At 53.9% G+C, this 60,948-nt stretch overlaps 3 protein-coding genes across 4 annotated transcripts; all 3 read left to right on the forward strand.

Annotated features, from left to right (window-relative positions):
• Positions 1 to 318: 318 nt before the first annotated feature.
• On the forward strand, positions 319 to 23,292 carry SPAG5 (sperm associated antigen 5; the record flags this gene model as incomplete). The annotated part of the gene is made up of 23 exons (XM_081314401.1): positions 319 to 339; positions 866 to 1,668; positions 2,657 to 2,849; positions 3,289 to 3,408; positions 4,965 to 5,210; positions 5,635 to 5,748; positions 6,433 to 6,552; positions 6,651 to 6,743; positions 6,831 to 6,932; positions 14,550 to 14,643; positions 14,855 to 14,990; positions 15,974 to 16,034; positions 16,129 to 16,262; positions 16,352 to 16,517; positions 16,602 to 16,710; positions 18,787 to 18,864; positions 19,220 to 19,331; positions 19,455 to 19,566; positions 20,345 to 20,425; positions 20,520 to 20,651; positions 22,011 to 22,085; positions 22,187 to 22,267; positions 23,148 to 23,292. The coding sequence occupies 23 exons, from the start codon at positions 319 to 321 to the stop codon at positions 23,217 to 23,219; spliced, it is 3,255 nt and encodes a 1,084-aa protein (XP_081170527.1). The 3' UTR covers positions 23,220 to 23,292.
• Positions 23,293 to 29,401: 6,109 nt separating this feature from the next.
• Positions 29,402 to 39,365, forward strand: ALDOC (aldolase, fructose-bisphosphate C). Its single transcript, XM_081317627.1, has 9 exons — positions 29,402 to 29,535; positions 33,451 to 33,576; positions 34,432 to 34,643; positions 35,510 to 35,564; positions 36,252 to 36,412; positions 36,508 to 36,591; positions 37,011 to 37,185; positions 38,072 to 38,271; positions 38,491 to 39,365. The coding sequence occupies exons 2-9, from the start codon at positions 33,465 to 33,467 to the stop codon at positions 38,584 to 38,586; spliced, it is 1,095 nt and encodes a 364-aa protein (XP_081173753.1). The 5' UTR covers positions 29,402 to 29,535; positions 33,451 to 33,464; the 3' UTR covers positions 38,587 to 39,365.
• A 7,506-nt stretch (positions 39,366 to 46,871) lies between these two features.
• Positions 46,872 to 60,491, forward strand: PIGS (phosphatidylinositol glycan anchor biosynthesis class S). 2 transcript variants are annotated; one of them, XM_081314204.1, is made up of 12 exons: positions 46,872 to 46,955; positions 47,111 to 47,250; positions 48,903 to 49,014; positions 50,351 to 50,440; positions 50,650 to 50,741; positions 51,778 to 51,988; positions 54,352 to 54,494; positions 54,585 to 54,699; positions 57,176 to 57,321; positions 58,004 to 58,104; positions 59,473 to 59,683; positions 59,790 to 60,491. In XM_081314204.1, exons 1-12 carry the CDS (start codon positions 46,913 to 46,915, stop codon positions 60,063 to 60,065), a joined length of 1,680 nt encoding a protein of 559 aa, XP_081170330.1. In that variant the 5' UTR covers positions 46,872 to 46,912; the 3' UTR covers positions 60,066 to 60,491. The 2 variants fall into 2 exon arrangements, with proteins under 2 accessions (XP_081170330.1, XP_081170331.1); XM_081314205.1 differs by having other exon boundaries at positions 46,938 to 46,955; positions 47,116 to 47,250.
• The last annotated feature ends 457 nt before the right edge of the window (positions 60,492 to 60,948 follow it).

Here is a 60,948-nt window from a genome sequence, read left to right on the forward strand (position 1 = left end):
ACCTTCACTACTGCTAGCCCCGGGCAACCATCCTTTCTGCTGCGGGAAAATAACGTTTACTCCTGACCGTCAGGAGCCACAAGACCCGTGTCGGAGTATTCCCACGACTCGGAAACGGGAGGGGGGAAGCAGGGAGAGACGCGCGCGAGCTGTGGCATCCCCGCCAATCAGCGTCCTGGAAGAGGGCCGCTGGGCGTGGCTTGGCGGAGGGCCCATTCCCCCCTCCCGCAGCCGATGACGTCACGCGACCAATCAGAGGACGCGCGGCGGCGGTTTCATTCAAAAAAAAAACCCGCGGCGGCGGCGAGTCTCCCCAGCATGGCAGATTCTGGGGTCCAGGTGGGTGCGGGCGCTGGGGAGGGGGCTTCCGAGGGGCTGGACTGCAAGGCCCATCCTCCCCAGAGGCTTTTTGCAGCGGGGGCTGCCTGTCTCGTCCTCCCTGCTGTGGAAGCTGCCGCCGCCGCCGCCCGGCTGTTTGGAGAGTCTCAGTCAGGGCGTTCCCTGGGGAGGGGACGCGTGTTTAGCTGACTTCCGTGTCGGGGCAAGAAACGAAGCTGCGCGGAGGCTTCTCTTCCCCGGGAGTTCTGGGGAAAGCGTGAAACGGGCCCCGTATCCTCTCCCGTGGTTGAGAGTCCGGGGGAGGGGAGGCGGGCTGAAAGTCTTGAGGACTAGAAACTCTGGGCACCTAACCTGCTTTGGGTCCTTCTGGCCCCTCCTCCCGAGCCAGACTGTGCTGTAAGCCAAGGCCCCCTGCCGAGTCAGGGAGGGGCCCTGGCCAGCCTCCCGCTCTGGGCTCTGTTCCCTCTGCAATGGCAGTTGGAGTGTGTCTCCCCCCCCCATTTAACCTCCCCCTGTTTGACCTCAGGACCCGGCGGCTTCCTCTGCCCAGAATGGGCCCAACGCATCACCCGCACCGGGCACCATCTCCTGGACGGCCCCCCTGGACTGGCTGGAGCAGCTCCTGCCCGCTTCGCCCATGCTCGCCGACCTCCGCCGCGGCCTCCCAGTCGGGGCCCCCCAGGAGGAGGAAGAGGGGGGCAGCCGGACCCTTGAGCCGGGGACCACTGCCAGCCCTGCTGCCCCAGGATCTCACGGGAGCCCCTGCCTGGCTCCAGCCTTGCTGCAGGGCCACCGTACCAGCACGCCCGTCTCGGAGACGTCTGCGGGAGCCTGGGCAACCCACCTGAGCTGCCAGGACTTGGGGGCAAAGACCCCCTCGGAGCTGAGCCCGGCCCCCTTACCTGGCTCGGCTGCCCCGGAGGCTGATGCCACGGCCTCCCCTGAGGGCCAGGAGTTGCCTGTCCTGTGCCAGGACCCAGGCACTGCCCACATCTCCCTGGCGGGCTGCGTGTGCCACGGCCTCTGGGGGTCTCCTCTGAGCTTCCTGGACGATGGACTCGGGGTGTCTCCAGCAGGGACGGACCCCTCTTGGCCAGTCCCCAAGAGGGGCAGCCCCAGCCCTGCCTGCCCCACCTGTGCCCAAGCCTGCAGCCGCTCTGGCAACCTCCCACGCAAAAATCAGGGCACCAGCGTCACCCCCGTCTCTCTGGCGTCTGCAGCTGCCTGGACCTCCCAGCTCAGCTTCCGGGAAGCTGGCGTTAACACCTCCCCTGCAGAGAAGGCCCCCACCACCGACAGCACAGCCGAAACCGACTCCCTTCTCTGGCAGTGAGTTTGCTGGAAGAGCCTGGGGCAGAGGGACCCCCCCCCATACCTCCCCAGGCCCTTCAAGGCTGCGGCCAGGAGGGTAACCGAGGCAGCCAGGCCACTTTCTCCCATTGTCGCTCTTGTTGGGAGTTTGGGGAAAGGGAGAAGAGGGGGTGAGGAATGGGTGGGGGGGAAGAGGGAGGGGCAACAGCACTCAAACTGGGCCTGGTTGCGTGGTGGGGGAGCCCCGGACATTCCAGAGCGCTTGGAACATTTTACTTATTTACTTGTTTACTTGACAAGTAACTCTGGTAGTCCTCCTGTTTTTCCCACAACAACAACAACCCTGTGAGGTGGGTTAACGTCCATGGAAGAGGGACTGGCCCAATGTCACCCTATCACTTTTCCTGCCTAAGGCGGGACTAGAACTCGCTGTCTCCTGCTTGGCCCCAAATCACCCAGCTAGCTTTCTTGCCTAAGGCAGAACTAGAACTCACCGTCTCCTGGTCTCTGGCCCAGCACCTTCACCACCAGACCAAGCCAGCCCTCCCTTTTTCCACACTCTCGCCCTGCAGCAATAACTCTTGCAACTCAGGCGATGGCAACAGCCCATAACCTGGGTTTTGTTTTTCCAAAGAGACTCAGGCAGTATTTCTCAAGAATACAACTTTAAGATGGGTGGACTCCAACTCCCAGAATTCCCCGGCCAGCATAGTCCACTCCTCTTAAAGGGGCCACAGTGGAGGAAGACCAGACTAACCTAGCGTGAGAGACGAGGGCTGGTGGGAAAGGATTCAGCCAGCAGCCCCCCTGGTCTACCTTTATCTTGGCTGAGAGCCAAGTGTGGGGGCTCCGGGGCAGAACATGGAGAACCCCAAAATTGAGGGTTAAATTGGAAATGCGAGACCCAGGGACCTGTCCTAACAATCTGAGGCCTGGCAGAGCCATCGCTCCTGGGGGAGCCCCGCTGCCCTGCCTGGGACTGAGGGGGGGGCTTCTGTCTCCCCAGCTGTTCCCGGGATCAGCTGAGCGGCCTCTCCCGGGTGGAGCTGGAGGGGCGCCTGCAGAGCACCCTGATCATCATGGAAGCCCTTTCGCACCAGATCCGGGCCGCCCAGGACTTCCGGCCCCCGGCAGCCCTGGTGGGGCCAGCGGACCAGAGGGACGCGGCCACCCAGACCCCCACCTCCGAGTCCAATGAGGTAAGCGGGGGCTGGGTGGGGTGAGAGGGCAGCGTGACCTGCCGGGATGGGACAGCCCGGGTTCAAGACCGGAGTGCCACGTAACGGTGTGAGCACCCTTTCCTTGCCCACTCAGCAATTTGAAAGCATGGAACTGCGAGTAGATAAATGGGTACCACTCCGGTGGGGAGGAACAGGCACCCTGCGATAGCCTGATATTCTGAGTGGTCTAGGGCAGGGGTGGGGAACCTTGGCTCTTTTATGACTGGTGGACTCCAACTCCCAGAATTCCTGGGCCAGCATTTAGGCTCAGTGTGGCTGGCTCAGGAATTCTGGGAGTTGGAGTCCATCACTCATAAAAGAGCCAAGGTTCCCCACCCCTGGTCTCGGGTCTCTTGTTTGAGCAGGGGGCTAGACTAGAAGACCTCCGAGGCCCCTTCCAACTATTCTCCCTTGGCAGGAGGAGCAACTCTACCACGACCTCTACCAGGAGCTGCGGCTGCGGTTCCAGTCCCTGCAGGAGAGCCAGCAGACCCGGCAGGGCCTGGCCCAGCGGCTGGAGGGCGCCAGCGAGGAGATGGCAAGTCTTGCTCCCTCTGGGGAGGGGGCTCGGGGGTGCGGGTGCCTCAGCTCCCCTGTTCTCTCTCAGCTTGGGTGGGAAGTCGGAGACACAAACCCTCTCCCAGGTAGTCCTCTATTTACGGCTGGTCACTTGGCAACCGTTTGAAGTCACTGCATCTCCCTGGGGATACAGGCAGTCCTCAACTTACGACAAGTTGAGGACTGCGTGTATCCCCAGGGAGATGATACACCATGACTTCTAGCTAGCAGTTTTTGTCACACGGTCGTTAAGTGAGTTTGACTTCCCCATTGATTTTACTTGACACAAGGTCGCCTAAGTGGGACGCCCAGGACTCTGCGACCGTCATAAGTATGAGTCAGCTTCTAAGCAGTCCAAGGTTTGATCACCTGTCATGCTACAATGGTCGTAAAGGCGAAAAACAGGCCATAACGCGCTCTTTTCAATGCTGCTGTGACTTTGAACGGTTACTAAACGAAACGTTGTGAGGACTCTGCATAGCACTCGCAACCTGGTGCCGAAGTCACACTGTGGCTGACCACCACCACCACCCCGGGTCACATGACCTCACACCAGCCACTCAGCAGCAACCCCCAACCAGGTTTTCCGCCGGTGTGGCTGAAAAAAATCGGCATTTATTTCTCGGTATTTGGCAACACCAGCCGCTAGCTGACCATTTGGCTCACTTAACGACCGCCGTGTTTGCTCTGTGACCACCCGTTGGCTTAGCTCCTGCCGCAGGGAAGGTGGTAAAAATTGGATCGGTCACATGGGTGACCCACTTTACAGCCATAGTGGGGCAGGCTCCGTTTCCGTCGTAAGTCGAGGACTTCGCAGAATGCTTTGTGGCATGTGAAATCGGCCTTTGGGTGTCAGGAAAGCCTCGCAGGGGAATGAAATTGGGCCCTGCAGGGAAAGAGGGGGCCTGAGGAGGGGTCCCTTAAAACGTTTTTCTCGTAGAGCCCGTTCCCATTTTTACAAATTCTATCGGGAGGACCCCAGAAAGACGGGCAGAATTTGGATATTGGTGAATTGGTATTTACTGTATTAAAAAATGAAGTGGGCGTATATATCCATTGCATCACGGAAAAATAACAGTATTAAACCCATTAGATCAGCGGTCCCCAACCGTGGCCCCTTTATGACTGGTGGACTTCAACTCCCAGAATTCCTCAGCCGGAGTTGAAGTCCACCAGTCATAAAGGGGCCACGGTTGAGGACCCCTGCGTTAGATAGATAGATCCATATTTTTTAATGGAAAAATCATATTTTATTTTTGAAATAGACAAAAATGAGGAGGAAAATGACATTGTCTTAAATTCTAGAAAGATCCTCCTTTGGCAAACGATGTTGGTTTTGATCTGGCCGCTTCCTAAGAAAGACGCGGGAGACCCCCGCACCCCTCCCCAGGGGTCTCTGACCCCCTCCTTAAGACAAGAAGAGCAGCATCTGCTGCAGGCTCCCCCCTCTGCTGCTGGGAGTCGGGGAGGGGGGGCAGGGGGGGTGTCCGAAGGTCCAGGTGCCCCTTCCTGGCGCCTGGCCTGAGTCTGCTGCAGCCTCCCTTTCCCCGGCCGGAGGGCGGCTACGGCCAGGATTGCCGGACTCTCCCAAGCCTGGAGGGTGCCAGGCTGGGGGGGCAGCGGGGGCGAATACCCGGTGGGCCCCTTCCTCCCCCTGCCCTGCCCAGCCAGTGCCCTTCCCCTCGGCAGAGAGCGTGGGCCTCCGGCTCCAGGCAGCTCCAGGCCAGCGTGGAGGCCTCCTTCCAGCACCTCCAGGACGACCGGCGGTCACTCCAGGAGCAGGTGAGCATCCCTGGGGGGGGGGAGGGGGGCGGCCTTTCCTCCCTCCCTTCTTTCCTTCTGCCTTTCTCATCTCCTTCCCCCCCTCTTTCACCCTTTCTTCCATCCCCCCTCCCTCGCTCCCTTCCTCTCTTCTTTCCTTCCCCTTCTGCCTTTCTCCTTCCCTTTCTTCCCTCCCTCTTTCTTTCCTCCCTCCCCTTTCTCTATTTTCTTTTTTTCTCTCTCCCTCCCTCTCCTTTGTCCCTCCCTTCCTCTCTTTTCTTTTCTTCCCTTCCTCCCTCCCTTCCTCTCTTGTCCTCCCTCCCTCCCTCCTTCCCTTCCTCTCTTGTACTCCATTCTTCCTTTCCTTCCCTTCCCTCCCTCCTTCCCTCCCTCCCCCTCTTGTACTGCCTGCCCTGGCTAACCCCCCCCCCTCCCTCTCCTGCAGCAGAGGCAACTGGGCCGGCTGCTGGTTCGGGCCCGGGCCCAGGTCCAGCAGTGGAACCAGGAGCAGCGGACTGCGGCCGGGGAGCTACAGGCCGCCCTGAAGGCCAAGGAGGCGGTAGGAAAGATGGGTGTGGGTCTCTTCCCCCACCCCCACCCCAGAAAAAGCTGAGCCTGCTTGGAAGCTGGCAAGATGCCAGCCAGGCGCCCCCAGCCCTCTTCCTCCCCAAAGCCCCCTGCGAGGGGGGGCTGGCTGGGAATGCTGGGCACGGGCAATGGGGGGCAGGATTGGGCGGGGGGGAGGCTTGCATCCCTGGCTGCCAATTTGCTCACCCAGGACCGTGCCTGTACAGGTAGTCCTCGACTTACAATGGTTCGTTTAGTGACCAAAGTTGCATGGTCACCGGAAGAAGTGGTCTTTTCGCACTTAACGACCGTTCCGGCATCCCCGTGGTCATGTGATCAAAACTCAGGCGCTTGGCAACCGGCTCGTAATTAAGACGGTCACAGCGTCATCTGATTGGCTTTTGCAAATTCCTGACGAGCGAAGCCAGCGGGGGAAGCCGAATTCAATTAACAGCCATGTTAGCTGCTTAACAACCGCGCTGGTTCACTTAACGGCAGCGGCAAGGAAGGTCGTAAAATGGACCAAAACTCACTGAGCAACAAAAATTTGGGGGCTGCCTTGTGCTCGTAAGTCGAGGACTGCCTGTGTCGCACCCTGTGGGCCGGCCTGGCCACTGGGGAGGAGAGCTGCTCAGAGGGAGACCTGAGCACCCAACCACCCTCGCTTTCCCCGCAGGCCACCTTGGTCCTGGAGTCTCTGCAGGCCAGCGCCTCCGCCAAGATCCGCACCCTGGAGCTGAGCGCAGAGTCGCGACGGCGCTTGTGCGTCCTGCTGCAGGAGGCGACAGCGCACAAGGTGGGGGGACGGGGAGGGCTGCGGCTCAGGCCGGGCCAGGGGGGTTGCCCACTGCCTCCAATGGCTGCCGCTTTCTCTGCACTCCCCCCTTTTTGCAGGAGGACCTCCTGCTGGAATGCGGCCGCCACGTGGCCCAAGGGGACAGACTGGCCACAGCCCTGCAGGCCGACTGGGCGCAGATGCGGCTGGACGTGAGTGCTGCCTGCTGACCCCAACCCCCACCCCTCCTGCCGGAGCCTCCCTGCGCTGACGGGGGGCTTCTCGGTCTTCCCCCACAGTACCAGGGCTGCCGCAGCGCCGTGACCAGATGCCTGGTGGCCCACCGGAAGATGGCGGAGGAGGTGGAGGCTGCCCGGACTGAGAGCGCCCGGCACCAAGAGGCAAGGCTTCTTCCTGGAGAGGGGGGGGCTGGAAGAGTGGGGGGGGCCTGCTCCAGTTGTTAAGAGACCCATTATTCCCCCCCACTTCTTATGGGGGCAGTGTGCCAGAGGTGGTCCTCGACTTACGATCACAATTGAGCCCAAAATTACTCTTGCTGAGCGAGGCATTTGTTAAGTGAGTTTTGCCCCGTTTTGCAACCTTTCTTGCCGCAGTTGTTAAGTGAATCGCTGCAGTTGTTAAGCCAGTCACCCGATTGTTCAGTGAGTCTGGCTTCCCCTGTGAGATGGTCTCACGAGGTCGATGGATCGTTAAGGTGCTTCCAAGTGAAAGGCATGATGCAGAGATGCAATCATATGAAGCTTTATTTAACGATAGATTAGAGAGAAAGAATTACTTGGCATGGAGACATCCATGCCTGCGTGAGAGAGCAAGCAAGCATAGCATAACTAGAACAGAACAAGAAGCAGAACAAGAACAAAGAGCAGCCCCTTTAGCAGAGGTATTTATGGGGGGTCTCAGCCCCTCCCTAACCATAAAACTCTCGCCAATGGGGCTGCAGGGGCCGGGGACCCCTGACCCACCAGTGGGAGCAAAGAAGCCTCTTTGCTCCCATCTGATGACCTTTTTGGGTAACTGCCATGGCTGGCACAAAACATCTAACAATTCCCCTTCTTGCCAGCCAATGACAGGGACCAGTAAATGTGTGTGAGGGGCGAGCAGGTATCATAGACATGCACAAAAACGTTTAGAAGATCAAACACAAACGCTTACACAGAAGGTTGTGCCGGTCAATGGGAACAGGTTTGGTGAACAGATCAGCTATCTGGTCAGTTGTTTTACAATGCTCAACATGTATAAAACCCTCTTTGACAAGCTGCCTGACATTTTTATAGCGTATGTCTATGTGGCGGGACCTAGAGCCCACCGCATATGCCCCCGAGATTGCAATTGCGGCTGTGTTATCCTCTTGAATTTGGATAGGCAGAGGAGGAGATGCCCAGATGCTCGTTATCAGATCATTGAACCAAATCAAATCATTGGCCGTGTCTGACAGGCTGGCATATTCAGCCTCAGCCGTGGAGCAAGAAACAAATTTTTGCTGCCTAACATGCCAATGGACAGGACAGCCATTTAGCAATATGAGGAAACCAGAGGTGCTCCGTCTACTCTTGGTGTCGCCAGCCCAGTCTGCGTCTGAGTAAGCGGAGAGCTGGGCCGTCTTCCCTTTCTCTGGTTCCAGCACAAGGAGGGCATTAGCTGTGCCCCTGAAGTATCTAAGTACCCTTTTAACAGCAGTCCAGTGGAATTCCTTTGGGTGTTCCACGTGCCTGGACAGTAGATTCACAGCTAAAGCTATGTCAGGCCTGCTCCAATTGCTGATGTATAGCAAGGAGCCAATCACAGATCTGTAAAGCTTATTATCTGTGAACTCAGGACCGTCCTTGTGAGTGTGATTGTAATAGTCACTTTGCATCGGGCTATGCGTTGGGTTAGATTCTGCCATTTTGCATTTGGCCAATAACTCCTCTATCTTTTCTTTTTGAGATAGAGCGAACCCCCCCTTAGTGGCCAAGATGTGCACACCCAAGTACTTGTCAACCCGCCCCAAAGACTTCAGGGTAAACCTTTCCTCCAGGGCCTTGGCAAATTCATCACACCTTTCCTTGTCAGGCCCTACATATAGTAGGTCGTCCACATAAACTAACACCCGTTCTGTGGTACCCTTGGAGTTGCGTGTGAAAACACATTCATCTGCATGGGATGCAGTGAAACCAACTTGTTCTAAACTTTTTCTAAGGCAGTCATACCATAATTTCCCCGACTGCTTGAGGCCATATAACCCTTTGTGGAGCAACCATGTATTTCCCCCTTCCTGCTGGTAGCCAGGAGGGGCCCTCACGTAGATCTGCCGGTCCAAGTTGCCGTGGAGGTAAGCCGTCTGGATGTCGAATTGGAAGACTTCCTCCCCCAGAGCGGCTGCAGTTACGAGGGCGGCCTTGACACTCTCTGCCCGGACGGTTGGAGAGTAGGTCTCCCCGTAGTCCTCCATGTAGCGCTGAGCGAAGCCCTGAGCTACCAAACGGGCTTTATACAGGTAGAGGCCATTGGCAAGTGGTTTGGCCTTGTAAACCCACCTTGTGCCAATGACTTTCCTCTCCTTTGGTGGTTGCTGGGAGGTGAAGACCTTGAGTCTTCTTAGGCTGTCCATTTCCTTCTCCATCGCGAGCTGCCATTTCTCCTGCTCTTCGATGGGCAGCTCCTGGATGTCAGAGAAGGATTTTGGGGTGACCACAACACTGTTGACGGACGCGATGTGCCCAATGTCAATTCTCTTTGGCGGGATCCCTTTGTTGGACCGCTTTGACCTCCTTACCTTCTGCCACTCACCGCCCTTTTCTTCTGCGGGTCTCTGAGGCGTCGCTGGGGGTGGAGACGGCGTGTCTTCCTCCATGGGACTGGACGCATCTTCGTCTTGTTCCTCACTTTCGTCGGTGGCAGGGTATGTGGTCGTCTCAGGTGATGTGGTCGGTGTGTCCTTGCTGGGTCGGTTGACATATGGGCTCAGATCATTCGAGTGGATCTGGGTCCAATTGAAAGTCCTCTTCGAAGGAGGCAGATTGGGAAGTCACAGACCTGCCCCCTTCTCCCAGGAAACGATAGGCTTTGGAGCCAGGAGCATAGCCCAAGAACCTCAGTCTCTGGGAGACAGATCTGCCCTTCTTCCACAGCTGCTTGGGGATGTGCACCCACGCATAAGAGCCAAAAACACGTAAATGTCCCAGACTTGGTTTCCTACCGTGGACCAGGAAATATGGGGTCTGGTCCACAACACTGCTCCAGGTGCGGTTTAAGGTGTAATTGGTGTAGTGCACCGCCTCTGCCCAGTATGATTCTGCGACCCCAGGGTCTGCAATCAGACTACGCATCATAGTTTGCAGGATTCCATTTCTTTTCTCTGCTACACCATTTTGAGCAGGGGTGAATGGCGCAGTAAGAAAATGGCAGATGCCCTTACGCCTTACCCAGTCCTGGAATTTTCGGGACATGAACTCAGCCCCGCGATCGCTTTGCAGTTGTGCGATCTTGGTCTTGTACTGGGTGTCTACAAAGTTGTACAGTGACTTTATGGCGTCAAAGGCTTTGGATTTTTCTGTGAGGGTATACACGTGGCCGTATCGTGAAAAATCATCAACGGCAGTGAGAAAATACTGTCTTTTCCCTAGGGATGGTGTGAAAGGCCCAACCAAATCAACATGTACTAGTTGGTACGGGTATTGGGCCTTACGCAGTGACACTTTAGGGATGGCGGCAGCCTTCCTCTTTGTCTTCTTACAAATGGCACAGTCCAGGAATACGTCACAATTCTTGAGCTGGACTCCCTCAGCAAACTCTCCCATCTTTTTAACTACAGGGAAGCTCGCATGACCTAATCTTCTGTGTAAGAGATGGGCACACTTATCGTGGAGTGGCTTCCCCACTGACACCCTCTTGGCTCTAGTTGCCTTGAGTGGTGCTGTAGGTGCCTGCTGAGATTCGGGTTTCTTGCCCACACTGCCCTTAAACAGCCTTGGGGCTGGCTGAGGGGGCTTGGGTACAACCGCTTTGGCCTTGTACTCCTTAAACAACCTTGGGGCTGGCTGTGGGGCCCCTTCTGAGGTGGGTGGGTTCTCAGGGGAGAAGTATGGCAAACCATTTATGATGGCAATACTTCCAATGACCCTCTGGTTCCGGGTGACATGACCTCCCCCTTTGCGAAATAAAACTTCCACCTTGTCATCGTCACATAATTTGGTAATGCTTAATAGGTTGTTGGCAATGGAGGGAGCATGCAATACCCCTTCAGCTTTTCCCAGCCCGGGTACAGAGGCAGTGCCCTCCGCAACAACTAAAGCTTTATCACCGTTGGCCACTTTGACAGATGAGTTAATTTTCTTTAGCCTTTTAAACCCTTGACTCATATTGGTAATGTGAGATGAAGCTCCAGAGTCCAGTAACCATAAGTCAGTGGGGCTGTCAGCCTTTGTGGTGGGGGAGAGAGAACAAGTATGCAGAAAATTGCCCTTGGCACTACCTCCGCCCCCGCCACACCCCCTTCCATGCCCCTTGCCCCTTCCTTGATTGGGACCGCGCTTGGGGCCTTGTTGGTGATGGGGGCAGTCTTTCTTGAGGTGCCCCTCAGAGTCACAGATGAAACACTTAAGTAGAGCATTAACCTGCTCTGAGTTGTGGCGCCCCCTTCTGGCTTGCTGAGTGGTGACTCTGGCGTATTCTCCTGCATCTCTTCGCCTTCTATCTTCTTCGATGAGTCTCCCTGTGAGGTAGGACAGAGTCATGGCTTCCTTCCTTGTCCCTTCCAGTGAAACAATGAAGTTGCTCCAACTTCTGTCCAGGGAAGCCAGAATGACAGCGACCATGTTCGCATCAGTTACAGGGTGGTCTCTGGACACCAGTTCTGCCCTGAGTGCCTTCAATTTTCCAAGATGTTCAGGCATGCTAGCTCCAAACCTCAGTCTGGAGGAGTAAAACTCAGTTGTAAGTCTGGTGATGGAACCGATGCTGTCGCTGTTGAATAAATTGTATAATAACCGCCAAACGTCACCAGCTGTGAGTCCATCTGGAATGCTGGAGAACAAGTTGCCATCCAGTGAGCTCAGCAGAGTAGTGTATGCTTGTCTATGACGCCACTCTTCTCGGGGTCCCCAGGGGAGAGGTGGCGGGTTCAGAACCATCTATAGAGTCCCATCCTTTAATAGACATACCTGCACATCTCTATTCCAACTGTTGTAATTCTCCCCCCCAAGTTGCAGTTTTTTAAAATCGTTTGGGAGGAGAGAGGCAGCTAAAAAAGAGTTCTTGTCGGTCCCACTTGCAAACATTTGAGAGCTGTCCATTGAGATGAATGGTAGAGGGATCCCTCTGGTGGTAGTTGGTGGGATTTTTCTCTGATTTTTGGCTAGCTCCGACTGGGCATGCCCGGAAATCATGTGATCCGGGGGAGGGCGTTGCCCAAGTCTGCCGGCCGGCAGAAGCCCTGGAGATACTTCCTGAGGATTGCAAGATGGAAGCTGGATGGCACATGGATTGCCCGGATTGCCTTGAGAAGCCCATCGCTGGTCCTGAAGAACCTGGGGGCGGCTGAAGATGACTCTGGAGGGGGGGCCTCTTCCGGGGCCCCCCCGAAGACCATCTGGCAAGCAGGGCGACTGGGCAGCGGCAAAAAGTAGGCTGGGGGCCCCGGGGGTTCACTGGGGGCCCTCTGGGATTGCAGGATATAGTTGGGAGGCTCCAGGCTGGACCCCTCCCGGCAGTTAGGCCCCGGGGAGAGGGTTGGAGGCCTTGCTACCACCGATGTTGTGGCTGTAGTCGTTTTAGCCTCCAGAGCTGCAACCAGGGCCTGGATAGTTGCTCCAATCTCTGCTGCAGTAGGCGCGGCTGGGCAGGCTTCATTGTCATCATAGGCCCTAAGGCTTTCTGGTGGGGAAGACCAGGCGGTTTCCGTGCCGCTTTGGCTGGATGCTACAGATTGCTGGGCCTCCAGGCTTGGTTGAGGCCTATCTTTATTAGACCATGTGGGTGTACTGGGGGCCGCCATCTTGTTTCCGGTATCAGGCCATGTGGGTGCCCTGGGGGCCGCCATCTTGCTTCCGGTTGCCCCAGGAAGCTGTAGGTTACAGTTTGGTGGGGAATTTTGCGCCAAAAGCTCTGGGGTCCCGGGGTCACTCAGGGTGGTGGGCGCCATATTAGGGGGCCTCGTGGGCGCTAGGGAAGGACTCACCAGGTGTCCAGAGGCTTCCTGCGCTGGGGTCCCCCGTGGAGAGGCTTGTGGCGTCCTTTGTGTTGCAAGGAACTTTAGAAGCAGCTCTTCGCGTTCCTGTTCAGTCATCTGGCTCACGCGGCGTTTGGCTTAGGCCAGGGCTGTTTCTGCTGCATCTGGGCAGTCTTGGGCGGACTGCAAGCCTTCCATGCTTCCCTCTGTGGCATGCAGAGGGGTCCCTGGCGCTCCGCTGGATCCTCTGGGGGAATGGAGGTCATCTGTGCTCTCACCTGGAGCGGAGTTCGCATCATGGGGTGGATGCAGGGCTGCTGTCTTTGATTGAAGACTTCGTGTCACAATCGGAGACCTCCTGCCATCCATTTTAAATGGGTTTGTGCTGGAACTTCCAGACATCTCATTGCTATCTGCTGGCTTGGAAGCTTTGCCTTAAACCATCCTCTGCTACCAACTTGTGAGATGGTCTCACGAGGTCGATGGATCGTTAAGGTGCTTCCAAGTGAAAGGCATGACGCAGAGATGCAATCATATGAAGCTTTATTTAACGATAGATTAGAGAGAAAGAATTACTTGGCATGGAGACATCCATGCCTGCGTGAGAGAGCAAGCAAGCATAGCATAACTAGAACAGAACAAGAACAAAGAGCAGCCCCTTGAGCAGAGGTATTTATGGGGGGTCTCAGCCCCTCCCTAACCATAAAACTCTCGCCAATGGGGCTGCAGGGGCCGGGGACCCCTGACTCATCAGTGGAAGCAAAGAAGCCTCTTTGCTCCCATCTGATGACCTTTTTGGGTAACTGCCATGGCTGGCACAAAACATCTAACATCCCCAATTGACTCTGCTCGTCAAAGGTTGCAAAAGGGGATCACCTGACCCTGGAGACGCAGGAACCGTCGTAAGTGTGAAAAACAGACATAACTCACTTTTGTCAGTGTCATCGTAACTTTCAACGGTTGCTGATTTACAACAAACTGTTGATTTACAACAAACTGTTGTAAATCGAGGACTGAGCCGCATTGTGGGCCAACACACCTCTGTGGTTGCAAATGATGAGATGCAGTTTCCCCAAAACTCCATCCTTCCAGGTGTGTGTCCCCCCGCTTCCTCTGGCGTTCTTCGGCCTTAAAGCTTCACCCTTCAGCAAAAGTTTCAGGTTCAAAGTTATGAAGGTGCTGGAAAAAGTGACATGGCCAGTCCTCACACTTACGACTGCTGCGGCATCCCCATGATCACATGATCAAAATTCAGCCACTTGGCAAATATCTCATATTTCTGACAGTTGCAGCATCCCTGGTTGGCGGGGATTCCATGATCCCCTTTTGAGAGCTTCTGACAAGCAAAGGCCCCGGGGGAAGCCAGATTCACTTAACGACCATGCGGCTAACTTAACAATTGCAGTGATTCACTTGACTGTGGCAGGAAAGGCCGTAAAACGGAGCAAAAACTCCCTTAACAATTGTCTCAGTTAGCAACAGAAATCGGGCTCTACTCTGGTCGTAAGCCGAGGACCCCCTCTCTGTATCCTTTGAGCTGCTCCCTCAATTCTGGCCCATCAGCCACTCTGCAGAACTGGGACCTCCAGACACTGGAAGGTTCTCCCCCCTCCAAGGAAAGGGGCGAGGAGCACGGAGGGTGGATCCCCTCTTTTTCCCTCCATAGCAGGGGGCTCCTGGACCCCCTCCCCAACATTCCTACCCAGCTGGGAAAGGTGGAGAACAGGGTTGAGCTGAACAAGGGTCCTCCATCTCTGGGCTCACCCCCACTAGTGGGTCCCGCTGCCGTGGCTCCCTGCCAGACAGGCAGGGACTACAAAGTCCATGCCCTCCCGCGTGACATGTGCAGGTCTGCCAGAAGCTGGAGGAGAGGACGGTGGAACTCGTTGAAGCACTGGGTCGGGTGACCGAGCTGGTGGAGACTAACAGGCGGCTGGACCAAGGTGAGCCCCAACCATCCGCTGCGCCTGGTTCAAAGCGGGCGCTGGGAATTGTGGCGCGTGTCCAGCACGCCGGGCCTGGAGCAGAGAAGTCACAAAAGTTGGGCTTGACCACAGATGGTGGGGAAGGAGGGGGAGGACAAGCCTCGGGTCCCCTTCTGGGGGTCTTGCCCACCAAGAGCGGGCGGGAGCTTGACCTCGGCCCTGTCCGCAGACTTGCAGGCCGCTCTGGAAAAAGTGACGGCCTCGGAATATCAGCTGGAGCAGCTGCAGGAAGAACAGCTGTCCCTCACGCAACAGCTGGAGGAGAAGAGGACGGCCGTCCTGCAGCTGCAAGACGAGACCGCCAGGTGAGTCCGGATGTGCTGGGTAGGGGGGCAGCGGTGTGGCTGCTTTGGCCAGCCTGCCGCCCTCCAGATGTTTTCAGCCATGGCTGACAGGATTCCGACCGCTGGATGGACTGGCGTGGCTCTGGGGTCTCTCTTTTATTTAATTTCACCTGGGAAAGCTTGGCCACCTTAAGACCTGTGGACTTCAACTCCCAGAATTCCCTAGCCAGCAGAGGGAATTCTGGGAGTTGAAGTCCACAGGTCTTAAAGTGGCCGAGGTTGGACACACACACCCCAGTCATAAATGGCCTATTCTTAAAAGGGCTGCCCCCAACCCCTGGGTTCCTTCATTTGAGGGTGGACTTCAGCCCCCCAGGAGTCAAGGGGGCAATTCCCACAGGGCCCCCCCCTCTAATTCTCCCAAAGACCGAGTGAGACTCTTATAGCGCTGAGGGCCTTTTGGGGAGGCGGCAGCTGTGAAGACCCCTGGCCGTTTGAGGGGTGAGTGAAACTCTGAGCCTACTTGCCATTTGGCTCACCCATCAGTCGGAGGTACCGGTAGTCCTTTACTTACAACACTTCACTTAGGGACGGTTCTAAGTTACACCGGCACTGAAAGAAATCATGACCGTTTTGCACACTTATGACCACGGCAACATCCTCGGGATTCGTCTGATCAAAACTCTTGGCGACTGGCTCATATTTACGACGCTCGCTGCGTCCCGGAGTCGCGCGATTCCCGTTTTGCAACCTCCTAACAAGCAAAGTCAATGGGAAGGCCAGCTTCACTTAATGACCATCTTACTAGCCTAACTTAACGGTGGGAAGCAAGGTTGTAAAATGGGGCCAAACTCACTTAACAACGGCCTCGCGTAGCAGCATATACTTGGGGCTCACTTCTGGCCGTAAAGGGAGGACTGCCCGTAGCTGTCCCTGACTTGTAAACCAGCTTTGGCGCGTCCAGGTGCCCCCTCCTCTAACTTGGGGGGTTCCCCCCCTCGCAGGCTGGCCCAGGAGAGGGAGAGTGCCCAGCGGGACTTTCGGGAGGCCTCGGATTGCCGCGAGGTAGGTTGGGGGCCGGGAGGGAGCTGGCGGTGGGAGGGAGGGAGGGGAGGCCTGGGCCTATTTCAGGGTGCCCTTCCCTGCCGCCCCCCTGCAGTTTCTGGAGCAGGAGAACCAGGTTGCCCGCCGGCAGCTGAGCGAGACGGAGGAAGAGCTGAAGGCCAGCCTGGCCACTCTGAGAGAACGCAGCAGCCTGCTGGAGGACCTCAAGGATGCCCACCGGAGACTCCAGTAAGGGCCCGGCTCCCCCTCTCCGATCCCTCCGGCTGGGGGCGGCCGAGCCCACCCTCTGACCTCTTCCGCTCCCTCCCTTCCCGCAGGCAGGAGCAGGAGTCGCTGGCTGCCGAGCTGGCCGGCGTCAGGGCGGAGCTCCGGCACACGGAAAGCGGCCTGGGGGGGCTCTCCCGGGCCGTGCAGGAGTTGGGGGGTCTCCACGCCCAGTGCCTGGGGGCTGCGGACATCCTGCGGACGGCCCTGCCAGGAGAGGTAGGAGGGACCCTGTTTGCTGGCCGGGCTGGTGGCCCCTGAATTTCTCCGGAAAGGGCTCCTCAATGCTGGCTTGTTTCCCAGGCAGCCCAAGTGGCCCCCCAGAGCAGCAACCGCACTCCGGGCCAGACCCCCTCCCAGCGCCCGGGGCCTTCCCTGGTGGACAGCGTCCTGCGAGCGGCCTCCCAGGAAGGTGAGGAGCCCTTCTCTGGCCACCTGCACTTGGTCCTCGACTTACGAGGCCCCGCCAAAAAATTCTGTTGTTAAATCAGTTTTGCCCCATTTTACAACCTTTCTCGCCAGACTTGTTAAGCGAATCACTGCAATTGTTACATTTAGTAACATGGTTGTTAAGTAAATCTGGCTTCCCCTCCATTGACTTTGCTTGTCGCAAGGTCACAAGAGGGGATCACGGGACACTGTGACCGTCATAAATACAAATCAGTTGCCAAGTGCCTGAATTTTGATCGTGTCACCATGGGAAATGCCGCCGTGGTTGTGTGAAAAATGGCCCTAAGTCACTTTATTTCAGGGCTGTTGTAAGTTTGAACGGTCACTAAATGAACTGTTGTAGATTGAGGACTTCCTATACTTTACAGTATTTTATTTGTATTGTTTATATGGTGTCAGCGTGCACAGTCTCATTGCGCTGAGATAACCCAGGAGTAAACAAACAGTGGTCTATATTAAATGGTGGCTTATCTTACATTATCTACATTATCATACATCAGGAACAATATACCTACACGTGTTAATACAGCAATCTCCAACACACAGCAGTTACACAGCAGTTACAGCAGCAAATGGAAGAGACCGCACACATCTGCGGAGCCTTGCCTTTTATACCAAAGGCTCTTAAAGGGACACAGACCCTGCAGAGTCATTCCCATCATTACATCATACATCTCACCTTACTTCAGCTGGTTAGCTTTTAAATCATTATTTTGACAAATAGTTTTTTTTAAATATTATAAGCCGCCCGGGATTGGCCTCTGGGAAAAGGGGCAGCCAGTAAATTTAATAAGTAAATGAACAAGTGAATAAAACACAAAATTCTGATTTTGCCAAGGGGGGGAGGTGGAGCTATCAGCTCAACAACCCGTTTTCTCTTATATTTCCTTCCCGTTTAACTATATTATTATTATTACGGAATGAAGGCCATTTGTGCTTTCATCTGCAGCTGAGATTGCTTCAGGGACTGAAGTCTTGGATGTAGGCAGGGACGCCGTCTTTGATCGATGACTTCTGGTCACGATAGGAGAAGTCCTGCCATCTGTTATAAGTGGATTTGAGCCGGGTCTCCCAGACATCTTGTGGCATAGATCCTGGCTGGCTTGGAAGCTTTCCTTTAAACCATCCTATGGCTACCAACTTGAGAGGTGTTCTCACGAGTGAATCGTTAAAGGAGCTTCCAAGCAAAGGCATCACGCAGAGATGCAATCATATTAGCTTTATTCATGATAGATCAAAGAGAAAGAAAAACTTGGCATGAAAGCATTCATGCCTGCATGTGAGAGAGAAATAAAATAAAACAAAACAAGCTAGCATTACATAACTAAAACAAGAGAAGGACTAGGAGCTAGGAGAGGAGAACTGGAACTAGAAGGAGAAATGGAGAACTAGAACAAAGAGCAGCCCCTCGTGCAGAGGTATTTATGGGGGGTCTTGGTCCCTCCCTGACCATAAAACTCTCTCACCAATGGGGTCTGTCGGGGTCTGAGACCCTTGGCTCATCAGTGGAAGCAAAGAAGCCTCTTTGCTCCCATCTGATGACCTTTTTGGGGAACTGCCAATGGCTGGCACTAATCATCTAACAATTAACTATATTATTAAGTTTTTAACAATGTTTAGTGGGACTTGTGTGTTAGAAATAGTTCTTGACTTACAACAACAAGACAATAATTTTTGCATCAAGCAAGACGCATCTTCAATTGTTTTGCCCCGTTTTACGACCTTCCTTGCCACCATTCTTAAGTGAACCCATGCAGATGTTGAGAGTCACACTTGTTAAGTGAATGGGGGCTTGTGGAAGGTTACAACAGAGGGTTGTAACACACACACACACGGGCACTGCGATCATCGTATATACATGCTGGTTGCCAAAAGCCCGGATTTTGAACTCGTGATACTGGGGATGCTGGCTTGGGGGAAAAGCAGCCCTGAGTGCCTTTTTTCAGGGAACAGTTGCTAAACGAATGGTTGTAAGTCGAGAACCACTTATCCTGGTTAGGGGGACTTTCCCAAAGAAGGCAACCTTTGTCTCTTTCAGCCAAAAAGATCCCAGGCCTCTGGAGCGAGACCACCGCGTTTATGCGTGCAGCCCCGGCCCTTCCTCCCCAGCCCTCAGGTATGAACAATTAGCCAGTGGAACTCCTTGCCTCTGGAAGTTGTGGGGGCTTTTGAGAAGAGATTGGGCAGCCATTTGTGTGGGATAGTAGAGGGTAAGAGTGTCCTAAGACTTGTGGACTTCAAGTTGAAGTCCACAAGTCTTAAAGTTCCAAGGTTGGAGACCCCTGGTTTTTAAAGAGAGACTGGGCAGCCACTTGTCAGGGACGGTATAAGGGGTTCTCTTGTCTGAGCAGGGGGCTGGACTAGAAGACCTCAGAGGTCCCATCCAATTCTGTTATTCTGACTCTGGGGCAATCCCTCTTCCTAATCCCCCCCCTTGCCCTCCCTCCTCCCTGACCGGACTCTGTCTGCAGAGATTGAGGCTTCCTTGGCCAGCCACACCCAGGACCTGCGCCTGGCACTGAAGCAGCTGCGCCTGCTGGCCAGGTGCTGCCAAGAAGACATCAGAGAGCGGCAGGCACAGATGTGAGTGCTGGCTGGAGGGGGGGGCTGGCTCTGCTGGACCAGGATGAAGGGGGAGGGGGTCTTCCTGGTCCTTCTCCACAGGGGAAACAGCTCTGCGCTGAGCTCCCCTTTTCCTCCTGGCAGTTTGCAGCTGCAGCAGCAGCTGGAGATGTCGAAAATGGAACACCAGGCCGAGCTGGACGCTTGCAACGCCACCCAGGCCAAGCTCAGCAAGGCTCTGCACCAGAGGATCCAGGTGCGCTGGGGGGGGTGGGGGGCGCTGCGTGGGCTGGGACTCCCAGAATTCCCTGGTTAACTTTTAAGACTTGCGGACTTCAACTCCCAGAATTCCCTACTCAACCTTTGAGAGTTGTGGACTACAACACCCAGAATTCCATAGTCACTTTAAGACTCCCAGAATTCTATAGTCAATTTTTAAGATTTGTGGACTTCAATTCCCAGAATTCCCTAGTTAACTTAAGACTTGTGGGCTTCAACTCCCGGAATTCCCTACTTAACTTTAAAACTTGCAGACTTCAACTCCCAGAATTCCATTGTCAACATTAAGACTTGTGGGCTTCGACTCTCAGAATTCTGGGAGTCGAGGTCCACAAGTCTTAAAGTTGCCATAGTTGGACACCTACCCCCACCCCGTTCTAGCATGCCAGAAATTGTATGCTTGTTTTGCAAGGGGGGGAACTATTATTCTTGAAATATATTCATTAATATTCAACAAGATGGACAACTTATGTGTTTTTTATAAACATTTTTAATGTCTTGTTTAGTTTTTCTTTGTTCTTGTTAATGTTGTGAATAAATCCAACGGGGGGGGGGGCAACTAGGTGGTTCAGGTAGCCCCTTCCCAGCTGGGATTCTCAGTCAGACTCCCAGAGGTCATCTAGCTGGGCCACCTTCTGCAACCTGGTGGCCTTCATCCTCGGGGGGGGGCTGCTTTGAAGGGAGGGTTGTGCTGTGCCGCTGCCCTCTCCCCCAGCCCCAATAAGTCCTCCAAAGACCCCTCTTTCTCCCCCCAGAGCGAGAAGGAGCTGCGGGAGCTGCTGCGCCAGCAAGGAGAGAAGCAATTCCAGCTGAGCGACCAGAGGAGGGAAGTGGTGGTACGTCCGGGGGGGGGCTGGGGGGGGCATGAGCTGGGAGGTGGGCTCCTCCTCGCCCTGCCCCACCGGCGACCGACCTGCCTTTGTCCCCCAGACGCTGCGAGAGGAGGTGGCGCTGCTGAAGGAGGAGCTGCAGAAGTCGGAGACGGCAGCCGCCACTCTGTTGGACGAGCTGAGCGGGACCCGATGGCCGGACGTCCAGGAGAAGATCTGGCTGCGGCAGGAGGTGCCAGGGAGCGGGGGAGGGGGCTGCACTGCGCCTGGCTTCCAGGACCCTTGCGGGGGCCGTAACTGCAGCCCACGCTGAAGTTTTTGGGGTGCTCTCCTTTCCTTCGCCTGACGCGGGATCTGGAAGACGGGTGGGAAATTGGGAGAAGGTTATCAAGATTTAGGCAAGTTTAAGAATCTGGTCAACTAACAGTCAAGGCAAACGAGCGGGAAATAAGGAAGGCAAGGAAGGTGTTCAAGGTGGGCGGGGCTTAGAACTCCTGCGGGCGGGAAGGGAGAATGATGGCACCTTGGGCCCTCCTCCTTCGGGCTCGGCCCAGTCATCTCCTAGGCAACCTTGGCTCTTTTATGACTCATGGACTTCAACTCCCAGAATTCTGGCTCAGGAATTCTGGGAGTTGAAATCCACGAGTCATAAAAGAGGCAAGGTTGCCTACCCATCCTACACTGTGGCCCCTTTGCGGCCTGGGGACTTCAGCTCCCAGAATCCCTCAGCCAGCCTTCTGGGAGTTGAAGTCCTCACGTCGTCGCCCACCTCTGATCTGGAAGCACCTCATCTAGAATGAGGCTACCTTGAAATACAGGTGGTCCCAACTTGCTCCCCTCCCTTTGAAATTTCAGCAGCAGTGAAAAAAGTGACTTAGGACCATTTTTTACACTTAACGACCGTTTCGCCATCCCTATGGCCACACGATCACAATCTAGACACTTGACGACTGACTCGTATTTATGACAGTTGTCGTCTCCTGGGGTCACGTGATCCCCTTTTACGACCTTCTGACAAGCAAAGTCAATGGGGGGAGCCAGACTCACTTAAATGTCTGTGCTGAGTTTAACAGCTTCAGTGATTCACTTAACGACGGTGGCAAGAAAGGTCATAAAAGTGAAAGTTGTCTTGCTTAGAAGCGGAAATTTGCCGCTGAGTGTGTTTGCAAAAGGGGGTCACAGTAAACACACACACACACACACACACACGCACACACACACACACACACACACACACCAGGGACCTACGACCGTCATAAATTCAGGCCAGTTGCCAAGCATTTGAATTTTGATCACGTGACCATGGGGATGCTGCAAAGGTCGTAAGTGTGAAACCCGGTCATAAGTCTCGTTGGTGCCATTGTAACTTCGAACGGTCGCTAAACAAATGGCTGTAAGCCGAGGACTCTCTTATACTGAGCTATAAGATACGGCCGGTGAGGAATCTTTTTTCCTGTGCAAAAGGCTGCAGGATCACAACTCGACCCTGCTAAATTGTGGCCAACGTCCAGGCTTGCTAAGCAGAGCGGGCACTCTGTGCGTGCTCAGGTGCCCCCTTTCCGGGCTCGTGACGGCCTCCCATCCCCCACAGGTAGAAAAGCTGAAGGAGCTGCTTCTGCGGAAGGACACTGATCACACGAAGGCGCTGACCAGCCACGTGCTGCAGGTGGGGGTCTGTCGGGTGGGCCGGGGTCTCCCCTCCAGGTGGGCCGACCTTCAGGGGCTGTCCTGACTCCGCCCTCTGGGGCGCCGTGGTTGTGCCCGCAGGTGAGAAGCCTGGAGGACCGACTGGGCCAGGCCCAGCAGCTCCTGCGGCACCAGGAAAAGACGGAGGCGAAGCTGAAGCAGGTGGGTGATCCAGGCCCTGCCTGGTGAAGTCCCCAAGGCAGGCGGAGGTCCACCAGGGTAGCAGCTCGCCCCTGGCTTTATTCTGAGAAAGGCCAGAAGTAGCAATAAGTTTGGGGGCCAATTTTGAGGTTCCTGGAATGGGGCCAAAAACATTGGGGCACCTAAAGGGGCTAGTCCTCTTGTTTTGAGCAGGCCTTGCACCCACCCAGTAGATTAAGCTTCATATAGAGCAGGGATATCCGCCCTTGGCGGCTTGAAGATGTGTGGACTTCAACTCCCAGAATTCCCCAGCCAGCCATGCTTTAAGACCCTCCATCCGCAAAGCCCACTCCCTTCTAGCACTGATGATGTTGCCTAGCTGGGTTGTGAAACGTCTGCAAGGAAAGCGCCCAGCTCAGAGAGACCACTAAGGACCCCACAAGTTTCCCCCCCCCCGCCGCTCCTCTTCCTCCTCCCCATAACAAACCCCTCCTTTCATAGCTGGCTGGAGAATTCTGGGATTTGAAGTCCACGAGTCTTCAAATGCCTATGGTTGGAGACCTTTCCAAATAGTGATTGTTCTATTTTGGGAGGGGCTTTTCAAATGGCAGCTGGATGGCCACCTCTGAGGGAAAGGGGAGGGGAGGACTAGATGACCTCTACAGTCCCTTCTGAATCATGACTTCTGGGATTCACATGCTCCCTTTGACTTGCCAGCTAAGGGCATGGCTGCCACGACAGTTGGCCAGGTTTGCAGCTTCTGTGCCAAAATGCCAGCCAGCCTCACCAAGACAAGAGTACCCCCCCACACACACTCTCTCTCTCTCTCCCGCTGCTGTTTCTTGCTTGGCTGCTGCAGGCTGGAACCCAGTGGCTTCAGTGCTCTCCTATTTCCTTCCAGGCCCTCTCCACCTTGCCGGCTGAAGTGTCCAGCCTCACTGAGGTCCGGCATCTTGTGGACTTGTTTGTCTGAAGGTACCCCGGAGGTGAAAGCAAAGGTTGTTCTCATTTGTCTATTGAAATAAATAATGTTATATTTGCAAGGCTCTGGCAGTTTGTCTCTCAGCTTCTCGTCCCATCAACAGGGATACCCTCGGCTTTGTGTAGTTGTAGACGCCCCCCACCTCTGCCCCCCCCCTTCCCCACCAGAGACCCTGCTCTGCCTGGCCTCGAGCCAGGGGGGTCCCGGACACAGAAGCCCCCAGGGCAGTTAAGGACGTGGGAAACCATGCCTTCTCTTACCCCCCCCCTTGGGGTCCAGAGGCTGTCCACCCCATAAGTCCAGCTCTGTCGCTGGACGCCTGATAGCATCAGAGGGGGAAAAATCACAAATTGTCTGGTTTGGCTCCCTTGGCAGCTTAGAAGCTTTATTTGGGGCAGGGGTCTCCAAATTTGGCCACTTCAAGCAGAGCTGGCTGAGGAATGCTGGGAGTTGAAGTCCACAAGTCTTAAAAGTGGCCGAGTTTGGAGATTCCCCCATTTAGCACCTGTTTAGTTGGAGCCACAAGACACACACACACACCCCGGATCAGACTTGCAAAGCCCTCCTGCACCCTCGCCAGAAACCCCAGGGCTGCTGCCATCATTTTCTCTTGCAAAAGGACCGGGACCTTCTAAGAAAAATAACGGGGAGGGGGGCTACAGCCCAGCGCCTTGCCTGGAAAAGGGGAAGGCAGCTGGGGTGGGGGAGCAGAAAGACCTCTGGGGCCAGTGGGTTGTGGGGGTTTGCTATTTGGAAAAATAACACAGCTCCCCCCCTCCCCAGGCGGCTGGGATCAGCACAAGGAGCCCCCCCAGCCCCCTCCAGAGCCAGGTTGTTGCAAACCCAGCTGCCTCCGTTTTTCTTGGCATCTGCCTGCCTGCTCTGATGCCCAGATGGTGCTGCTGCCACCCCCTTTTCTCCACTGGTGAAGGGGGGGCTGAATGACCTGGCTTTCCTTAGCCTCCTTTCCCTCCCCCCCCCAAGTCCCCAGGCTAGATTCCAGATGCCACTTTCTGTTCCGGAGTGGGGGTCCAGACCCCTCTGCAGAGGGGAGAGGGGTGGGTCTGTGCTGTTCTGTGCTGGGCACGGCTGACCAGAGGCTGTGTCCCAAAAGCCCCCCCCCTTTTTTTTCTGGGCATGAGACCAGCCCTCCGTTGCTTTGGCTCTGCTGGATTTTGCAACTGGCGCAAATGCTAAAAGTGCCTTTTATTTTCCACCAAGAAAGGGAGGGTCCTTCACATGGCAGCTTAGTGAAAATAAGATTTATTCCCTTTCTCCCCCTTTCTGCTCACCACCAATTTGGGCCAATTGTAGGCTATATTCAAGCCCACGTGGGGCTACACCCCTTTCCCATCTCCAGGTGGGGCATCTAATCTTCCACCCCTTCTGCATCTGCTCTTATATAGTGCTGGATTTGTAAACAACTGCTTGTAAGCATTGAGCAGAGGAAACCCTGTGTTTGCCTAAAACGGGTGGGGAAAGAGGCCCTTTATGAGTGGTGGACTTCAACTCCCAGAATTCCTCAGCAAACTCGACTCATGGATTTAAATTCCCAGAATTTCTCAGCAAACTCAGCCATAAGTGATTAAATGATTCACTTAACAACTGTGGCAAGAAAAGTCGTAAAGTGGGTCACATTTTATGACTCGTGGATTTCAACTCCCAGAATTCCTCAGCAAACTCGGCCCTTTTATGACTCGTGGACTTTAACTCCTAGAATTCCTCAGCCAGCTATGCACGCATGCCTGGCTGAGGAATTCTGGGAGTTGAAGTCCACGAGTTATAAAAGAGCCGAGTTTGAAGACCCCTGCCATAGATGTTAAGTCATTCACTTAACAACTGTGGCAAGAAAAGTCGTAAAGTGGGTCAAATTTCTTAGCAACGTGAATTTGGGGCTCTGTTGTGGCTGAGAACTTCCTCTATTTGCTGTGTTTCCCAAGACTCGTGGCCGTTTATAGAGGAGTCCTCAAGTTATAACCATTTGCTTAGCTGCAGTAACAAAGGCAGTGAAAAACGTGACTTTCGGCTGGTTTCACACTTACGACCGTTGCAGCATCCCCAGGGCCACGTGACACCCGGCACCTGGAAGGCATGTGTGATAGTTGCCATGTCCCGAGGTCACGCAATCCCCTTCTGTGACCTTCTGAGCAGCAGTGTCAACGGGGAAACCAGGTTCATTAATGCAGCGTTTCCCAACCTTAGGAACTTGAAGATGCGTGGACTTCAACTCCCAGAATTCCCCAGCCAGCTGGCTGGGGAATTCTGGGAGTTGAAGTCCACGCATCTTCAAGTTCCTAAGGTTGGGAAACGCTGCATTAACGTAAGAACAGCAGTGCAAAGGAGGGAGGCGAGGCGCTCTTCACGTGCTCAGAGTAGCCCTCTTCTGAGCCCGCCTGGGGGGGGCGGGGGGCTGGGAGGGCGGAGGGGGGGTCCTCTGTGATGGCCCGAGGCCCGGAACGGCTTCCCGGAGGGGGGGGGCTGGGGGAGCCTCCCGGCCCCGCCCCTCCCCGCCCCTCCCGGCCCCCCCCCGCTCACGTAGCTCTGCGGCACCGGCGGCGCCTTTCCCCCCGCGCGCGAGAGCCGGCGCCGCACAAGCCACCGAGGCAGCCCCGACGGCGGACGACGACGGCAGCCTCGCCCGAGCGGTAAGGCGCCCGCGGACTGCCCGCCTGGCCGGGCTCCTCCGGCCGCCGCTAACCGAAGCGCTTCCCTGCCGCCCCGTCCACGCGCCTGCCCGGCTGAGCGCAGCCGCCTCGCCTCCGGGCGGAGACCCCGGGGTCGCCGGACGCGGGAGGAGCTCTTGCCCGGAGGGGCGGGCGGGGTGGACGCGGCTGGGGCAGCTGCCGTGTTTTGTGTCCCCCCCCCCGGGACTTTTGCAGGGAGGGGCGGGGGTCGGGTCCCCCTCCGCAGAGGCTTCCGTTCTGCCCGGGGCGCCAGACCTGCGGGCTCCCAGCTGAGAGCCCCCGAGCTCAGGGCTGGGCCGACCCTTCCCCCTGCGGCCGGTTGTGCTGGGGGGGGAGGACAAGCATCCTTAAAAGCGCTCCTGCTGCCCCCCCCCCGCATCTATTATTTCAAAACTGCCTTGCCCCGGTGCAACTGCGCGTCGGAGGAGGAAAACCGGGGAGGGGCAGGGGGAGGTCCCTGGTGCCCCCTGATCCGGGTGGTTTTCTTGCAGACGTTCCCGGAGCCAAACTAGGTAATGGCATCAGTGCAAGGAGGTAGTGGGGTGTGTGGAAGAGGAGGAGGGGGGAGGGGGAGGAAGAAGAAGAACATTGTGGGGTCCTCGCTACTTTCTGAGCTTGTTGGTTGTTTTTCTGCAGATGTTTCATGACCCAACTAGGTAACCTCATCAGTGCTAGAAGGGAGGAGGAGGAGGAGGAGGAGGAGGAAGATTGTGGGGTCCTTGAGGCTCTCTGAGCTGGGTGGTTTTCTTGCAGATGTTTCAGCACTCAAACTAGGGTAACATCATCGGTGCTAGAAGGGAGGGTTGCAGCGTGGACAAGGAGGAGGACTGTGGAATCCTTGGTCATGTTTTATGACTGCAGTAGGGAACATCATCACTGCTGGAAGGGAGGAGGAGGAGGAGGAGGAGAACTGTGGGGTCCTTGAGGCTCGCTGAGCTTGGTTGATTTCTGTCAGAGGTTTCATGACCCAAACTCCGTAACAAATTAATTTTTCCAAATTACTTAGCTGAGTCATGAAACGTCTGCCAGAAAACAACCAAGATCAGACAGTACCAATATCCCCCTTTACTGGGAGATTAAGATGTCTTGGCAGCTCTCCAGGGTCCGGGAAGGTTGCAGGGTCTTCTGATGGTGCAAGGGGGCGGGGGGGAGGCTCATTCCATCCTGGGGCTGGTGACCTGGTTTGAGGGTGCAAAGAGCAGGTCCTTCGAATGGAGGAAAGCGAGGTGGCTGTGGCAACGTCCTTCAGACTAAGAGGTGAGGACAAGGACAGTCAGTATGTGGCTGCTCTGGTGTCTGGCTGGGGGGGGCGGGGGGGGCAGGTGCCAAAGCAATCAAGGGAAACGGCTGTCTGAGCTGCTGCTGGCTTTTGGCTCCACCGATCAATCCCGCATGGACGCTCGCTGGTGGTGGGATGGGGGGGGGATGACTGCAGTCCAGAGAGCGTTGCTTGGCCTTAACAACATCTGGGCACGTTCTCTAAACAGTGAGGCAGACATGATTAAATGGAATAGAATAACAGAGTTGGAAGGGACCTTGTAGGTCATCTAGTCCAACCCCCCACCCAACATTTCTGACAGATGGCAGTCCAGTCTCTTCTTGAAAGCTTCCAGGGATGAAGCTCCTAAACTGACATGGTGGCGCTGACTTTTTGTGCCCAGCCAGCTGTGTCCAGACGTTTAAAGAGGCCTCTCAGCTAGAACACAGCTCGCTTCGACTGCCCGGCCAGGGTGAAGGTGACAGGCCAAGCAATTTGGAGAATTGCCCAGCTTGTGCTATTTTGCAGTTCTAGTCTCACCCTGCTTTCCTTCTCTTGTAAAAATCTAAGGACGGGCAAGCAGAGATCAATCAATCAGAACTGGAAGGGACCTTGGAGGTCTTCTAATCCAGCCCCCTGCTCAAGCAGGAGACCCTAACCCATTTCAGACAAGTGGCTGTCCAGTCTCTTCTTAAAAGCCTCCAGCGATGGAGCATCCACAACTTCTGGACGCAACTTTTGTTCCACTGATTAATTGTTCTAACTGTCAGGAAAAAAGTTTCTCCTTAATTCCTTGATTTAGATGAGCATGTGCGGGGGAAACTTTACCTTTACCTTTAATTCCTTGATTAGTTTCCATCTGTTGTTTCTCGTCCTGCCTTCTGGTGCTTTGGAAAATAAGTTGATCCCTTCATATTGGTGGCAGCCTGTCAAAGCCCCTCAGTTAGGGCAGGGGTCTTCAAATTTGGCAACTAGAAGACGTGGGGACCTCAACTCCCAGAATCTGGAGTTTGGAGAGCCCTGAATTAGAGGGTAAAACCTTTTAAGCCTTTTTGTTGTTGTTAGCTGCGAAGTCGTGTCCGACCCCTCGCGACCCCACGGACAACGTTCCTCCAGGCCTTCCTGTCCTCTACCATCTTCTGGAGTCCATTTAAGCTCACGCCTACTGCTTCAGTGACTCCATCCAGCCACCTCATTCTCTGTCGTCCCCTTCTTCTCTTGCCCTCCACCTTTCCCAGCATGAGGCTCTTCTCCAGCGAGTCCTTCCTTCTCGTTAGGTGGCCAAAGCATTTGAGTTTCCGTTTCACTTTTAAGCCTAGCTGCTTTAAAAAGAAAAAACGAAACAGCAGCAAAGAAGAATTACGATGTAGCATGAGAGGCTGCAGCCTGACTCAGCAGTCCCAGAAAATGGAAATGGCATTTTGTGTGCCCGGCTAGAGTGGGCAGTTTTGCCCCAGGCTCCAGAGAAGAGGCCTCACAGGGAAGCCGCTTTGGCAGAGACGGACAGGAGCTAATCCCGCTGCATCATAATTGACAGTAGCCGGGCCTTAAACGTGGGGGGGGGGTCAGCAGCAGGGCTGCCATCTGCCTGGCTGGGCCACGAGGCCGGGCACATGTCTGCCCAAAGTAGGCCACCCTCCCCCACTGACGCAACTGATGTGCTGCAAAGGCCGGGTTGGCAAGGAGGGCAGAACGGAGCCTTTGGCAAAGAGGCAGGCTGTGGCCCCGATGCCATGACGACGGAGGCCGTTCCTACTGATGCTCCAGAATGATAATTTTCTCTCTTCTAAGGCATCTGGAAGGGGGGGGGAAGGAAATGCAGCAATTGTGACTCTGTGCAGGTGCAGAGTACCATTTGTTTACTTGACCTTCACCTGTATTAACAGAGGGAGAGAATCAAGATTACGTGAAGTATTAATACCGCTTTACAAGGCCACACTTGGAATACGGCGTCCAGTTTTGGTCACCATGATGTCAAAAAGATGTTCAGACTCTGGAAAGAGTGCAGAGAAGAGCAACAAAGAGGATCAGGGGACTGGAGGCTCAAACATACAAGGAACGGTTGCTAGAATTGGGGGTGTCCAGTTTAATGAACAGAAGGATGAGGGGGCACAGGATAGCAGTGTTCCAGTATTTGAGGGGCTGCCCCAAAGAAGAGGGAGTCAAGTTGTTCTCCAAAGAGCCTGAAAGCAGGACAAGAAGCAACGGACGGAAAGTAGTCCAGGAGAGAAGCAACCTAGAGCTAAGGAGAAACTTCCTGACAGTGAGAAAAATTAACCAGTGGAACTCCTTGCCTCCAGAAGCTGTGAATGCTCCAACACTGGAAATTTTTAAGAAGAGACTGGACAGCCACTTGTCTGAAATGGTATAGGGTTTCCTGCCTGAGTAAGGGGTTGGACTAGATAACCTCCATGATCCCTTTTAATTCTGTTAGGATCTTCTGCTTGAGCAGGGGGTTGGACTAAAAGACCTCCAGGTAAAAGGTAAAGGTTCCCCCAACATGCATGCTAGTCGTTTCCGACTCTAGGGGCCGGTGCTCATCTCCCTTTCAAAGCCGAAGAGCCAGCGTTTGTCCGAGGACGTCTCCGTGGTCATGTGGCCGGCATGACTAGACGCCAAAGGCGCATGGAACGCTGTTATCTTCCCACCGGAGTGGTCCCTATTTTTCTACTGGCATTTTTGTGTACTTTCGAACTGCTAGGTTGGCAGAAGCTGGGACGAGTAACAGGCGCTCACTCTGTTACGCAGCACTCGGGATTCAACCCGCCAAACTGCCGACTTTCTGATCGACAAGCTCAGCGTCCTAACCCACTGAGCCACCGCGTCCCTTGAAGACCTCCAGGGTCCCTTCTAATTCTGTTATTCTGTGTTCTCTTTCTACCCTGGAGAAGAGAAGGCTTTTCCTGCGCTCGCAAACCATGGGGAAAGGAAAATATCTGGAGTTACTTTTTTTCCTCTTAGTTCATCAAAATATAAAATACGGAAATATGAAGAGAGATGAGAATAATGGGAAATCAGGAGAGGAGACGGGGAAAAAATGTAGGGTAAAAGGGAAAAGAAAAAGAAAAAGAAAAGCATTGGCTTCCAACTCTTTTTGGCACACTAGAATAAGATAGTAAACATACCACCTCAATTTTTTTACTTTTACATAATAATAATAATAATAATAATAATAATAATAATAATAATAATAACAACAATAACAATAACAATAACAATAACAATAATAATAATAATAATAATAATAATAATAATGGACGCGGTGGCTCAGTGGGTTAGGACGCCAAGCTTTTCGATCAGAAGGTCGGCAGTTTGGCAGGTCGAATCCCGAGTGCCGTGTAGCAGAGTGAGCGCCTGTTACTCGTCCCAGCTTCTGCCAACCTAGCAGTTCGAAAGCATGTAAAAATGCAAGTAGGAAAATAGGGACCACTCCGGTGGGAAGGTAACAGCGTTCCGTGCGCCTTTGGCGTCTAGTCATGCCGGCCACATGACCACGGAGACGTCCTCGGACAAGCGCTGGCTCTTCGGCTTTGAAACGGAGATGAGCACCGGCCCCTAGGGTTGGAAACGACTAGCACGCATGTTGGGGGGAACCTTTACCTTTATAATAATAATAATAATAATAATAATAATAATAATAATAATAATAATAATAATAATAATAATAATAATAATAATAATAATAATAATAATGATAATGATAATAATATACTAGCCATTTCTATGACAGCCAGCCTGTCTCATCAGCAAAATCCAAACTCAAAGTTTCACTCCCCCCCCCCCGCCTCAAGCAAGAAGTCCAGATCCCATTTCCAAACACATGGGAAGGGACTGCTTTGAACCCTTGGCCAGGCTGTCTGGCATTCATGAAACTGTAGTTCTAATCTAACTTGTGACTCTCAGTAGATCAAACCTGGGCAGTTTTTGGCCTCTGGGCCACATCTGGCCCTTGGGCTGTTCCTGCCTGGCCCCTGTGTGAGGTCAGTCGGAAATTAGACATTAAATGTGAATAACCATCTGCCCTGCACGTAACACAACTGCATTCCTTTTATTTTGAAGGCAACTGCTATTTTAACTTACATACTGTAGGTGCCTTTGTGCGTGCCTACACAATCTCACAGCCCTCCATAACAGACCCAGTTTCTCAGGTGGCCCCTCGGGAAGGTTAATTGCCCCCTCCCCACAACGGAGGGACAAAGCATTAAAAAAAAATAACCATCTTGTGGTAGCGCTTCATCTTGGCCGGATAAAGGTTTAGGAAAAGGGCATTGCTAATGTCTGAATTTGCACCTTTCTGCCCTCCCCCCAAACAAGGGAGTTAAAAATTCAAGGAGGGGGAAAAGGGAGGGGGAGAAGGGGTATATATGGAATTTGGGCAGACCGCCCAGATGGCCTCCTTCCATTTGTGGCGTTTTTATTTGCAAATACAGAATCTAAGTTTGTAACTCGGCCAGTGGATTTAGATCAGGGGTCTTCCAACTTGGCCCTTTTATTTTTTTTTTTATTGAAGAGTTTTAAAATACAGTTTTCCTTTAAGAATCCCCCCTTCCCCCTCCCTCCTCCCCCCTCCCTACCTCCCCCCCTCCCCCCCTCCCCCCCTCCCCCCCCCCCCGACTTCCCAGAGCTAAATACAAGGTATATATATAAAAAGCAATCATAAACAATCATATACTAACAATTATAAACTCTAAAATCCATCACTCTCTAGCTTATATAAGATAAAACAAATAATAATAATATTGAATATGTATAAAAAGAAACTAAGATAATAAAAGAAAAAAAAACGAAAGAAGACTTATTCAAATGCTACATAAAACTTCTTAACCCTATACTTGTTCTGGATAAAATCAATCCATTTTCTCCATTCCATAATATAGCGTTCTTGTGAATGATCTTTCAAATAGGCTGAAATCTTCGCCATCTCTGCCAGGTCGGAAACCTTTAAAGTCCACTCCTCTATGGTCGGCAGTTCCTCTTTCTTCCAGTATTGGCCTATCAAAAGTCTTGCCGCCGTTATTAAATTCAACATCAACTTGGTGTCCACAACTGTGGCATCTGTAATTATTCCCAACAAAAAAAATTGCGGACAAAACTTTAACCTCTGTTTAAAAATCTTCTGCATGTTCCACCAGACTTTTATCCAAAAAGCCTTAACCTTTTTACAAGTCCACCATATGTGAAAATATGTTGCATCTTCATCACCGCACCTCCAACATTTAGGCTGATAATTTGGATACATACTTGCAAGCTTTTTAGGATCTAAATGCCATCTATAAAACATTTTGTAAAAATTCTCTCTTAAATTTTGAGCTTGTGTAAATTTTACGTTCCTCACCCAAATCTTTTCCCACATGTCCATTGTGATGACTTCCTGGATATTTTGGGCCCATTTTATCATACAATCCTTAACAAGCTCTGTTTCTGAGTCAATCTCTATCAATGCAAGATATATCTGTTTGATATGTGCTGGTCCCTGATTCCTAATTTGCTTTATCAAATTTTCATCAGTCATTGTAAATCCCTTTTTCTGGTCTTCTTTCCACACAACTGCATTCCTTTTATTTTGAAGGCAACTGCTATTTTAACTTACATACTGTAGGTGCCTTTGTGCGTGCCTACACAATCTCACAGCCCTCCATAACAGACCCAGTTTCTCAGGTGGCCCCTCGGGAAGGTTAATTGCCCCCTCCCCACAACGGAGGGACAAAGCATTAAAAAAAAATAACCATCTTGTGGTAGCGCTTCATCTTGGCCGGATAAAGGTTTAGGAAAAGGGCATTGCTAATGTCTGAATTTGCACCTTTCTGCCCTCCCCCCAAACAAGGGAGTTAAAAATTCAAGGAGGGGGAAAAGGGAGGGGGAGAAGGGGTATATATGGAATTTGGGCAGACCGCCCAGATGGCCTCCTTCCATTTGTGGCGTTGTTTTTATTTGCAAATACAGAATCTAAGTTTGTAACTCGGCCAGTGGATTTAGATCAGGGGTCTTCCAACTTGGCCCTTTTATGACTTGTGACTATGCCTGGCTGAGGAATTCTGGGAGTTGAAGTCCACAAGTCATGAAAGGGCCAAGTTGGAAGACCCCTGATTTAGATCAAGGATGGCCCTTGGACACCCTGTGGACTTCAACTCCCAAAATTCCTCAGCCAGCCATACTGGCTGGCTGAGGAATTCTAGGAGTTGTAGTCCACAGGCTGTCTAGGGGCCATCCTTGCCCATCCGACGATAAAGGCACGACAGCCCTGGCCATTGTGGAGTGACACGTTTGGATGCCCTTCCAGAGACATCCATCAAGATGACCCACCAGTACCCCCCGCTCACTGCCGAGCAGAAGAAGGAGCTTTCGGACATTGCCCAGCGGATCGTGGCCCCGGGCAAGGGCATTCTAGCCGCCGATGAGTCCGTAGGTGGGTCTGCTGGAGAAGGAGGGGGGGAGGGGGGCTCAGCAGCCTGGCATTTGGGGAGTGGGTCTGGAGGCCCCTCCTCCAGAGGGACCACCTTCCCAGCGGGGCTGGGAGGGGGGCTCCTGGGGAAGGGTGGGGTTGCAAGCCCCTTTCTCCTGCAGGAGTCCCAGTTTTCAGAGACCCTTTTGGATTCGTCTCCTGGGGGCCCGAAGGACCCCTCCCCCTTATGGAAGAGGGAGGGACCGCTGGGGAGGGGCAGCGGAAGCTCCTGTAACCAGGATTTCTTTTCAGTCCTTGGGGCTCCTGATTTCCATCCTCAAAAACCTCTGTTTGTCCGGAGACTGAGAGACCCGTAGTCCTCAACTTACAACCGTTTATTTAGTGGCCATTTAACGTACCGTTGCACTGAAAAAAACACGATTAAAACTTAAGGAATTAAGACTAACACAACTGTTGCAGCATCCTGGCGGTCATGTGATCAAAATTTGGATGCTTGGCGACTGACTCATAGTTATCATGGTCGCAGCATCCGATGTGTGTGTGTGTGTGTGATGTGATCTTCGTTCACGTGACCTCCTGACCAGCAGAGACCACGGGGTGGAGGGGGAAGCCGGACTCTCTTAATGACCGTTCTACTAACTGGACAGTTGCAGTGATTGGCTTAACAGCGGTGGCGGGAAAGGTGGTAAAATGGGGCGAGATTCACTTGGACAAATGTTTCACTTAGCAACGGTGGTCGTAAGTCGAGGATTACCTGTAGTTGGGAAGAGTCCAGGCTGGAGGGGCGGAGGGCCCAGGCCGTGACATACGGGGGGGGGGGGTTTCCAACTCAGGGCGGTCTTTGGGGCTCCCCCGCAGGCAGCATGGCCAAGCGGCTGAACCAGATCGGGGTGGAGAACACGGAGGAGAACCGGCGTCTCTACCGCCAGATCCTCTTCAGCGCCGACAGCCGGGTCCAGAAGTGCATCGGGGGGGTCATCTTCTTCCACGAGACCCTCTACCAGAAGGCCGACGACGGCACCCCCTTCGTGGAGATGGTCCGGGACAAGGGCCTCGTGGTGGGCATTAAGGTGACTGCCCAGCCTCCCCAACCCAGCTCCCGAAAAGATGGGGAGCCTCCCCCCCTTCTGCCTCGCTTTGCCTGAAGACCCTGCCCGGAGTTGGGGGGGGGGCAACAGTGCCGAACGAGGGACGTCGGAGGATTGGAGTGGTGGTTCTGAGTTCGGATCCTGAAGACAGGGTTTGGGGATGGCTGGGAAGCACCTTCCATGCCCCCAATAGGTAGCCGTCAAGGGAATAACAGAGACGGAGGGGGCCCTGGGGGGTCTCCTAGTCCACCTGATTTCCACAGGGAGTCGGCAGCCCCCCACCCCCGAGCTCAGGCAGCCGGCTGTGGATTTAGCGCCCGCCTGCTCCTCTGAAGCCCAGGGGGGGAGGGGGGGAAGCCCACCCGGTTGTCCAGTCAGACAGAAAGGTCACCGGTTCGGGATGAGCTGCGGGGTCCTTGGTGCTCTCTGAGGTGGGTGGTGGTCTTGCAGACGTTTCATGACCCGACTAGGGAACGTCATCAGTGCTGCAAGAAGATGGGGCTCGCTCCCCTCCCTCGCACTCACCATGTTCCCTAGTTGGGTCATAAAATGTCTGCAAGGAAACCCCCCAGCTCAGAGGGGGGGGCTCCTTCATTTCAACCCTGAGCTACAAATATTCTCCTTTATCAGAGAAGCCCCCCCCACTTGTCTTCCAGAGCGATCTTGCAAAATTGCCCTTTGGGTGCCGCAGGCTGAACCCCCTTCCCTTCAGAGTGGAGTCAGGGCTCTGCCCCCCCCCCTCAGGCAGGAGGAGCCCACCTGCTCCCCCCCCCGCATCAGCCCCGTCATCTTCTCCGTGGGGGTCCTGGGGGGGCTGCAGCCCTAACCAGTCTCTGCTTCCTTCCCAGGTGGATAAAGGCGTGGTGCCCCTGGCCGGCACGGATGGAGAAACCACCACCCAAGGTAGGGGCCGAGGCCGGGGGTTAATTGGGCAGGGGGGGGAAGCCCCTCACTTGAAACCTGTGTGTGGTCAGATCAGGCCTTGGCCTGCGTAAGGTGTGCGTGGAGTGCTGCAGTGTTGCCTTGCGTTTCATCCCGTTTCCTCCCTCCCTCCCTCCCTTTCCTTCTTTCCTTCCTCTCTCCCTCTACGTCACCTTCCTTCCTCCCTTTTTCCTCTCTCCCTCCCTCTTCACCACCTTCCTTCCTTCCTTCCTCCCTTCCTTTTTTTCTTCCTGCCTGCCTGCCTTCCCCTTCGCTACCTCCCTTCCTCCCTATCTCCCTCTTTCCTTCCTTCCTTCCTTCCTTCCTTCCTTCCTTCCTTCCTTCCTTCCTTCCTTCCTTCCTTCCTTCCTTCTTTCCTTCCTTCTTTCTTTTCTTGCCTTCCTGTTTTCCTCTTCCTTCCTTCCTCCTTTTCCTTCCTCCCTCTCCCTTTTTCCTCCCTCCCTCCCTCCCTCTTCGTTACCTACCTACCTTCCTCCCTCCGTCTCTCTCTCTCTCTCTCCTTCCTTCCTTCCTTCCTTCCTTCCTTCCTTCCTTCCTTCCTCCCTCCCTCCCTCCCTCCCTCCCTCCCTCCCTTTTTGCTACCTACCTTCCTCCCTCTCTCTTTTTCCTTCCTCCCTCCCTCCCTCTCCCTTTTCCTCCCTCCCCCAGGGCTGGATGGGCTGGCCGAGCGCTGTGCCCAGTACAAGAGAGATGGCGCAGACTTTGCCAAGTGGCGCTGTGTGCTGAAGATCAGCGAGAACACCCCCTCCAGCCTGGCCATCCTGGAGAACGCCAACGTGCTCGCCCGCTATGCCAGCATCTGCCAGCAGGTGAGCCAGCTGCCCGCCTGCCCCTCCGCTCTGGCTTTGGGACGGGCCTCTGGCCTCCGCGGGGGCCTCAGTGCTGGCCTTGGCTCTCCCCGCAGAACGGCATTGTGCCCATCGTGGAGCCGGAGATCCTGCCAGACGGGGAGCACGACCTGAAGCGGTGCCAGTACGTGACTGAGAAGGTACTCTGGGTTGTGCGGGCGGGTGTAGGGTGGGTGGGCTGGCAAGGGGAACAAGGGAGAGCAGGGATAACTGAGTTGGGTGACTTTGAGCCTTCTGTCCTCTGGCCCAGTCATCTGGGGGGGGGTTGGGGGGGAAGGATAAACGGAAGGGAGGCACCTTCCATGATGTTGCTCTGAGTTCTGAGGACGTGGATTTAGCCAATGTGCAGTTCTATAAAGCAGAGAGTAAAATGCCAGCAAGGCTGAACCCTTCGGTCATTTATTGCACAGAAGCTGGATTAAAAATCGGGCTTCACTGGAAGCATTTTGGTGACATTCCCTTTAATTACCTGGGGGGGAGGGCCTTTCATGGGCCTTGTTCCCTTGGTGGCCGGTCCCTTGGAGGGCCTTGACCAGCCTGGCTCTGGCCCTCTGCCCAGGTCCTGGCTGCCGTCTACAAGGCCCTGAGCGACCACCACATCTACCTGGAAGGGTCCCTGCTGAAGCCCAACATGGTGACCCCCGGCCACGCCTGCCCTACCAAGTACAGACCTGAAGAGATTGCCATGGCCACCGTCACCGCCCTACGCCGGACCGTCCCGCCTGCCGTGCCAGGTAAGGTCACCTCCAGGTAAGCTCCCATGCGGGCACCCCTCCCGAGAAAGCAGCCCGTCTTAGGAGCTTCCCCTTGAGGATCGGGCCCAGGCGAGGAGGCACCGGAGAAGCCAGAATTGGCTCCAAGTTCAGGCAGTCCTCGACTTACAACCGTTCCTTTAGTGACCATTTAACAACGCCCTGAAAAAGTGACTTACGGCCGTTTTCACACTTAACGACCATTGCAGCGTCCCTGCAGTCACAGGACCACAATTCAGAGCGCTTGGCCACTGACTCGTATTTATGACGGTTGCAATGTCCCGAGATTCAGGTTCTCTTGTCGCCTTCTAACTTAACGACAGCAGTGACTCGCTTAAGGACGGTGACAAAAAAGGCCGCAAAACGGGGCAAAACTCACTTAACAACTGTTTGGGGCTCTGTTGCACTCGTACAACAAGGACTAGCTGTATTATGAGCCCAAGATTTTGCCACAGGCCTTCTGGTTCGAATCCCCGGAACTCGCTGCCACAGGATGAATTGACAGCTGCCAACTCCGATGCCTGGAAGGGGCCGCAATAAATCCAGGGAGGCTGAGAGCCTCGTGGCTCACCAGATGTTGTCCAGATGCAGCTGCCAGGTCTGGCCAGATCCTACTGGACACTTCGAATCCCCAGCAAGGGCTGGCCAGGTCCAGAGATGCTTCTGGACCAATGGGGTCTCCAACCTTGGCCACTGGAAGACTCGTGGACTTCAACTCCCAGAATTCCCCAGCCAGCCATTCCCCAGCCATTCCCCAGCTGGCTGGGGAATTCTGGGAGTTGAAGTCCACGAGTTTTCCAGTGGCCAAGGTTGGAGACCCCCGCAGTCCAGAGTCCTGGGGTTGCAGCTCTTCTCTCGGCCCCTTCAGGAATCACCTTCCTGTCCGGCGGCCAGAGCGAGGAGGAGGCCTCCCTCAACCTCAACGCCATCAACAACTGCCCGCTGCCCCGGCCGTGGGCCCTGACCTTCTCCTACGGCCGGGCGCTGCAAGCCTCGGCCCTCAATGCCTGGCGGGGCCAGCGGGAGAACGAGGAGCTGGCCACCGAGGAGTTCCTCAAGCGAGCGGAGGTGGGTGACCTGGGAGATCGGGGGGGGGGGAAGAGGGGTGTGCCCCCCCTGCCCAGGAAGGGGGGGTTCCTAATTGGGGCCCCTGACTCTTTCTGGGGTGCCCAACTGGCATCAGGGCAGAACCAAAGCGGGTGGCCATTTGCAAAAGGCTGGCCCTTGTGGGGAGGGCCCCCAAGAGAAGGTGTGGCCCCCTCCCCAATATCCCTCTCCGTCTTGCAGGTCAACGGTCAAGCAGCCCTGGGCAAGTACGAAGGCAGCGATGACGGCTCCGGGGCAGCTGGACAATCTCTCTATGTGGCCGACCACACCTACTAGCCCAGGCTGAGGTCTCGGGCCCCTGGCACCCCCCACACACTGCTTTTCATCCCCCCCCATCCGTTACTCCCGGGCTTTTTCTAGCGTAGCCGTGACAGCAGCAAAATAGGCAGAGGAGGCTCTTATGCTGGGCGGGGGAGGGGGGGAATGTGAGTCCTGCAAGTGAAGGGAGACTGGAGGAGAGCCCAGGCCTCCCTCGCAGGGTGGGTGTGAGCACGAAAGGCCCAGCAAGGATCCAAAGTTGATCGATGCCTCTAGAATAAAAAGTCTCCATACTTGGCCACTTTTAAGACTTGCGGACTTCAGCTCCCGGAGTCCCGTACTCAAAAAGGTTTGCGGACTTCAACTCCCAGAATGCTCTAGTGTCTAGTCAACTTTAAGACTCGTGGACCTCTGGGAGCTGAAGTCCACAAGTCTTAAAGTTGTCCAGCTGGAGATCCCTGCGTAGGGAAAGGTTTTGTGTCACCGCACGGAGGAGGTGGGGGCGAATCCATTGCAGGGGTCTCCTCCACAGAGGAATGAGATGGGGGGGGTTCCAGGAGATTTGGGGTCATTGCTGTGGTCCTCTCTACACACACACCCCACCGACTCTCCTGCCTTCCGTTTCTTTTGAGGACCGATAACCAGCCCTGTTTGGCTCCGCACTGTGGATTGTGGCTTTGTGGCACAGCCTTTCTCCCCTTCCCCGCAGCAGCCTGGCCAGGGGGAGGGAGGGGGGAGCGCATGGCCGCTCAACACTGCCCGTGTGCCCGCTCTCGGCACCCGATGTACCAGTAGCCTCCCGACTAATAAACCAGTAGAGGTTCCGTCACAGTTTTGCCTCTGGGTTTTGCTTCTCCTGGCGCAAAATGTCCGAAGGGCTCAGCTCTAGCCAGGGAAAAGCGGGCAACCAGTGCACAGGATGGGGTGACCGGACCTGGGGGTGCTGGGGCGTGGGGACCCCTCCCAGAGGTTGGGGGGTTGGGGGGACGAAGAGTCAGTTTGAGGGGTCTCCCAGGACTCCTCCCAATCCAGTGCTTCTTCACCTTGGCACCTTTAAGATGGTGGATTTCAACTCCCAGAATTCCCCAGCCAGCCTTGTCTGTCTGTCTGTCTATCATCCATCTATCTATCTATCTATTATCTATCTATCTATCTATCTATCTATCTATCTATCTATCTATCTATCTATCTATCTATCTATCTATCTATCTATCCGGTTCCCAGATTTCATTTATTCATTTATTTGTTCAATTTCTATGTATGTATGTCAGTTTCTATTTATTTGGTTTCTATTTATTCATGGAATTCCTGTAGCCACCCAATTTCAATAAATGAGTCCAGCTGGGCGTCTTACAGTCCCCAAAGTATAAAAACGATGAAAAACATTTTAAGCACAAAAGGAAACCAGCCACAATAAATGCGTGCAGCAGCGGAGATACTCGGCCGGTGAAGACGAAATCCCAGCAACGGGACCCTCAGCACAACGGGGGTTTTAACAGCCTGGTTTTTAAATAAAGCTTTGCTAAAGGTCGGTGGGGTTGGGGGTGTTCTAGGGAGGATTTTTTTAAAAAAAACTGGTTTTGTTCTTTTTATTGCTTTATAATATTTTTTTAGTTTTCAATTGTAATATATTGCAAGGCCCTGCCTCGGCTGATTCCTGGCAGCCTTTCCAAAGGAACTTTTACTGAGAGACAGAGAAGGCAGGAACTCAAGTGAAAAGATTAGGTTAAACCCCCTTTTTCAAACCCCCTCCCAACTGCCCGGTCCATAGGCCACCAATCCCGAGGTGCGAATGTTGTGTAGCGGGTTCTTTGGCGTAGGAATGAAGACGAGGTAAGTGAGTACAGGAAAACTCATGGTTTATTTCGTGCAGAATCTGAACTGGGGAAATGGCTGCAACTAGCCGCAATATATAGTCTAGCCCCTAGGTGGCAGCCAATAGGTTTGAAGCAACCATTGCTGCCTAGGGACAGCCAATAGCAGCACTGGAGACTTGTAGTCTGGGTTGCTGGAGAGCTGTTAGCTGCTCCAGCAACCCACCTGGTATTGCTAATGAGCCCAGTACATAACTGTGAAGGTGTTGTGAGGAACTCTTGACGGTTCCCAGGCGTCACATCCTTGGCAAGGCAGCGCAGATGCCCCAGGCTCTCCCGCTCCCCCTCCCCTCCCCCAGGAAATTACATCAAAGCGAAGAGAAACAGTAAGCAAAGCAAAGCTAAGCATCTGGCACGAGAGCCCCAAAGGTCCCCCCTCCCATCAGAACAGGGAGCAGGGTCTTTACAAATCCAAAGTGCCCCGCCAGTTTTGAATCGTGGCAAGTTTGCATCGCCTTTAGTCTCCTGAGTGGCAGGGACGTACGACTGCGTCTCCCTCCGGGGCTTGCTGGAAAGCGAGGAGTGGGGTGGTGTGATCCAGGGGCTCCTTTGGTTTGCCCCCTCCTGGTCCAGGCTTGACCATTTCTGTTGTGGTACTATTATACTGGGGCAGTCTCGACAAAAGGTCGGCCATAAAGTTCTTTCCCCCTTCGTAGGTAGTGGAGGGCAAAATCGAAGCCCTGAAAGTGCTGGGCCCACCGTGCGTGTTCGGGCGAGAGCTTCCTCGGGGTTTTCAGGGCTTCCAGCTGTTATGTTCCGTCCAGACCTGGAAAGGGATATTGCTTCCTTCTAGGAAGTGTCGCCACGCGAGGAGAGCCCACTTGAGCGCATAGGCAAGTTTTTCCCACACAACCCAACGTTGCTGGCTTTCGGTCAACATTTTCGACGTGTAAGCACAAGGCTGCAGTTGGCCCTGGTCGGTTTTTTTGGAGCAATGCCGCTCCCAGGGCCACATCGCTGGCATCGACCTGAATCACGAAAGGTTTTTCGGCATCCGAATGCTTCAAGACCAGTTTGGTGGAAAAAAGCCTCTGTAGCCTTTCGAAAGCAGCCTGGCCTTCCTTCGTCCATTCCAGCGGCTGGCTAGGTTTCGCATTGTCCACCCCTTTTGTCTTGAGGAAGTCAGTGATGGGGAGAGCAATTTGCACCAAGGAGGGGATGAACTGCCTGTAAACATTTGCAAAACTCAGGAAACACTGCGCCTGCTTCCTGGTGTGGGGCGGTGCCCACTCTAATATAGCCCTCACTTTCTCTGGGTCTACCTCCAGCCCCTCGTGGGAGATCCAGTAGCCAAAGTAGTTGACTTTTTCTTGGTGGAATTCGCACTTGGGGAGCTTAGCGTACTGCTCAGCAGCCCGTAGTTTCTTCAGGACCACTCTGACCAATTTCACACGCTCGGCTTTTGTTTCCGTGTTGTAGATTAATATGTCATCACGGTACACCAAGACCCCCCCTGTACAGGTACCCAAGCAGCACTTCGTTTATCAGCTGCAAAAACACAGGGGCTGCGGCCCCTTGCAGTCCAAATGGGAGCACCTTGAACTGAAAGCAGCCCAGGGGGCTGTTAAATGCAGTTTTCCATTCATCCCCTTCCTTAATTCTGACTCAGTACTATGGTTCACGCAAGTCCACTTCAGAAAATATTTTCCGCCTTGAAAGATGGGCCAGAATATCTTACATGAATGGGAGGCGGTACACGTTTTCCACACACACACGGCATTCCAATCAATATAATCAATGCAGAGACAAAGAGACCCATCTTTCTTCTCTAGGAACCGAACCAGGGCGCCCACTCTGGACATATCCGGTTGTATGAAACCCCGGGCTAGGTTCTTGTCTATAAATTTCTGCAGTTCTTCTAGCTCCCTCGGGTCCATTGAGTACAGCTTTGGCTCCGGCAGCTTGGCCCCCGGGACAAACTTGATGGCGCAGTCTGTGCGCTGGTGAAGAGGGAGTTCATCTGCGCCCTTCTTTCTAAACACGTCGGCCAGGTCGTGGTACTCTCGGGGTAGGCCCTGCAGCAATTCTCTCTTCAAGGTAGTAGCCACCACCTCTTGGCCGTGCTCCTGACTTGCTTGGGGCTGCAGCCCTCTGGGGGTTGCCCTTCCTTTGGGAAATTTAGAAGTCCCTTCCTCCAATCCACCTGTGGGTTCCACTTTTTGAGCCAGGACAGTCCTAGGACCGGGAACCGTTCCATCCCAGGCGCCACGGTAAAAGTCGGTCTCGGAGTGGCTGCCCATGGTTAGGTCCAGGGCTTAGTAACCATGTTACTAACTTAACAACTGCAGAGGTTCACGTAACAACTGTAGCAAGAAAGGTCATAAAATGGGGGAAAACTCACTTAACAGTTGTCCCCAAAGAATATGTTTCTGATATTTTCTGAAGCCTCTCTTTGTGGCCTCCCATTCTGCTGAGAGGGGAGAGCCTGTGGGGATGTTTTGCACTGCCTACTTGTTGCCTGAGGAATTCTGGGAGTTGAAATCCACAAGCAGGGGTCTTCCAACTTGGCCCTTTGATGACTTGTGGACTTCAACTCCCAGAATTCCTTAACTAGCGCCTGGCTGAGGAATTCTGGGAGTTGAAGTCCACAAGTCATCAAAGGGCCGAGTTGGAAGACCCCTGCAGTAGCCCCTAATAAAAGTTCCTTTTAAGACGATGCCTGTTTCGAGAGTTCTGCTTTCTTGGGTGGCTTAGCTGAGGTGGGTCCTAACAATCACCATCCTGTTTAGCAACATAAATCTTGGGTTCAGTTGTGGTCGTAACTGAACTTTTTTTCAAACTGGGAAAGCTGGTCAATATCTCGCTGTCACGGAAGTCCAAGCCTGCTTCCTCGGACGAAACACCCGCGGCGCTCGGTAAATTCCGTGGGAAAGCAGCTTCCTCCAGTCGCTCGCGGGGAGGAGAGGGTTAAACAGAAAACGCGCAATGTTGTTGTTAGTTGCGAAGTCGTGTCCGACCCATCGCGACCCCATGGACAACGCTCCTCCAGGCCCTCCTGTCCTCTACCATCTTCTGGAGTCCATTTAAGCTCACGCCTACTGTTTCAGTGACTCCATCCAGCCACCTCCTTCTCCGTCGTCCCCTTCTTCTCTTGCCCTCCACCTTTCCCAGCATGAGGCTCTTCTCCAGTGAGTCCTTCCTTCTCATCAGGTGGCCAAAGGATTTGAGTTTCAGCTTCAGGATCTGGCCTTCTAAAGAGCAGTCAGGGTTGATCTCCTCTAGGACTGACCGGTTTGATCGCCTTGCAGTCCAAGGGACTCGCAGGAGTCTTCTCCAGCACCGGAGTTCAAAGGCCTCCATTCTTTGGCGCTCAGCCTTTCTTATGGTCCAACTTTCACAGCCACACATTGCAACTGGGAAGACCATAGCCTTGACTATACGCACTTTTGTTGACAGGGTGATGTCTCTGCTTTTTAGTGTGCTGTCTAGATTTGCCATGGCTTTCCTCCCCAGGAGCGTCTTTTAATTTCTTGGCTACAGTCCCCATCTGCAGTGATCTTGGAGCCCAGGAAAATAAAATCTGTCACTACCTCCATTTCTTCCCCATCTATTTGCCAGGAATTGAGAGTGCCAGATGCCATGATCTTGGTTTTCTTAATGTTTAGTTTCAACCCAAGTTTTGCACTCTCCTTCTTCACTCGCAACAAGAGGCTCTTTAGTTCCTCTTCACTTTCTGCCATTAGAGTGGTATCATCTGCATATCTTAGGTTGTTGATGTTTCGCCCGGCAATCTTAATTCCAACTTTTGATTTATCTAGCCCTGCCTTTCTCATGATGTGCTCTGCATATAAGCTAAATAGGCAGGGCGACAGTATACAGCCTTGCCGGACTCCTTTCCCAATTTTGAACCAATCAGTGGTTCCGTGTCCAGTTCTCACTGTTGCTTCTTGGTCCGCATATAGGTTTCTCAAGAGACAAATAAGATGGTCTGGTACGCCCATCTCTTTAAGGACTTGCCACAGTTTGTTATGATCCACACAATCAAAGACTTTAGCATAGTCAATGAAGCAGAAGTAGATGTTTTTCTGTTTTTCTAGCTTTCTCCATGATCCAGCGTATGTTAGCAATTTGATCTCTAGTTCCTCTGCCTCTTCGAAATCCTTCCTGTACTTCTGGTAGTTCTCGATCCACATACTGCTGGAGTCTAGCTTGTAGGATTTTAAGCATAACTTTACTAGCGTGAGAAATGAGTGCAACGATGCGATAGTTTGAACATTCTTTGGCACTGCCTTTCTTTGGAATTGGAATGTAAACTGATCTTTTCCAATCCTGTGGCCACTGTTGAGTTTTCCAAATTTGCTGGCAAATTGAGTGTAGCACTTTTACTGCATCGTCTTTTAAGATTTTGAATAGCTCAGCTGGAATACTGTCACCTCCACTAGATTTGATGTTGCTCAGCTTTTCTAAGGCCCACTTCACTTCACATTCTAGGATGTCTGGCTCGAGGTCAGAGACCACCTCATTGTGATTATCAGGGACATTAAGCTCATTCTTGTATAGTTCTTCTGTGTAATTTTGCCACCTCTTCTTAATCTCTTCTGCCTCTGTTAGGTCCCTGCCATTTTGGTCCTTTATCATGCCCATTTTTGCATGAAACGTTCCTTTCATCTCTCCAATTTTCTTGAAGAGATCTCTGGTCCTCCCTATTCTATTGTTTTCTTCTATTTCTTTGCACTGTTCATTTGAGAAGGCATTCTTATCTCTTCTAGCTATTCTTTGTAATTCTGCATTTAATTGGGCATATCTTTCTTTTTCTCCCTTGCCTTTCGCTTCCCTCCTTTCCTCAGCTATTTGCAAAGCTTCCTCAGACAGCCATTTTGCTTTCTTGCATTTCTTTTTCTTTGGGATGGTATTGGTTGCTACCTGTTGTACATTGTTGCGAACCTCTGTCCATAGTTCTTCAGGCACTCTGTCTATCAGATCTAATTCCTTAAATCTATTTGTCACCTCTACTGTATATTCAACAGGGATATGATTTAATTCATACCTGAGTGGCCTAGTGCTTTTCCCTACTTTCTTCAGTTTAAGCCTAAACTTTGCAACGAGAAGCTCATGGTCTGAGCCACAGTCAGCTCCTGGTCTTGTTTTTACTGACTGTATAGAGCTTCTCCATCTTTGGCTGCAGAGCACATAGTCAATCTGATTTCTGTGTTGACCGTCTGGTGATGTCCATGTGTAGAGCCGTCTCTTGGGTTGTTGGAAAAGAGTGTTTGCTATGACCATCGTATTCTCTTGACAGAATTCTATCAGCCTGTGCCCTGCTTCATTTTGTACTCCAAGGCCAAACTTGCCTGTTATTCCGGTTATCTTTTGGCTTCCTACTTTAGCATTCCAATCCCCCATGATGATAAGGACATCATTTTTGGGTGTTAGTTCTATAAGGTGCTGTAGGGCTTCATAGAACCGGTTAATTTCATCCTCTTCAGCACCGGTGGTTGGGGCATAGACTTGGACTACTGTGATATTGAATGGTTTGCCTTGGATTGGAACTGAGATCATTCTGTCATTTTGGGGATTGTATCCCAGTATTGCTTTTCCTACTCTTTTATTGACTATGAAGGCTACTCCATTTCTTCTGAGGGATTCTTGCCCGCAGTAGTATACCTGATGGTCATCTGAATTAAATTCACCCATTCCTGTCCATTTTAGTTCGCTGATACCTAAAATGTCGATGTTCAGTCTTGTCATCTCTTGTTTGACCACGTCCAGCTTTCCTTGATTCATGGATCTTACATTCCAGGTTCCTATGGAGAAAAAATCTTTACAGCATCGGACTTTCCTTTCACCACCAGACACATCCACAGCTGAGCGTCCTTTCGGCTTTGGCCCAGTCGCTTCATTCTTTCTGGCGCTACTAGTACTAGCCCTCTGCTCTTCCCCAGTAGCATATTGGACGCCTTCCGACCTGAGGGGCTCATCTTCCAGCGTCATATCGTTTTGCCTTTTGGTACTGTCCATGGGGTTTTCATGGCAAAGATACTGGAGTGGGTTGCCATTTCCTTCTCCAGTGGATCACGTTTTGTCAGAACTCTCGGCTATGACCTTTCCGTCTTGGGTGGCCCTGCACGGCATAGCTCATAGCTTCATTGAATTACGCAAGCCCCTTCGCCACGACAAGGCAGTAATCCATGAAGTGGAAACGCGCAATAGAGCCTGCCTAATTTATCCCTTTTCGGTTGCCGTAAGGAAGGCGGGCCTCTCTTTGCTCATTGGTCAGCGCTGCCGCAGCGGTGAGGAGGCCTGATAGGTTCTTCTGAGCCCAGCCCCACCCCGCCCATTTCTCTCCCCCCCCTGCCCTGCCTTAAGATGGGCAAGCGCTCCTTCACTCGGGGCGTGTTCCCTCGAGCCTTTGATTGGATGTTTCCCCTGCCGGTTGAGCGCGGCGCGTTTCCATTGGCTCGCTCGCGTTCCATGTGTCATAACCCCGCCCCCGCGCCGGCCAGGCTCGAAGGCGACTTCCGCGCGGAGCGATGGCGGCCGAGGCGAGAGGCGCGGCGGCCCGGGATGCGGCAGGTGCGGGGCCGAGTGGACGAAGTGTGTGGGGTGGGGTGGGTGGGGGGGCTCTCCCGCGCTGGGGCCCCCTGGCAGGGAGGGGGCGCGTGGGGGGGGCGGCCTGAGGAACTCCCTGGGAATGAACGGGAGAACGGACGGAGCTTCCCTCCCTGCAGAGAAGGCGCGGGGCAAGCAGGCGGCCCTCTCCTTCGCCGCCATGGCCGTCCTGGTGGGGCTGCCCCTCTGGTGGAAGACGACCGAGACCTACCGGGCGGCGCTGCCCGACTCCGAGATCGCCGAGCTGGACGCGCTTCTGGTGAGCAAGGACGCCCTCCCCCATCATCCCCGGCCTTTTCGGTGGCTGTGGGCGGTGGGGGGTTGTAGTCCAGGACCCCCTGGGGCGGGCTGGGCCAGAGATAGGCAGCGCCCGGGCAGTCCTCAACTTACAGCCACTCGTTTAGCGACTGGAGTTGCCAGCGCACTGAAAGTGGCCTGTGAGTGAGGGGCAGAATTGGGGTAGGGGCTTGTGTTCCCTCTCCTCCTCTTTGCTCCTCTTGGCCTGCTGGGAAGCCCCTGGCTGCAAACATCTGGGGGGGGGTGTCTCTCACTGCTTTGACCCTTGAGGTTGCGGCCACAGCCACAAGAGTTACAGGTGGTCCTCCAGTTACGGCCATATTTGGAATCAGATTTTCTGTGGCTAAGCAATGCAGCGTCCAATTTTGAGACCTTTTTTGCCACAGTTAAGCCCAAGAATCAGAATAGCGCTGGAAGGGGCCTTGGAGGTCTTCTAGTCCAAAGGAGCCTTGGTGGAGCAGTGGGCTAATGCCCCCTTAAGTAACACCAGCTGCCTGCAATTAGTGCAGGTTCGAGTCCCACCAGGCTCAAGGTTGACTCAGCCTTCCATCCTTCCGAGGTAGGTAAAATGAGGACCTAGATTGTTGGGGGCAATAAGCTGACTTTGTAATAATGCCGCTTGGGGTGTGTGTGAAAGCCCTAATAAGCAGGCATATACATAGAATGAAGGCTACTGCTAAGCTTGTAAGCCGCCCTGAGTCTTCGGAGAAGGGCGGGATATAAATGGAATTTAAAAAAAAAACCCTGCTCAGGCAGGAAACCCTATACCATTTCAGACAAATGTCTGTCCAGTCTCTTCTTGAAAACCTCCAGTGCTGCAGCACCCACTACTTCTGGTGGCAAGCTGTTCCCCTGGTTAATTGTCCTCCTTGTCAGGACGTTTCTCCTTAGTTCCAGGTTGCTTCTCTCCTTGATTAGTTCCCATCCGTTGCTTCTTGTCCGGCCTTCGGGGGCTTTGAAAAATAAGCAAATCGCTGCAGTTGTTAAGTGAATAACACGGTTGCTAAGTGAATCCGGCTTCCCCCATCCCCTGTCGGAAGCCAGCTTGGAAGGTCGCCAATCGTGACCCCATAACCCCAGGACACTGCAACCCTCGTAAGTGCATGCCACTTGCCAAGCGTCCTCGGGATGCTGTATTGGTTATAAGCACTATGTTTTAGTGCTCTTGTAACTTCCAGCGATCCCTAAGCAGTTGGCCGTAAGTCAAGGACCACCTGTGTTTCAAAAGGGCCTGCCGGACGGAGCAGTCTGTGGATCCTGGTCGGGTGTGTGTGTGTGAGGCCAAGCCAGCAGGAAAAGTCAGAAGAAGGCCTTGGGGGCGGGGGCAATCCTTATTCTGCGGTGTCTCCTAGGGAAGCCAAGGAAAGGGGTCCTGGACTCCCCCCTTCCAACTGTTGCTTAGATGGTGAAATGTGGATCGAAGCCGCCCGCAAATAAACCACAGATCTCCTCTTGTGTCTGAAGCCACATTCCTGGTTTTAACCTACATCCGGAGCCCTCTGCACATCTTGGCCGGCAGCTCCCGTGATTCCCACCTGGCTCGAGGACAGGGACCCCCTGGCTTTTGCGTGGGGCCGTGTCTCCCTCTGGCTAACGGGGCATTCTCTGATCCAGTTCCAGCTGATGGTGCCCGTCTGGGTGGTCTTTGCCAAGGGAGTCCTCCCGGAAGAGCAGGAGCGCAAGGTCCCCTTCAGGCAGGTGCAGGAGATGGAGATTCCCGTGAATGGTAAGGGGTCCTGGGTTAGGGGGCAGCGGGGGCTTCCTGCTTCTGACCTGGGGCCGGCCAGGCTGGCCTTTCAGCCAGAGCTGCAGGGCTGAGCGACACTTTGAGGCCGGGCTCCCCACTCCTCCCCTGGTGCTGTAAATGGCTTTAGGTTTGGGGTCAGGCATCCCAGAGAGAGAGAGAGAAAAAGAGAGAGAGAAAGAGAAAGGATAGAAAGAGGGAAGGAAAGAGAAAGATAAAAATAAAAAAGGAGGAAAGAGAGAAAAAGACAGGGAAAAAAGAGGTGTCAGAACCGGTATCCTAACGGGCCCCTTCTTTATCTTTAACTCAGGCCTTTTTCTCTCTCCTTCCTGGGTTCTGCCATTCTCCTGGAGGGGAGGGGGGCAACGCTTGAGGGTTATTGCCTTGACTTCCTCCATGGCTACTTCGCTGTTGATGCATAGTCCTCCTGCGAACTATCTCCCTCCTTGTCGTCAGCTAGAAAGCGGGGAGAAGGAAGGAACGTACCTCTGGCAACTGGTTTATCTCCGCGTGCAAGGGAGGGTGCAAAAAACCGACAAAGCATCTCTGCAGCCCGGAGAGGGTCTGATGGGTCCCCCACCCCCCCCGGCCCCGCAACGGACTTAACACCTGGGGATTGGCCTGCTTGAACTGACCGGATGAACTGTGGGGTGGAGTTTTGCTTTAGGACACTTTTAACCTGTCGATCTGCGCGGGAAACCCTCAGATCCTGTGTATCGTGCCTGCTATCAGCTTCTCCCAATAAAAGCTCCTTTTGGAAGAAACTGCTTCCATGAGTTCTGCTTGCTTAGGATGAAGTATTGAAGTGGGCTCTGACGGAAGGAAGGGAAAGAAAGAAAGAGGAGAGAGCAAAAGAAAGAATGAAAAAGAAAAAAGAAAGAGGAGATAAATTGGAAGTAAAAGCGGACAGGTAAAGAGAGAAAAAAAGAAAGGGCGATAGAAAGAAAGACAAAAAGAAAAAAGATGGAAAGAAAGAGAGAGAGAGGGAGAGAGAGAAGGTCCAGAGTAGATTACCAGCTTCCATCTCACCTGTGCCGCGTGCAACTTCCTCTGCCAAGGGAAAGGCGGCAGCGCCAGTCAGCGTGGGCACCTACATCCAGGATGCCAGAGGTGCGGGCAAAACATAGTTTTCGTGACAGTGAAATGGACAGCATAGAAATGCATTAAATAGGCAGTTGCTCCCACTGGCCGCTGCAGCCCCTGGCCCCCATCTCGCCCTGGGGCGCTTTGACCCTCCTGAACATCCTGCTCCCAATAGGACGCAGCACCGGTTCTTATCCTTCGCCAGGTGTTTCATCCTTCCCCCCTTTTGTTTCAGCCAAGACAGGTGTGGTTGCGCGCTACGACCTTTCCTTCCGCCAGGCCACTTCCCCGGAGCAGGCCTTCCTGTCGCTGGCCTCGGTCCAAGGTAACGGCTGACGGTGGGAGGGGGTCCAGCTACGGCTCTGGTTTGGGCGGGGGAGGGGGGCTGTCCGGCTCCTACAGGACCACGGAATGGAGGCAGCCTCTGGGCCAGGGGACCTGCTTCCCGGAGCCCCCTGTGTGCCAGCAAAGGGGCCCTTAAGGGTGGGGGGTTTCCCCTGGGTCTCTGAGCGTCACCCCTCCTTTTCCTTCCAGAGGCAGACAAGGGGCTGCAGCCGGCGGAAGGGCTGCCGGTGGGATCCCTCACCATCTACGTGGTTCCCCCCAGCTCACCTCTCCTGCCCCAGGTAGGCGGTCTGGCGCCCTCCCGGCTCCACCCCTGGCTCTGGGTAGCCTGCCTTTGGGTGGGGAGGGGTGGGGTGGGGAAGGAGGTAGCTGAACACCTCCCATAGCCAGCAAGCGAGAGGGGGTGGGGGTAGAAGCAGGTTCAAACCGACGACAGGTGTCCCGCCTTGGCCTACTTTAAGACCTGTGGACTTCAACTCCCAGCATTCCCGAGGCAGCAGCGCGTAAAGTGGGCAAGGTAGGAACAGCCCTGCTCTAGAAGCTGGCATTCCCGGCTCTGTTGCAGCTTCTGGGGGATCTAGAAAGACCCTAGAGCAGGGGTCCTCAACCTTGGCCACTTTAAGACTTGTGGACTTCAACTCCCAGAATTCCTCAGCCAGCAAAGCTGGCTGAGGAATTCTAGAAGTTGAAGTCCACAAGTCTTAAAGTGGCCAAGGTTGAGGACCCCTGCCCTAGATAGATGCTATGTGGCTTAAGAGGGCAAACCAAAGTCTGGGAGATGACGGACAGACAGACATTCAATTTACAGACGGTCCTCGACTTAACGACCACGGCTGAAACCAGGTTTTACTTGCTTTTTTTTCCTTTTTTCTATTTTTTTAAAAAATTAATGTTCTGTCATTATATTTGATTGGTGCTCGATAAACATCGTGTTGTCTGGGTTAATTTTGTTTGCTGAATAATACAAGTGACGTTCTTCGTCTCTACCCCTTGTTTTTCCCAACCTTTGATAAAATACAGAATTTTCCCTCCCTGCGCAAGACGATTTCTTTGGGCTAATAGCCAAAAAGGTTCCCGTGCTTCCGGCATTTCCTTGGATAACTTTTGGGAAAAAAGCCTGCATGATTTCTAAACAGTTCCAGCAGCGCTTTGGGCGGCCTTCCCCACCGTTTTTGCCAGAAAAGCCCCCAACTGGCCAAAGGTGGGCCGGGGTTGGGCTGGCGCGGATTCTCCTGGGGGGGGTCAGTCGGTCATTCGGCCCCGTCCAGCCGGCTGAGGGCAGTCAGGCCACTCACATGTCTGCCCGTTTTCCCACAGGGGACGGAGATGTACCTCGGGAAGCACCGGAGCGCCATCCTCAGGGCCCCCCCGGGGGCCAAGGACGTGCTGGGGGCCCTGACTGAGCGGTTGCAGCAGCTGGTCCAGGCCATGTCCTTCACCCCCGAGACCGTCGTGGAGGCCCTGGCCGACCGGGTCCCGCTGGGCCAGCCGGGGGCTGAGTGGAAGCGTCCCTTCAAGTCCAGTTTTGGTATGGCCGGACCCCGAAAGGGGAGGGGGAGCCAAAGGAGAGGAGGACAGCCCCCCCCCATCCCCTGCAGCAAGCTCCTTCTCCTGAAGGGTTAACCACCCCCCCCTGGATGCCCTGCGTTAAATTAAAATACAGGGAGTCTTTTTTTATTATTATTTTAATTCCATTTATATCCCGCCCTTCTCCGAAGACTCAGGGCGGCTTACAAGCTTAGCAGTAGCCTTCATTCTATCTATATGCCTGCTTGTTAGGGCTTTCGCCCCCCCCCCCCAGCGGCATTTTTACAAAGTCAGCTTAATTGCCCCCAACAATCTGGGTCCTCATTTTACCTACCTCGGAAGGATGGAAGGCTGAGTCAACCTTGAGCTTGGTGGGACTCGAACCTGCACTAATTGCAGGCAGCTGGTGTTACTTAAGGAGGCATTAGCCCACTGCTCCACCAAGGCTCCACCAGAGTCATCAATTTACAACCATAGTTGAGGACAAAACTGTGGCTGTTAAGTGAATTCGCAAGTTTCCGGCAATCCTCTCCAGTCGTGCACCAAGAAAACATCCGGAGGTTTTTAACCGGAGACTGGACAGCCGTTTGTCTGAAATGTTGCGGGGCTTCCTGCCTGAGCAAGGGGTTGGACTAGAGGACCTCCGAGGCCCCTTCCAATTCTCTTATTCTGTTACAGGTAGCCCTCAACTTAGGACCACGACGGAGCCCAAAGTTTCTGTCGCTAAGTGAGACATTTGTTAGGTGAGCTTTGCCCTGTTTTATGACCTGCCACAGCAAGTGAATCACTGCGGCTGTTAAGTTAGTAACCCGGTTGTTAAGTGGATCTGGCTGGTTGGAAGGTGGCAAAAGGGGGACCGTGACGTGACCCCGGGACTCTGCGACCGTCACAAATACGAGTCAGTGGCCAAGCACCTGAATTTTGATCGCGTGACTGCGGGGCTGCTGCTGTAAGTTCGAACGGTCATTAAATGAACGGTTGTAAGTCGAGGACTGCCTGTATTCCATTATGAAGTGGGGTGGGTGGGTCCCAGGTGTCCCACCCTGTGCCAAGCCTCTGAGCGTGAGAGAAGGCAGGCTGCATGCAGGACCCCAGCCCAAGCACGCACACAGACACACACACACACATCCTGGTTGATGGCAACGCCTGACGCCAGCTGCACTCTCACAGCCCAGCTGGTGGGCCAAGATTAGAAGGAGAACCGGGAATGTTGGCTTAAGCAGCGGTCAGCAAGGCCCAGCCTCTCCATCTTAGAAAGTCCTCAGGTTTTTACCGCCATTTTTTAAGCAACAGATAGAAGTTCCACCAGCACTGGGAATAAGTGACTTAGAACTGGTCCTCACACTTACGACCGTTGCGGCGTTCTCCACAGCCACGTGGTCAGAATTTGGGCATGTGGCATCCGGCCTGGACCTAAGAGGGTTGCCACCCGCTCGGCTCCCCTGGCTGCCCTTGGCCCCCCTTCCCAGCCGGCTCCCCCCACGAGCCGATTCGGTGGCGGAAGTTGGATTCGCTTAACGGTTGTGTGAGTCACTCATTGATGGCTCTGATTCACTTAACAACCGTAGCAGAAAGGTTGCAAAATTGAGTGTGACTTAACGGCCGCCTGCCTTAGCGACGGAAATTCTGCTCCCAGCAATGGATATAAGCGGAAGGCTACCCGTATGCGATTGCCCAATTGCAGTCCTCGACTTATGACAGTTCGTTTAGTTATTGTTCAACGTTACAATGGCAGTGAAAAACCTGACTGGCATGTATTTACTACAGCTACAGGGTCCCCGGGGGTGTGTCACGTGACCCCCCTTTGCGACCTTCTGACAAGCAAAGCCAATGGGGAGAAGCCAGATTCACTTAACGACCGTGTGACTAACCTAACAGCTGCAGTGATATGCTTCACGACGGCAAGAAAGGTTGTAAAACGGGGCAGAACGAATTCACCTAACAAACGTCTCACTGAACAATAGAAATTTTGGGTTGAACTGTGGTCATACCCCGAGGACTACCTGTAAACAGAATGACAGATCTGGAAGGGGCCTCGGAGGTCCTCTAGTCCAACCCCCTACTCAGGCAGGAAGCCGTGCACACCATTTCAGACAAATGGCTGTCCAATCTCCGGTTAAAAACCTCCGGGTGTTTTCTTGGCGCGCGACGGGCGAGGAGGGCTGGAAACAGGCCAGCTTGGAAAAGTAGCGCATGCGAATCCTGCCAGGCACGGAGGCCTGATGTGGTCCTCGGAGGACCTGGCCTGATCCCGTCCTCACAGGATGACTGGGCAGTGGGACTCGGCTTAGGAAAAGTGAGGTGCCTTGGTGGTGGGCCTGGGGAGACTCTTGACCCCCCCCACTCTCGGTTCCCCCCCCCCAGGGTACGAGATCACCTTCAGTTTGCTGAACCCGGACCCCAAAGCCCACGACGTGCGCTGGGACATCGAGGGAGCCCTCCGGCGCTACGTGAAACCCTTGCTGGAGAAGCTCAGCCCACTGGCTGAATTCTCGGTGGACTCGCAAGTGGGTGAGGCCAAAGGCCGTGGGGTGGTGGGAGCCGGACCCCCTGCCAGGCCCAGGCTGATGGGCCCTGCTCTTTCTCCCTGGCCCCAGATCCTCTACTACGCAGTGTTGGGAGTCACGCCCCGCTTTGACCCCGCCACCGCCAGCTACACCCTGAGCGTGCAGAGTCTCCCCCACGTCATTAACCCTGTGGAGGCCCGGCTGGGTAAGCAAGGGGGATGCCATCTGGGGGGCTCCAATTGGGACCCCCAATCTCGGGCAGGGGCTGGCCTTGGGAAGTGGGTTGGTGGCTGCACTGCTGGATCAGAAAATAATTTTATTGGTTCTAGTTTAATTAAAAATTAGCAAGAACGGACGGAATGGAGGCCACCAGGAGATTTGGGGTTGAAGGTTAGGCTGGGAAGGAAAGGCCTCTTGCCTACGGTTGCCAAGAAGCCTTCAGAGACGGGCCCATCCGTCCGTCCGTCCATTCATCCATCCATCTCAGCCAAGTGATTTTGCGTGGCTTACAATTCTAAAACTATAAAACAGTTAAACACAATTTTTAAAAAATTGCTTCAAACTCAACCCAGGCTGCTTCTTCATTGAGCTTCATTGAGCCCATAAACCTGGATGAATTCTGTAAACCAGTGTTTCTCAACCTGGGCAAGTTTAAGATGGGTAGACTTCAACTCCCAGAATCCCCCAGCCTGTAAAGCTGGTTAGGGAATTCTGGGAGTTGAAGTCCATCCATCTTAAACTTGGCCAGGTTGAGAAACACTGCTGTAAACTAAACTTGATTTAAACCTTTGTTGTTTGAATGCAATCTCATTTTTCAGGAGTCCAAATATCATCCCTGCAAGGACTTTAATCAACTGACAACATTTCCCAAGCATGGTGCTTTCCAGGCTAGGGATGATGGGCTTCAGGAGTGCCCAGAGGCAGCCTCGGTGCAAGAGAGGTTGTGGCCCCGAGCCGCTTGGGCCATCTTGGGAAAGGTCAGCAGGCTTAGACCAGTGTAGCTCAACCTTGGCAACTTTCAGACCCCAGAATTCCCCAGCCAGCATAGCCTCTGGCCGCCAGGGATGGAGAGACGGCTGCTGGGCATGTGCAGAGAGCTTTGCGGTCAAGCAAGGGTCTCAAGTGGTCCTGGCTCCTCACAGGTAGACCACCTCGCATGCTGGAGGCACCACAAGTGCCAGCCTGGGATGGTTCTCCCTCTGCTTTTGAAAAAAACCCCAACACCATTTGTGACAGTCCAGGGTTTGTTTAAACCTGGTTTATTGAATCAACCATAATGGTTTCCAGCAGGCCAGACCAGAGGTGTCCAATCTTGGCAACTTTGTGGAAATAATAATAATAATAGTAATAGTAATAATAATAATACTGGCTGCTCAAGAACAAGCACTACAAACTAATGCCATGAAAGCGAAGATACAAAAATCTACTGACAATCCAAATTGCCGACTTTGCAACAACAAAGCTGAAACTGTTTCACATTTAATATGTGAGTGTAGCAAAATCGCACAAACTGATTGCAAAGCAAGACATGGGCATTGTGTAAAAAATACGACTTGCCTGTGTCCAAAAAGTCGTGGGAACATAGGGTGGAAAAAGTTGTCGAGAATGAGAGGGTGAAGATCTTGTGGGACTTCCGAATACAGACAGATCGCCATTTGGAACACAACATGCCAGATATCTCAGTCGTAGAGAACCGAAGCGTATAGCTGATTGATATCGCTGTACCAGGAGATGCCAGAGTCAAAGAAAAAGAAATGGAAAAAATTACGAAATACCGCAACCTGGCCATGAAACTGCGCGATTATGGATGAAACGTGTAACAGTGACACCCATTGTCATCGGGGCACAGGGAACGATGTCCGAAAACTTTGCAAAATACATCAAGAAATTGAACATTCCTGCAATAACTCCAGCAAAGCTACAAAACATCTTACATTTTAAGGAGATACCTGGTTGATACCTAGGATGCTGGCAGCAACCCCCGTCAACCATTAGTGCCAGTCAATTTGAGTGTTCAGTTGACTTGAGTTTCATGTTTTATGAATAAAAGTTTTTATAATAATAATAAACAACTTTGGAAGGGACCTTGGAAGTCATCTAGTCCAACCCCCTGCTCAGGCAGGAAACCCTATGCCATTTCAAACAAACGGCTGTCCAGTCTCTTCTTAAAAACTTCCAGTGTTGGAGCATTCACAGCTTCTGGAGGCAAGGAGTTCCACTGGCTAATTGTCCTCCCTGTCAGGAAGTTTCTCCTTAGTTCCAGGTTGCTTCTCTCCTTGACGAGTTTCCATCCCTTGCTTCTTCTCCTGCCTTCAGGTGCTTTGGAGAAGAGCTTGACTGCCTCTTCTTAGGGGCAGCCCCTGAGATATCCTGTCACCCCTCGTCCTTCTCTTCATTAAACTGGACGTGCCCAATATAGCATAGCTAGCTGGGGAATTCTGGGAGTTGAAAGCCGGAGATCTGAAAGTTGCCACGGCTGAGAAAGGCTGCCCTAGAGAGCACCCCAGAGAAACGCCTGTCCCACTTTGGGCTTGGAGACCCCCTCCACCACTCGGGGCTCTTCCTCCATGTGAGTCCAGCTGTCCAGCTGCCCTCGCCAGCCTTTTTGCCCTCGGGCACCGCCGAGAAAGGAGCCACCTGCGTGGCACAGGTGAGCGCGACCTGCTGGCCTTCCTTGGCAGGCTCCAGCGCTGCTTCGCTCTATCCGGTCCTCAACTTCCTGCTCTACGTCCCCGAGCGGCTGCATTCGCCCCTCTACATCCGGGGGAAGGAGGGGGCCGCGGTGCCCACCAACGCCTTCCACAGTCCCCGCTGGGGCGGGATCATGGTGAGGAGCGCGGCGGCTTCGCGGTGCGTTGCCCGTCAGAATTAATTTTGGGGGGGTGGGTTGGATCAGGTTTCTGCCCCGGCAAAGGGCAACCTGTTGTGATTCAGGGCCAGCCTGTGGGTCCGGCAGCCGGCTCGGATGTCTCGGATGACTCAGACGAGGGGGAGGAGGAGAATGTGGAAGACGAACTGGCTGATGACGGCTTGGAGGCTTCGCAGAGCCCCCAGACAGGGCCCTCTTCTCAGCTGTGCGAGCCCGACAGTGCGGATGATGATGACCCACAGCTGGCCCTGTTCAAGGACGCCCGACGCAGGAGGCAGTCGAGCAGGACCAAGCAGAGAAAGGCTGTGGGACTCCTCGGAAGGAGGCACAGGGAGGCCACGCCCTGAACTCTAATAAAGGGAGTGTTTGGGGAAGGGCTGGTTGCTGAAAGCAACCGCTCCGTTTGAGGATCACAGTTCCGGTGTTTTGTCTCTTGTTCTGTTGTTTTGCTTGTGAATTAAACTTGGCAGACGCCTTCCAGCCTCAGTTGTTTTCCAGTGTCTACCGTTTGTACAGGGGTTGCCTTTCTGCAAGGCCGGTAGCAGGCTGGTACAGAACACAACCGAGGGGGCCCTTTGGTGGCACCTGGGGGCCGCAAACTCTGCTTCTCTGCTCTTAAGCTGCTGCCCCTCTTTGCCAGGTCTACAATATTGAGCCCGGAGATGCCAACAAGACCTCCTTGCCCAGGAAGGTGGAGGTGGACATGGTGCGCACGATGGAGGTCTTCCTGGCCCAGCTGCGGTGAGCACAACGTCGGGGTTTTGCGGTGGGGGGAGCGGCTGTCTCGGTTAAACTCTCTGTTTAGGCAGGAGAAAGTTTCCTAAAGCACTCCCCTTGGTTTAATGCAATCAGAGGGGGCCTAAGAGGTCATCTAGTCCAACCCTGTTGAATTCAGGGAATCCGAGTCTGCTTAAGGACTGAACAGAGATGAATCCTCCTCATCTCTAGTTCTGGCTTTGTGGGGGGCGTCCCCCGATAGAGGTCTGTCATTCCGCTGGGGCAGAGGTGGGGAACCTTGGCTCTTTTATGATTTGTGGACTTCAACTCCCAGAATTCCTGAGCCAGCATGGCTCAGCTTAGAAGCCTCTCCCTTTCCCCTCAGCACAGCTGGCTCAGGAATTCTGGGAGTTGAAGTCTGCAAGTCATCAAGGGACCATAGTGCCCCTTTCTCACTCAGGAATTCTGGGAGTTGAAGTCTGCAAGTCATAAAGGGGCCAGGTTTGAAGACCCCTGCTCTAGGATCAGGAGGAGGTGGCCCTTGCTCATAACCTCTGCCTCTCCTGTTCATCCTGTCCCAATCCTGAAAGGCCCTGGCCTGTCTCGGCCTGCTCTTCCCCACATTCCCCTGAAGCCTTCCCTCAATGTTCCGGCTCCATTTTCCTCAGCAGATTCAGGCTCCAATGGGGAGCGGGGGCGTGACACAGTCCTTGACTTACAACGGTTCATGTAGAGACTGTTTGAAAAGTGACGTAGGACCGTTTTTCACACTTACAACCCTTGCAGCATCCCCACGATCATGTGATCAAAATTCAAAGGCTCGGGAACTGACTCGTATTTATGACGGTCGCCGTGCCTTGGGGACACGCGATCCCCTTTTGCGACCTTCTGACAAGTAAAGTCAATGGGGGAAGCCGGATTCACTTAACAACCACGTTGCTCACTTAACAACCGCAGTAATAGTCACTGTGGCAGGAAAGGTCGTAGAATGGGGCAAAATTCACAACCTGTCTCGCTTAGCAACATAAATTTTGGCTCCATCGTGGTCGCAACTTGAAGACTGCCTGTATTGGGTTGGGCAGTTGTGCACCAAGATTTTGTCCCATGTTCCCCCCCTTTCAGTGATTGCTAATTCCCCCTAGTGGCTTGCATGGAGGGCCCAGGGTTATTGCTATGGGTCTGCCCTCCTCCCCACATCAGCTTTTCCAACAGCCCCCAGGGAAACCTCTGGCCACCTGACTGCTGGCTGGTTCTGCCACTGCCATAAAGCATCCGGGCTCTGCTGCCCCCCTGGGGGTTCCCTGCCCCCCCCCGGCCTTCTTCCCAAAACCTCTGGGGGCACAGCGGCCCAAATTCAGCCACCTCCTGATACCTTGCTTGCCCCATCCCCAGACTACTGTTCGGCATCTCCTCCGGCCCACTGCCAGGAGGGGCTTTGCTGGAGACCCCCGGGAACGAGGGCCTGACGGACTGGGAGCTGGACCGCCTGCTGTGGACCCGCACGGTGGAAAACGTGGCCACCGTCTCCACCACGTTGACCTCGCTGGCTCAGCTGCTGGACAAGATCAGCAACATTGTCATCAAGGACGACGTAGCCTCGGAGGTACAGGGAGGGGCACGTGGGGGTCAGTGGGGACCTCCCAGAGGTGGGGTTCGGGGGTCACAGCCTTCCTCAGGATGCCAAGTCGGTGCCTTGCCCTCTCCCGCAGGTCTACCGCGCCGTGGAGTCTGCCCGGCAGGCGATGACGGAGCTCAGCCTGGGTCACCTGGACTCGGCGTTCCAGGCCAGCAAGGCTGCGGCCACCTCCTCCGAGCGGGCCTTCTTCGACCCCTCCCTCCTGCACCTGCTCTACTTCCCCGACGACCAGAAGTTTGCCATCTACATCCCGCTCTTCCTCCCCATGGCTGTCCCCATCCTCCTCTCGCTGATGAAGATGGTTTGGGAGAGGAAGCAGCGGCAGAAGGAGTCCACCAAGGTGGACTGAGGGGCTTCTGGACACCCAGGCGGGGGGCGGACTCTTGGACGGGCATCTGCCCTAATGGTGGTAGGTCCGGCCAGCATGGCGGACTCCCCGTTGAGGAGAGGAGCGTTTCCACTTGGCTCCTTTTTAAAAAGAGCACATCCCTTTCGCTGCAAACGAGCCCAAAGGACTTCAGAAGCTCTCCTTATTGCTGGCCAGGCTGGACAGAGAGGCGACGGGGGGGGGGGGGGTTTCCTGCAAGACTCAGCTGCACGGGGTGTGTGTGTGTGTGTCTCCCTCTCTTGAAATTGCCCAACTGATGCAGTGAGGCCTCTTGGAGGGCACAGTCCTTCTCCCCCACCCCAAGCCCCCCAAACCAGAATGGGAGGTCCCCCCTTTGCCTCCCGAGGAAATGTCGGATCGATCTTCCATTAAAGTTGGGTTGGCTGACCGGCGGAAGCTCTGAGCCTCTTTCGCAGCTGACCTGTGTTTTTTTGGAGGGGGGGCTGCCAGTGAGGAGGGTGTCAAGAGGCTGCTTGCAAAGAAGGAAGGCCAAAAGCAAGTTTGCTTGTTTGTTAATTTTCTGTGCCGCCCAGCTCACTGAGGACGGCTTACGATATGAAAAGTAAAAATGGGCCTAGGTCTTAAGGCCCCAAGGAGGTTCTAGTCTTGGGTGTCCAAGCTTGGCAACTTTAAAGCCTATGGACAGTTTGATTGATTGATTGGTATCTCACATTTATTATTTTTACAAATAACTCAATATCACAGTAGTCCAAGTCTATGCCCCAACCACCAGTGCTGAAGAGGATGAAATTGACCGGTTCTATGAAGCCCTACAGCACCTTATAGAACTAACACCCAAAAATGATGTCCTTATCATCATGGGGGATTGGAATGCTAAACTAGG

This window comes from Vipera berus (assembly GCF_964194415.1).
Source record: "Vipera berus genome assembly, chromosome: 1".
Taxonomy (NCBI): Eukaryota; Metazoa; Chordata; class Lepidosauria; order Squamata; family Viperidae; genus Vipera; species Vipera berus.

Excerpts from the sequence above, each read along its gene's own strand:
- PIGS (XM_081314204.1), top strand. The coding sequence starts at position 46,913 with ATGGCGGCCGAGGCGAGAGGCGCGGCGGCCCGGGATGCGGCAG. Across the intron at positions 57,322-58,003 it reads CCCGCTGGGGCGGGATCATG|GTCTACAATATTGAGCCCGG; the intron begins GTGAGGAGCGCG and ends CCTCTTTGCCAG. Across the intron at positions 59,684-59,789 it reads AGGACGACGTAGCCTCGGAG|GTCTACCGCGCCGTGGAGTC; the intron begins GTACAGGGAGGG and ends CCTCTCCCGCAG.
- ALDOC (XM_081317627.1), top strand. The coding sequence starts at position 33,465 with ATGACCCACCAGTACCCCCCGCTCACTGCCGAGCAGAAGAAGGAGCTT. Across the intron at positions 33,577-34,431 it reads AGCCGCCGATGAGTCCGTAG|GCAGCATGGCCAAGCGGCTG; the intron begins GTGGGTCTGCTG and ends GCTCCCCCGCAG. Across the intron at positions 38,272-38,490 it reads AGTTCCTCAAGCGAGCGGAG|GTCAACGGTCAAGCAGCCCT; the intron begins GTGGGTGACCTG and ends TCCGTCTTGCAG.